Raw genomic sequence first — 72089 nt, 5'->3', positions numbered from 1 at the left:
TTCTCTCTCTTCAGATTGAAAGAAAGAATACAGATCTATGCCATGAGTCTTTCATTTATTATGCCTACAGATCTCTTTACATTAAAAAAAAAGATGCAATATCACTTCTATGTGTCACTGTTTGCATCATGAGAAGAATAAAGCATCCAGATACAAAATAAGCGGTGATTCCTTCTACCACAACAGCTTGCAGTGTACAAAAATGTGGCCAACACTTTTCTTATGACAACTTTAATGTTCAATGGAAATGGAAAGTGTTATTTCTAGCACACTGTCTTCTATTGCCAGTCAGTGGAGAGACAGTATTGAAACATTGGGATATTCATTTCCACAACAAATAGGTTGGTTGTTCCAGTTTGGAGCAAGTTATTTTTTCCTATTGGTTTATGTAATTTTCCCAAAGGAAAACAGGAGCTATTTTTAAATGAATTATTTTATTGGATCTGCACAAAATTTTTCCACTTCCAGGGCTCTTCTACCCGTAGAATAAAGCTTTGACAAAAACGCTGGATTGGAGTTCACATCCCAGGTCTGCAGATAGATTGCGTGTCTTGAGTGCATTTTATTTTATCCCCCTAAGCTTCTGCTATAGACTGAATGCTTGTGTCCTGCAGATTCATACGTGAAACCCTAATATCCAATGTTGGAGGTGGGAATTTCAGGAGGTGCTTAAGTTCTGAGGATGGGGCCCTCATGAATAGGATTAGTGCCCTTATAAAAGAAAACTAAAGGAGCTCCTTTCTCCCTTCCACCATGTGAGGACATGAGGAGAGAGCCATATTTCAACAGGGAAGCAGGTTCTCACCAGACATTGGATCATGGTGCCTTGATCTTGAACTTCCCAGACCCCAGAACTGTGAAAAATAAATTTCTGTTGTTTATAAGCTACCCAGTCTGGCATTTGTCAGAACAGACTAAGACAGCTTCCACTTATTTATCTACAAAGGAGGGGCACTAACATACTCTTCAAAGGGCTGCTGAGGTAATTAAATGAGATGATAGCATGAGCACTGGGTGTTATTCTGTATGTTGGCAAATTGAACACCAATAAAAAATAAATTTATAAAAAAAATGAGATGATAGCTGTGGAAGTACCTAGCACTGTAATAGATACATAGCAGCTGATCAAAATCATTGCTGAATATATTGAATTTTAAATTAAATTAAAGCTACAGGTAAAAAAATATTTAATATGGTCATAAGACATTGACTAATTGACATTGATTAATTTCCTTATGTATGTTTTTAACACAGATTGCAATTACAATGAGTTTACCAGAATAAGTATACAATATAAACATACATGTACGCATAAATACATATATTTCTTTTTCAGGTACACTGATAATACAGTGTATAATACACTATAATATGTTCATTATCCATATAGAGAATTTGAGTGGAAAATAGTTGCATTTTTCACTCCAATTAAACCATAGAAGCTGCTTAGATACCCAATAATCCACCTACATAATCATGGGGCTTAACAGTTTCTTGATGCAAATTATTTAGAGCAATATTGAGAATTAGAGATAATTTTGGGCTAGGCCTATAAAGACAACTTTAAATCCCCAAATTCATATTGATTGTGCTCCACACCGTAATGCAAGGCTCTCGGAATTCTCTTCTACTTCTTATTTGAGGTATTTTGAAAAATGATCACATTATATCTTCAATAGGTTATTAATTTTAGGTAATAATCCTTAAGTCTAGTTAGCATTCTTATCTTAGAAGAAACCATAGTTGAAAATAATTGACCATTGACTAGATCAAAAGCCCCCTTTTTTTTTTAATATTTAAGGGGAAGGTAATCATTCCAAAGAGCTAAGTAGGATGTTAGACCACTTACATAGGCCCATCCCCATGCCTCTGGTCTTACTTTGGATGTATGGGGAGATGGGAGAGGAAGAGAGTTAAGAAAGCATGGAATCAAGGGTCCAAGAATTTGAGTGACGATATTGTTTTCAGAAGGCAGACACAGGAGGTTCCTGATTCTGAATTAAAATCATAGGATTACAAGTCAGAGGCCAACTGCAAATATCAAAGGCTCTATCTTTGGGCTTTCTCACATTCATTAGAAAGTAGGCCATGATGATGCCATGAAAAAGAAATTAATCTCCTTGTCTGGTTCTCATCTCTCTCTCTCTCTCTTTTTTTTTAAGTAGGCTTCAAGCCCAGCATGATGCCCAATGCAGGGCTTGAGCTCATGACCCTGACTGAAATAAAGATGAGCTGAGATCAAGAGGTGGATGCTCAACCAACTGAGCCACCGAGGCACACCCTGGGTTCTTATCTCTTAAGGGAATTTTGGTGAAAGAGGTAAAATTACCAGTTCACATTAGAGCTTCTAACTACCCTTAATTTTAATTTTTCATAATATTCTCCAGAAAACCACAGATTGTTTGAAAACACAGAGTAACGCAACACAAACACAAAGTAATATAACAATATGCCCTTGGACTTGGGAAACCTGGAAATCACCACAAGTCACAACATCCCACACCTCCCACTTTGACTTGAAAAATTCAAGGAAAGTTTGAATCCTGAGATAATGTTTGTAAACCTTTCTCAATTTAGATGTCAAAAATTTATTCATAGCCAAAAAGAATGTTTCAGCTAAAGAGTATTTTCTACTTGAAATAGCTTGTGCTAATATTTAGAAGAATAAAAAGCTAAAAGTTATTAATTTATATCCACTTAAATTTGTAATATGTGAATACCTGGGGGTGAAGGGGTAAGAAGATGTCTATCCTTTTCTCCAGCTTTCTTTCTAATCCAGACTACCTGGTTGTTTCTGGGAGGTCCAATTAAAATTACAAATGTAAAAATAGCAATGAATAACCATCTTTGATAAACAATAGGTGCCTAGTAAATGGTAAATTCTCCTTGCTATTATTATTATTATTAGTTTTATTTATTTAGGACTTTATTTATTTATTCATGAGAGACACAGAGAGAGAGGCAGAGACACGGGCAGAGGGAGAAGCAGGCTCCCTGCGGGGAGCGCAATGTGGAACTCCATCCCAGGATCCGGGATCACGACCTGAGCCCACAGCAGATGCTCAATCACTGAGCCACCCAGGTGCCCCTATTTTTATTATTACTTTTAAAGGTAATCATTAAAATAGTAGCATGTAGGGGCACCTGGGTGGCTTGGTTAGTTAGGTGTCCGCCTTCAACTCAGGTCGTGATCCCAGGGTCCTGGGATCAAGCCCCACATCAGGGTCCTGGTTCTGCCAGGAGCTTGCTTCTCCCCTTCATTCCTGCTCATGCTCTCTCTCATCATCTCTTTCTCTCTCTCAAATAAATAAGTAAATAAAATAATCTTTTTTAAAAAATCATAGCATGTATTAAATTATCATATATTCAAGTGATATACACAAAAAAATTAATCTATAGCAAGCCTTCAAAAAGAAGAGCTAGATACATTTGAACTCTATTTACTATTTGTTACCTAGAATCCTAAAAGTTGGATTTGCTTATGATATTGAACTCCCTTTTTTCATGCCTGCAAAGTAGTTGCTTATCCTACAATTGAGTACCTACAGAACAGGAAAAGTTACTTTGTCCTGAGGCATCCATTAGGCAGCTTTAACTGTTTGCAAAGCCTCTTTCATCATTCCAATATCTGACTCCCCACAACTTTTACCTACTGATGCAAGCTCTGAGGAGTCATGTAAATCTCTATTCCCTTTTTCCTAAAATGGACCTTCAGAAAGGTGAAGGCCCAGGCCCAAATCCAAATAACTCATCACCATAATAATTGTTAAGTTTATTATATGCTGGACACCTTACCTGTAATAAATCATTGAATCCTCATAAAAATATATGTGCAAGAATTATTTTTATTGCCATTTTTTGCAGAAGTTTGGGCCTAAGAATTAGAACTCAAGCCTTTCTCATATAAAACCCATACATTTTTCACTACATACATTTATAGAAAAGATAGCAAATATGTATTCTGTGTTTGTTCACCTCTGGAATGAACCTCTACCCACTGGGGCTAGCCTGCCCTAAACAGTTCCCATTGTCCATTTTTTTAACTTTATGGAGGAATTAACTGACCTCCTTGAATGGTCTTTTAAAACTCGTTGCCGAGGCAGCCCAGGTGGCTCAGCAGTTTAGCGCTGCCTTCAGCCCAGGACCCGATCCTGGAGAACCGGGATGGAGTCCCATGTCGGGCTCCCTGCATGGAGCCTGCTTCTTCCTCTGCCTGTGTCTCTGCCTGTGTGTGTGTGTGTGTGTGTGTGTGTGTGTGTGTGTGTATTTCTCATGAGTAAGTAAATAAAATCTTTAAAAAATAAAAAATAAATAAATAAAATTCCTTGCCGTATAAGTGGCAGAAACATCACATCCATCAAGTCCCCTGGATTATAGTCTAGGTTCCATTATCCTCTGCTTGAATATGTAAACCTATTTTATGGAATCCTCTTTGCAAAATAAAATATATTAAGATTCTGATTGGAGCATGAAACACCTCATGTCCCTATTTTTCCATTTCTCAGACTCTAAAGAAGGCAATGTGCAAACAAATGAATCTTTCTTCTATTAGTTACTCACCTATAACATAACTGACTGTAGGGCACAGCAATGGGTACTTGCCTATCATCTTTGATCAACAATTTGTTCCTTAGAGATAGCAATAAGGAAAAGTACTTTGAATTAAAATGATTAAGTATCAAGTGAAATTATTTCTATGTATCTATCATTAGGTAGGTTTGAACAGTTCTAGTAAAGCATATCTTGAAAGTAACATGTTGGAAATTTGGCCAAATTTAGATATTTCACTTCCATAACCCACTCACTGTACTCTGTTACTATTATAACTTGAGATGAAATTTCCTTTGCTAGGCATTAATAATCACCTTAATAATCCACCTTAATAATCACCATGTCCCTGTGAAAGCAGTTAACCTCACTCATCCCCTGGGTTCATTCCCTTGACATATTAGAATGAGCGTTTTAAATAGAAACAAATCATGTGGTCATGACACTTGGAGGGCTGGTGCCCATCTCTATTCTTCATCAGCTACCCATTAAATAGCCACCAACATTTCTAAAGTTATCACTTTCTCATTGGCAATTAACAAACTACTTTGCTTCATATCCTTTGTGAGGGATATGCTTATATTTCTCAGGAAGAGACATGGATCTCAGTATTCTCATTAAGAGATGCAAAATACAAGGTCTGGGAAAGAGCAGTGAAAAAGATCTTTCAAAGTATTTGCCTTCTTCTCAAACTGGTTTTTAAAAAAAGTAAACTTACAGGAAGGAGGAGAAAAACTTGCCAAAGGATGAGAATATCAAAGACCGTAGAGACTTCTGCTTTCCCCATGTTAACATTCTATGATTTCATGTGTTATCAGAAAAGAGAAAAATATGTAATTAAATGCCACCCTAACACTCTATTCAGTTCCACACTTGGCATTTCATTGTATGATACATTTCATGATGTTGGCAAAGAATATCAATATCCACATTTCACAGATACAATATCCCCTCCCCTCTTGCGGCTGCATTGGAACAGGGCCACTAACAAGAGTGTTCTATCGCTACACATACTCTCAATCACTGCCCATAACTACAAAGGCTGTGTCTGAAATGTCATAAAGAGAACTTCTCAAAATTTGAAACTCAATTTTTCTTTTTCCATCCTTTTTGGTGGCACTGGCCAGACAGAGCCTTGGTTTCAAATTATTTACTTGGCTCTTCCCCAAAATCTCTGCAGACAACCATAAACAATCTAAGAAGTATAACATAGCTTTTAAAAACACAGATTTTGATTTGGAATCTCAGGTTTGAACTTCCTAGCTGAGTTACTAAGTCAGAGGCCAGTCAAGAAAAGAAAAAAACAAAAATATTCTAGAATGAAAATAGAATGGAAATTAATGTGGGGAAATGATACCACAAAGTTAAGGAAAGGTTGAGAAGCTAAAAGGGGGGTACGTTAATCAGCTCTGGCTGCCATAACAAAATCTCATACTTTTGAAGGCTGGCAGTTCAAGATCAAGATGCCAGCATGGTCAGGTTCTGGAAAGAACTCTGTTTCCGGCTTGTAGACAACCACTTTTTCACTGTTTTCTTACATGGCTGGGAGAGAGAGAGCTAGATCTTTCATTTGTCTTCTATCAGCTCAGGACCCCATCCTTATGACTTCATTTACCCTTAACTATTTCCATAAAGGCCCTATCTCCAAATATAGTCACATTGAGAGGTCGGGCTCTAACATATAAATTTGAGGGGGGACACAATTTAGTCCATAGTAGGAGACAATGAGGCAACCAACCAGAAATTAATAACAGAAAGAAGCCGTTATCATCCCTGGGATTGGAGTGACATGAGTAGATGTTAGCAGAATTCAAAAGCCAGGGCATCTGACAGAAGCTTAGACCCATGGCAGCAGAGGCAGACTTGTAAGAACTGAGACCATGGAGGGGAGGCATTGTCCAGTGGAAGCCAGACTCAAAAAGGAGATGCAAGCCTTACCAGACAGGCTGCCTAAAGCAGAGCCGGGAATGCCAGGGAAAATCCTCAGATTATCCCCTCTCCCAGTCTTCCACTCTTTCATTAGTACCTCTCATTGGCCAATACTCCCTGGAAGCTATTCAGCAAAGGAGCCTGGGATATGTAGTCCTCTCCTACAGAGCAGGGCCAAGGTCAGATCTGGAGCAGACACATACTTACAGATGACTGGCACACTGACTGTGTGACCTTGGGCAACTCTCCTTTCTGAACATCAGTTCTCTCATCTCCAAAATAGTGCCAATAAAAGAGTTATTTGTGGATTAAAGAGTATTATTCTTGTGAAGCATTTAGATCAGAGTAAATTCTCTACCCTTTGATAAGAGCTAAAAAATGCTATTTATTATATACATTAGGGGATGTATGTTTAATTTAGCTTGTCTTACAATGACTCTGAACAATTAGAAGCTATGGTCAAGGGAACAAGTCTCAGGATCAATAAACCAGGAAAATCCAAATGTTGGTTTCAACCAAGCTATCTTTAAAGTGAAACTTCGGGATCCCTGGGTGGCACAGCGGTTTAGCGCCTGCCTTTGGCCCAGGGCGCGATCCTGGAGACCTGGGATCGAATCCCACGTCGGGCTCCCAGTGCGTGGAGCCTGCTTCTCCCTCTGCATGTGTCTCTGCCTCTCTTTCTCTCTGTGATGACTATCATAAATAAATAAAAAAAAAAAAATTAAAAAAATAAAATAAAATAAAGTGAAACTTCTAGGAAGGTTAAAACAATTGCAGGGTCTATCCCAGTTTCTTATCTGCTGTCTACTTCTTTTCTCCTTCTTGTATACTTCCATTTGAGGCCCCTGTATTTCTCTTCCTCCTTTGTCCAAAAGCCCCAAGATTGTGTGTAATAATCAAGATCATTAGTCATTGGATCAATGGATTATAACAAATGCATCATTAATCCACTTAGATTTTAGATTTCCAGCTTTAGACCAAGGGGATGTGTAGGCCCTATATATAGGTCATTTTCTTCACAGGATAACTCATCTTACACAGGAATGAGAGTCTTAGCAGATGTCCTCTGTCTCTAAGAGACAAATCATGACACTAGGAGCCACTCAGCATTTGACCCTTCAGCATGAACTTCTTGCCAAGGTAAAAGTCATAACATTTTGCTAGGGTCACATCCCTTCCTCCAAGGAGGAGACAGTGCAGTGAAGATGGTGGATGGAATGGATCTCAACTTCTCTGCAGGTCACTTCCTGGAAAAATTGCACATCTCAGATGAAAGGAGGCACAAATGCTACCTATAAAGCTGAGGTCCCCAGGTGGCAGGCATGGGCTATTTCTTATATGCATCCAAGTTCCAAGAATCTATCAGCTTTGGAACTAAAACAACAGTAGGATTTGGATGCAAATGCGGAAAATAATCAGGACACTACTGGGTCTCAGGGACAGAAAGGCTATAATTAATAGATTCAAAATCCAATTTTTATCTAATTGGAAGCAATTCACAAGCATTAGTCATTTCAAAAGTAGAGTGCCAGGAAAATCAGAATCTTGTTGTAACCAATAGTGTTTTCTTATTCCAGGCCTATCTTCTTTGGAGCTGAACATGGACATGTCCAGCACAGTTACCCACGAAGCATGTGAGACCTGGCTGTGTTTGTGCCCCCCAAAGAGACAGAAGGTCAAAAAATATGCTGTAGAAGAGATAAATCAAAAATAGCTGGTCACATGAGTCTCTACGCAATGGCAACATCTGTCTTTACAGCAATGCCAATAATTAAAACACCTAAAACTTGTACATTTCTCTATAGTTTAGAAAGTAGCTTCAGATACATCATCTTGTTTAAGGCCTTGCAATATGTGGGGCAGATATTGTGATTTCTCTTCTCAATTTGTGGAAACAGAAGCTCAGAGAAGTGACTTAGCTATACATTTAAGGGGAGAGTCACCAGTGGGTTCTACCAGATGGATTCCTGTGAGATTTTTAAAAAGAAAAGATATTTAATTTTTACATTCAAATGTAATAAATTTTCATTGTAGAATATTCATCCATATTCCTGCCATCTTAGATAACTGTTATATTTCAACATATTTCCAACTTTATTCTACGTACAAATTTGATATGGATGGATGTGATCATTCTGAAAATATCATTAAGTAACCCACATTTTCAGTAAAAAATTCAGTATTTTTCAATATATTATAAATGTTTTTCATTTTATCTCAAATTCATTACCATGACTAGATATGACATGGATGCAGCATTTATCACATCCCACCCTCCTTCTGCAAAAAGCTCCCTGTATTTGGTCACTGTAATCTATCTATGCAAGTTGATTCAACAGTTTCAAAGACACAATACTATAGCCCCAAATTGTACAGACTATGAAAAAAACAGATTTGGTTGACAAAACTAATCTATTATTATTATTATTATTACTACTACTACTACTACTACTACTACTACTACTACTACTACACTCGGCCCTTTCTTGAAGTTCAAACTATCAATTTATAATCCATAGATGTTTATTGAGCATCCAGCTCATCGCAGACACATATCAGCTATGGGAGTGAGAGATATTTGATTCATCCAATTTGAACATGATACAGGATAAGCAATCTGTGGTGAGGATATTTTTTACTTAAAAATTGAAATTAGGCAAAAAAAATATATATATCAGTAGCCAGGGTCATGATGTAGGCAAAATTGGTTTGAGAAAAAAATTCAAGAAAGATAGCAATTCAAGAGACCAAGGGGGGATGGGGAGAGGCAGGACTCTTACCAGAACTAAAGAAGGAAGCTTGAAGAGAGAGAACTGACAATGTCATTTGGTTGGCAAAGCATGACCTAACCAATAGTTAAAAAGTACACTTGTCTCTTGGGTGGCCTGGAGCATGTCCTTTCACAGATTCTCAGAATCCTGAGGATAGAAGTGACATTATCATCACAGTTATGTTTATGTTTGTCGTGCATTTAGTAAGTGTCAGAAAACAGTCTAAATGCTTGACATGAATGACTTTGTTCAAAGTCATAATTATCCTATGAAAAGGAAAGTATAAAATCTGTTGTGATAGATAAGGAACTGAAAATAGGGGACTTAGGGAAGCCATCCAATGTCACAGAATCAGTAACTATCAGAGAAAAGATTCAGACCAGTTCTCTCAGATACATGCTCTCTACTCTATATCAAAACACTGTCCTTGAAGGACATTTAGTTTAGTCCTACCCCTGTGATCCTTAAATCCACTTTATAACAATCTGCCAATATTGGAAAAACCTCAGCAATGAGGTCTACTGTCTACCAAGCAGTCTATTCCATCCTGAATAGCTCTGAATGCATTAACTCATTCATTCATTCAACAAATATTTGTAAGCACAAATATTTTATGGGACAGAGATTACTCCTGGCCCAAGGAATATAGCAGTGAATAAATTAAGTCCCTGCCTTCATGGAGTTCAAATTCCTGTAGGAGGGAGAAGGGAAAAAACAAAAAGCAAATATAAAGAATTCAGAATTAGTAAATGCTTTGGAGAAAAGGAAAGTAGGATAAGGAGGTTAGGAAATACTGAATGGGGAGGAGGGAGTTGCAATTGCATAGAAGATAGTTAAAGGAGCTCTTTCTAATAAATACAGCATATTGATGAGATAAGAGGCAGATATCTATGAGAAAGATACAGATACATATGAAAGAATCCATTCCAGGCCATATGCAAAGACTCTAAGCAAAATCTTGTTTGGCATGTTTGGAGAGTAACTAGAAGGCCAGAATGGTGGGAACAGAATAGTCCAGAGGGAAGCAGGCATCCAAGAGAGGTGGGGTCTGATCCAGAAGGCCCTTGTAAACCACAGAAAGTGCAAAGCTTTAGAGGGTTTTGAGCAAAGGAGTGATACAAGTGCATTTTTTAAAGAATCATTCTGGCTACTATGTTGAGTATAGATGGGGGACAGGAGGAGCTGAGGACAAAGGGCCAGTTAGGAAACTATCACAATAATCTAGGCAAGAGAGTTTGGTGTCAAACTTAGAATCAAAGAGGTAGCATTAGTGATGGTGAAAAGTACCAGGTCACTGGTCATATTTTGAAAGTAAAGTCCATAAGATTTGTCAGTGAAGGATTACAGAGAGTAGAAGAAAAATCAAAGGTGACCCCAGAGTGTTTGACCTGAGAAACAGGGGTGGGGAGTTTCCTTACTGATATGGGAACAACTGGAGAAGACTTTGGAAGAGGGCAGGGAAAATGGCACATTGGCTTTGCCATGGGAAGTTGACTGCCCATGAAACATTAAAGTGGAGACGGAATCTCAAAGGAAACCAATAAACTCTGTGTTCCTATTTTACCTGTAAAATGTGTAGAATGCATGTCCCCCTAGCTCTCAATGTCATGAGAAAAGGTGTAAGTGCTGTCAAAAGTAAAACACACTATCAAACCTACATCCGATGAGGGTGATAATTTTTATAATCATTGAAATTAAAATCTCAACTGTGAAGAATGAAAGGAACGCACAGATGGGGAATTTATCCCCATATGGATAGTAGGATGGGGACAAAGGAGAAAACAAGCCTTATGACATAGATGTAAAATGAATGCGTTGGCTTTAACAGTGTAATGTGGCCTTGGCAATGATGGCATGCATGGGCCACTTGCAATCACCATGTGGTTAAGTGTCTCAAAGCAATTTTCTTATTTTGATGCTTCAGAGTCAAGTCATTCCTGGCCAAAAAGGTCTGCTTTTATGCCTTAGGAATTATAATTGGCAATTTGATTGCTCTATAACAAAATAGCTGGCTTTATTTTCTGGTCCTTAAGCCTCATGCTTCAACTCCATGTTTCACATGCCTACCTTGGGAGAAGGGGGCTTTTCAGGCAGGACCCCAGACTCCACACTGCTGGGATGATAGACATGTCCTTCCAAGATGGCAGTAGTATATGGCTATCATCACATCGCTCTCCAGACTGGAATGGCAGATTCCCATCTTCCAGTGGAAAGGGCACAAAGTGAATTCTCAGTGTGTGAAGTCTGATTTACTCAACTAGTTCACTGAGTTGAAAACTAAGCACTTAAATTCAGCTCGCTTAATTTACAGGCAAGTGTCTGTTTAAGAAGAAGAGAATTTCAAGTGGTTCCTCAAACTGTACATTTTTTTTTTACAGAAACAACTCATTGTTGATCCAAAAAGCAAAAGAAGATAGATGAGTGTCACAACACCTTGAGCTTCTCTGATTCATACACTTATGTCCAAGGCCATAGGTGACCCCTGATAGAACTATTTCATGTACTACACATCAAATGATCAGTAACAAAGTCAAAAATCCTAGAGAGGAAGGAAAAGGAAGAAGGAGAGAAAATCCCATGGTAAATGGTACCAATTTGTCCACTGTTTTACCAGTGTTGTTGTAACCAAACAAGACTACAACACAATCTACTAATATCTGGGCCATCAAAAAAGAACAAGAATAACAGCAACATTATTTCTGACAAGACAGCACCGTATGGCACAGAGAAATACACTGGAGTCTTAGACTCTAGTTCCAGCTCTGCTAAAACCGATTGCATCATGCAAGTCACTTTATTCTTTTGAATCTGTTTCCTTGTATGGAAAACAAGAAATATCTTAGGTAGCTTCTCACTCTGGAATCCTACCATTCTATGAAATTTGCACTCCATGGAGCTCCTTCTTTAAGGGCTAATGGTATTTAAAGGGAGAACTTCAAAACACTAGCAAGATCTGCACCTCAAGCATTGAACTTCAAATATAACACCAACAAAACTTACCCTTAATGTTGCACCCGCTCCAAAACCTGCTGCATCTTCTCCCATTTCATTCAGGAAAAACTCTATTCTCCCAGTTTCTCAGATTAAAAACTTTGGAATCATCCTTAACTCCACTCATTCTCCCATATCCTATCTTTCAGTAAAATCTACTGGCTCTACTTTCAAAAATCTATGCAGAATTCTATCCCAACCCACTGTTTCTAGCACAATGATCCGTGAACAAATCATCATCATTACTCACCAACTGTCAATAACCTCCATGCTTGTCCCCTCCACGCATCTTCAACACACGGCCAGAGTGACTCTTAACATACAAGTCACACCATATCACTGCTCTGACTAGAAACCCTCCATAGACTTCCCATGGTTTACCATCTCCCACACAGTAAAATGGCAAATCCTCACCCAGCCTGCAAGGCCCTACCTCCCCTACCCACTACCTCTCTGACCTCATCTTGCACCACTTCTCACCTTGGCATCTTTATTCTTATTCTAACACACTGAGCAGGCTCTTCCTTCAGGGCACCCTCTACCTGCATGGCTTTCTCTCTCACTTGTTTCAGGTCTCTGACCAATGCCATCTTAATACAGAAATATTCCCTGACCAACCAGCATAAAAGCACACCCTCTGATCAAATTCTATCCTACTTACCTTACTTCATTTTTCAATATTACCCATATCACCCGAGATAGCATATGTTTTTTTAAAACTCAGATGCCTCTATGAAAACAGGACTTTTTTTTTAAAGATTTTATTTATTTATTCATGAGAGACACAGAAAGAAAGGCAGAGACACAGGCAGAAGGAGAAGTAGTCTCTCGGTGGGGAACCTGATGTGGGACTGGATCCCAGGACCCCAAGATCATGCCCTGAGCAGAAGGCAGACACTCAACCACCAAGCCATCTAGGTGTCCCAAGAAACACGACATTTTTAATGTAAATGCTGCATCCCCCATGGCTGAAAGACAGTATCTGGCCTATGAAAGCTACTTATAAATTATTTTTGAATGAATGAATGATATAAACTTTCTGTAACCCTCACCAGCAGACATGGCCTACAATGAGCCCCTGAACCTGGCATCCAGCCCCAGGACAAAGACTGGCCCAGCAGATAGGCTTAGAGACCTTGAGGCCTCTGGTGCAACTTGCCTTCTTCCTTCCATTGGGCCTCCCATACACCAGCACCCATCCTAGGCCAGGCTAAAGCAGTGGGGAAGCCCTGGGACAGATATGAGGTCGCGAGAAATTTCTGGTGCATGTTTTCTTTCTTTCTTTTTTTTTTTTTAAGATTTTATTTATTTATTCATGAGAGACACAGAGAGAGAGAGAGAGAGAGAGAGAGAGAGGCAGAGATACAGGCAGAGGGAGAAGCAGACTCCATGCAGGGAGCCTGATGTGGGACTCCATCCAGGTCTCCAGGATCACACCCTGGGCCAAAGGCAGCGCTAAACCTCTGAGCCATCCGGGCTGCCCTAGTGCATGTTTTCTAACCACCACCTACCTCCAGAAGAGAGCGAGAGATTATTACACTGGTAATGCTCACTTGGGTTCTCCCATGTAAGTTTTCCCACAAGAGCCTGGACAGCCTCAAAGGGTCTGAGGGATGAAGGCCTCCCAGGATCACAAAGGGAGGAACCAAATGGCCTTACCTCAGCAGGCCTCCAAGTGGAAGTGAGTGCTGGCCCTCATTATTCCACACATTTCCTCCACCAAAATTGTCTAGGGCGCGGGTGAATATTTAGAAGAAAAGACTGGAAATTGATGACTAGCCTTTGGCTCGTGCTTAGCTTATGACAGGCAAAGGGAGAAGGCCGCAAAGGCAGAAAGCAGAGTCTCTTCTTGCCTCCCTTTTGTTGTTGCAGAAGGGCCTGCTACTTTCTCCGCCTCCCCCTCTCCACACCCAGGAGTGGGAGTGAGCTGCAGATCTAAACTGATTGTTTTCTTTACTAGGGCTTCTCATGCTTAATGCGCACCTGCATCGCCTGAGTTCTGCTGAAAATGCAGGTTCTAGGTCCTAACAGGCTTGGGGGTGGGGGCCAAGGCTCTGCTCTTGTAACGAGCACCCCAGTGAGGCAAACGCAGCTGGTCTCCCTCCAACCACGGAATCGGGAGGTCGCTGCAAGCCCACCTGGGCTGAGCCTCCTTCTCCCTCCAGCTCCCACTCCCACGGCAGCGCCACCGAAGCCTCAGAGTCTGGTTTCTTTACATTAAAATCCGATTGCTGAGCGGCTTAAGCTTCAGGCCAGGCCTCCGAGGGCAGAGGAACAACCTGGTACGACTGCGGCTGCCTCCCTGGCCTGGTCCAGCCCGGGCTCCCGGAGCCGCCCCCGCCCTGGCTGGGACGCCCCCCGGGGCTTGCAGAGAAGGACCCGCCACAGAAGTTTCCGGAGAGGTTGCCTTTCTGGCGAGGCGCCGAGCGGGCCCGGCCCGGGACCGCAGTGGGCGCAGAGCAGCTGGGGACCTTCCTGGCGTGTGCTCCGGGCGCGGCGACCCGGAGGAGGATCGAACAAAAGGAGGATTCCGAGCCCCCCCCCCACCCCGCCCCCTTCCCTTCCTCGCCCCATCCGCAAATGACTGGGCTTCCTGCCGAAAATGTGTCACCCAATCTGCTCCGAAGCATTTTAAGTCTTGGAACTTGGCCATGTGCGGGGTGGGGTGGGGGTGGGGGCGGGGGGGGGTCCCAGCCGCTGGAGAATTTGCCGCAGCCGCACTTTTGCGGAGATCGCCCTTTGGGGGTGGTGGGGGGGCGCACCGGGTCCCCCGCGCCGCGCCCGCTCCGGCTCCGGGAGGCAGCTCCGCGCCCTGCGCATCACCTGCGCGGATGGAAGCAGCTGGTTAAGCGCCCCCAGCTTGGCCCACCCCGGCCCAACCCCGTGCTCTGGGTCTCTCCAGGGGAGACGGGGGCGGGGAGGGAGGGGAAGAAAAAAAGAAAAGCAATAGAGCCGCGGCCAGCAGCGACCAGAGAGAGTCAGGTGGCGCCGAGGCGACCCCAAGGGGCGGCTTCCAGGGGGGAAAAAGGTGATATCTGGCCTTTTTAAAGAGCATTTTGATCTTCCAAAGACTTGCATCTCGGCTCATTGGATTTTAACAGGCTACAGAGGTTTATTGTTCACATTATTTTAAAAAGGATGACAATGCCACCTATTTTCAGCGTGATTCTAAAAACGCCATCCTGTGCTCTCGGTTCTGTCTAGAAACACGCCGGCTTCGCGCTCTTCCCGCCGCACCGCGGGGCCAGGGGAGGGGAGCGCAGAGTCCGCGGAGCATCTAGCTGGTCCCGGGCAGACGGGGAGGAAAGATCCTGAACCTGCAGTTAGACCTTCAGCGGCTCAGGGAGGACGCCCTGCCATTGGGCGAAAAGGAAATACTGCCCCACTCGTCTTGCTTAAGTGATTCCTGAGTTTGGGCGAAGTGGTGTTTTGCCAGCGGGCAAGGAAGAGGTGCAGGCTGCAAAGCCTCCTGGCTTCCGAGACTTGAACCAAGAGGCATCTGCCTCACCCCATCTCAGAATAATAAACGAGGAGTGGGTGCGCCAAGAACACCCTCTCCCCCACCTCTCCTCCAAATACACCCAGTGGATTGCCTTGCATGGGGAGGGGCCCTTTGTTTAAGGACTGGGTGTCACCCCGAGAAAAGTGTCGCAGTGCTGTGGAAGCTGCAGTCAGCCTCCACTCCCAATTTCTGGAGATTTCGGGGAGGTTCTGGGTGGCTGGAGCTCTCTCGGGAGGCACCCTGGCCCTCTTCTAATGTCTACTCTTTAGTGGGACCAGAAGGAATTGGGGGGGTGGGTACTAAAGCCACTAAAGCCTTTTGGACATTTGATTCACACTCTCAGGGCATGGCTGCACGCACGGTCTCGCACTAAATGCAGCATTCCCGGGACTCCTCATCCTCAGAACCCAGCCAGTCCCGGGGCCAACTGACAAAGGTGGCATCTCTGTGCGGGGAGGGTGGTGCATTTCATTCTCGCCTCAAAATCGCCCTCGGATTTCACATGTCTGACACCAATTCTTCTGTCTTAAACTGTGTGAATGATTTGTGGCTTACAGTTGAGATTCTCTTTCACACAGAGGCTTTTCGTGAGCGTGCCTGGGTGGAGGAGGGAAAGGAGAAAGCCAGAGGTTCACTCTAACGGGTGCGTGCCTGTGCCTGTGTGTATTTTAACCTCTGAGATAAAAAGGTGATTTATTCCATTCAATAAATAATTAGAAATAAATTAATAGCTCAGAATGAGTAGATCATTCCTTCCTCTCAAACAAGAGATGATTAGGTAAAAGTCGAAGAGAGTTTTAATATGGGGTTCTGTCTTTAGTAATAGAAGAGATACAGAGCAACAAAGGAATATTTGTTTTACTGCATGGAAGTCCTGCTAGCATTTTGTTTTCTTTTGTTTCTTTGTTTTTTAGTGATCATATCAGGACATGGCCTGTACTCTATATGAAATTATACAGATGTAGGTGGTTATAGATGGAAAGAATGGCATTTAGCTAAGAGCAAAAGGATTAATGTTGATGCAGAAATGAAAATGTCTTTAATAGCTACAAGAAACCGGAGTCTCATCTACAGCCTGAGTTTTTTTTTCTAAAGCCACTTCATATTTAAGATTAGCTGTAACCAACATAACTTTTATTTATTGAAAATGTCTCATTTAAAATTACGTGTGTCCTATATCAGAATCTAAATATTAAAAAAAAATCTGAGGTCAACTGGCTTGACCAGCTCACAAAACAAGAACACTTTTATTTTCCTGTCACAACCTACCATAAGTCATGTATTAGCTGCCACCATATGTATCCCAATTAACTGAAATAATACATATTTCATTTCACATGAATTCATACAAGATAGCTAGGGCCTTGAAGTATAGCAACCAAGCTTGATAGAAAAATAATATGGGGATACATATCAGGAGTTATTCATATGTGCATAATACCTTTTTAACACATAATCCTTACAGGGGAATTACTGAAGAAATACTTCAATAGGACAAACATGAAGAAATCCATTGATAAAGACATTCATTGCCAAGCTGTCTATAATTTTCATGAACATATTTTTAAACTTAAATTAGGACATCTGATCAATTAAGGATGAGTACTCTGATGAGAAAAGAGGAATTTTTGAACCTGGAATTGTTTCAGAATCTCTTGAATGGAGAATTGTTCACAAAAGAAATCATCACATGCCCACTATCTTGTGGTAATCTCCAGTGATCTTCATCTCTTGATGTTTATTTCCTTTTCTGTTCCCTTTCCCACTGAATCAGGAAGGCTGATCTCTGTGATTGAAAAGAATATAGTGGAAATCATGGTGTGTGACTTTCAAGGCTAGGTCACAAAAGACATAGCAACTTCTGCCTTGGTTTCTTAGAAGCCTTGCTCTAGGGGAGGCCAGCTGCCACATTTGTGAGGATCCTCAAGTAACTCCCACAGAAAGACCCACATGGAGCAGAAATTGCCAGCCAAGTCAGTGAACCACCTTGAAGTAGACTGGCCTACATAAGCCTTCAGATAACAGTAAGCTCAGCCAACATCTAACTTCAACCCCACTGGAGACCTAGAATCAGAACATCCCAACAGAGCCACTTCTAAACTTCTAATCTGCAGAAACTAAGAAATAATGGGTGATCGGGATTGTTTTAAGCCACTAAGTTTTGGAGTAATTTGTTACACAAAAATCAATAGATAATACTTACTGCGCATGAATTTGATGAATATTATGTAGTTATCAAAAATAAGGTACTGTTTGCTGCTTTCCCTCTCCGTGCGTTCACTCTGTCGTCATTAAAATATTACCTCAAGAACCTCTTAAATCTTCTCTCATCATGCCGTGTCTACTACTAATGTCTTCTGCTAAGTCATCATACCATCTTCTCCCATCTGTACTAAAACAGCGTTTTAGTTAGCCACTCTGCTTTGATTCTTGCTTTCCTAAGATCCATTCTCTATGCAGGAGCCAGAGTGGTCCTCATAAAGCAGAAATCAAATCATGCCACCCTTCCCTGTTTAACCCCTTCAAAAATTTCTTATTGCACAAGGAATAAAATTGAAACTCCTTGGTTGGTAGGCCCCTGCATAATCTGGCCTTTGCCCTGTCTTTCACTCTGTCTCATTCTTAATACTCAGCAATGAGCTGAAGACATTTTTCTGGGTTCAAACGAGCCAAGCTTTTGCACTTGCTGTTCCCTCTACCTGGAACACTCTTTCCCCAGATCATTGCATGTCTGACTCGAATCCAATGTCACCTATTTATTAACTAATTTACTTATCTATTATCTGTTTATGCACACACATATCCCACTGAGGTCCCAGAAAGTAGGGATATTGTCTGTCTTACTCCTTATACTTAGAACATGGCCTGTCACATCATTAATATGAGTGAAATGTAAGATAAGCTACGCCTAAATATGCATAAATAGAAGTAAGGGGGGGATTTCTGGGTGGCTCAGTGGTTTGGCACCTGCCTTTGGCCCAGGGCGTGATCCTGGGGTCCTGGGATCGAGTCCTGCATCGGGCTCCCTGCATGGAGCCTGCTTCTCCCTCTGTCTGTGTCTCTGCCTCTCTCTCTCTCTCATGAATAAATAAGTAAAATCCTTAATAAATAAATAAATAGATAGATAGATGATAGATAGATAGATAGATAGATAGATAGATAGATAGAAAGAAGCAAGGACTAAAAAATAATATATAAATGAAAATAATGGTGTTTGGAGGAAATGTTATTTTTTCCATTTTAAATGTGTTTTGAATGGGGCTGTTATATTATGTTTTTAAACCCTCCATAATTAATTAATTAAACCAGTTAAATACATCGAAGAAGGATTAAAAGGGTACGGATAGTTACATTCTGGGGATGATGAAATTTTCTTTTTTCTCATGATGCTTTACCTTTTGACTTTCTGGCTCTCACATAAGATGTTCACTGAGAATTTTCTAGAAGACCTTAACTGAAAATGGCTCCTATGTATAGTTTGTGTAATTCACTCCACTCCATTCTGCTGGACACTTTCCAAAGAGTAAAATACCCAGAATTATTCACAGGAACCCCTTTCAAGCATGAGTTATGGCTTGACCAATTCTGATATCTCACACTCTGTTGCCAAGAGGGAAAGAAGAAATTCTTTGTCCTGGCCATATTTATGGAAAGTTCTCATAAACATTAAACCTTTGCCATTCTAGAAATGTTTATTAAGATGCCTACTAAATGCAAGGCACCTGGTTGGATGTTGTAGATGGAAACCAAGGCGTTTATTTACTTAGTCAACCTTTATCTGCTTCCCAAAATGATTTGGAATAGCTTACTACAAGAAAACACGCAAGAGGGAGGGGAAAGGGGATGGAGGATAAAGACGAGGAAGAGCAGAAATAGAAAAAAAACAATAGCCAGTGAAATATGAACAAAACTAGAAAGCTATGACCAAATAGAAGAATAACACCATTAGAATCAACATCCCTAAAAGTTGAGGATCGTTGAAGAAAAACTTCAAATTTATATCTGCTTACAAAATTTGGCCCCTGCCTTCCAACAGCTTATAGTTAAGCAGAGAAATTAAAATATGGACATAACTAATCAAAGGAATTAAAGAAAAGCTTGAACATCCTAAGGAACTACAGGGGGACATTAAAAGTACAAATGTGTCCCTTGACCACTACAAGAATTGCACTGTGAAAATTCTAATAACTATGTGCAAATTCCGAGGGCACCATCACAACACATGCCTATGAAGATCTGCTCTGATTCCACAAGGATGCATCCCAACCTGACTGCAAAGGAGAGGCAGTACTGGTTAAGAGCATGGACTTTATTTTTTTTTATTTTTATTTATTTATGATAGTCACAGAGAGAGAGAGAGAGAGAGGCAGAGACACAGGCAGAGGGAGAAGCAGGCTCCATGCACCGGGAACCCGATGTGGGATTCGATCCCGGGTCTCCAGGATTGCGCCAAACCGCTGTGCCACCCAGGGATCCCAAGAGCATGGACTTTAGAGCTGACTATGAAGTTTGAATCCCAGCCCTTCCACAAACTAGCTGTGTGACCTTGGTCAACTTACCTAATCTTAGCTCTCTCATCGTATAATGGGGATGATAATCATACTGGACTGAGAACATCGACATAGAAAGGACTTGATGAGTTAATATATATAATGCACTTAGGTCAGTGCCTGGGACACAACTATTCTGACAGCATTAAAATCTCCATGTGGGGAAAAAAAATAACCAGATTGATTGCCTACCAATTTAATGCTAGGAATGAATCTTTACACTAAGTTGAGCATCTCCCTTTAAGTGATGGGTTTTAGTGTGGACATAATAGTTATATTGTATGTTTCCCATTAAGCCATTTAGCCTGAACTTCCCCAAGTTTTTCAGGAATTTTGAATCACAAATCTAGAAAGGATCTGACATATCAACCGTTGAACCTACATGCAGCTAAAACAATTGAGGCTGGAGTGGAGGTGGGGATGCGGACATAGCCAGGGCTTCAAAACAAAAACACCAGAATCCAGAATGAACAGGTAATTTTTGGACCCCTGCTCTTTCCACAAGGTGTTGGAACTGGGAGTGGGACTGATGAATGGAATACTCTTGGCTTTCTAGGCATGCTACCCTGTCAAGAAGTTATTAACTCAGTATTTCTTTGTGTTCTATTATGGTAGGAACAATGCTAGATGCTTAGGATAAAATGGTGAGCAAGGAGTCTGATTACCATGCTTCCGAAGATCACACTATAGCAGGGAATGCAGACATTTATAAAATGATCATGGAAACAGATGCTGATTACAAGTGTGTAAAAGTCTGCAAAGTCTATGTAGTCTTAAGAACACAATTAGTAGAGGAATTTGGCCCAGTAAGGAAAGGCTTCTCCAAGAGAATACCAACTGAACCTCAATTGGGCAAGAATGAGGGAAGGAAAGAAGAGTGCATCAGATGGAGAAATCAGCAAAAACCCGGTGACAGGTGGAAGAACAGAGGGCCAGGGTGATTGAAGCACTAGAAGTAAGGGGCAAAGGGATACACCGAGGATGAGGTCAGAGAAGGAGGTTGGGGTCAGATCTATACAGTCCTTCAAGATCACTTTAAATATCTTGATTTTTATCTTAGAAGAAATGGGAAAATATTGGAGAGTTTTAATCAAAGGGATGACATGACCAAAATTTCCTTTTTAAAGAATGGCTTACTGTAGGGTGCTGATCAAAGAAAGACACGAGTAGACACTGGGATTACACACCTAGGGTGGTGTCAGGGTAAATGGAGAGGTGTGGATGGGTAGATTCGAGATATATAGGAAATAATATCAGTAAAACTTGGTTAGATTAGACCAGAGGGCTTGGGGAGAGGAAATGGGAGGCACGATGTCATGTAATTCTCTGTTTTGCAGAATTGGATAACTGGGGAGTGATGTCATTAACTGGGAGAGGGAATACTGAAAGAGAACTGGAGTTTTGGGGGAAGCAGAAGAGATGGAGGTACTGACCCAGGTACCGGATTTAAGGAAATGTTTTTAAAGACTTCAAATCCATTTAGCTTAGGTTTTTTAGTATTTTATTATGGCACACAGGATAGAATATGGTACAGTGTTCTTACTTCAAGTAATTCTGAAACCAACCATTTCCATTTAGCTAAAGTTACTTTTTTTTTACATGTAATTCACACCTGTCTTAGATTTATCATGTGTAGCATCCCATATTTAATGAACATAAATGTAAAAAGCTTGGTTTCTGAGGCGACTCCTAGTCTTTACAGAAGCCAATATACTAAGAATCTTCATAGTTCAAATCCATAGCATCATGACAAATAAATTATTTTACCTATTTGTGTGGTGACATTTATTTAAACAGAAATAGGCCGTATGAAGAATCAGATAAACTTAAATGGAGATGACTTTGTTCTCAGGTTAAATTCGTTGACTTTTGAAAGTTGTCTAAAGAACAAATACTAAATGAAATTAGCTGACAAAGCAATTGTGTAAGAACAAAAGCAGAAGAGCAGATAATCAGTAATTTCATCTACATTCCACATCAAGCGCAAGTGCAAGAGCTTTCATGACTTGACAGTGAACAGGGAGGATGAATGGGGCATGTGTTTGATGCAATGTCCAACCAGTTAGAGCTATCACTGAAATCCAATTATTTCCCAGTAAAGACATGCAGAGCAATGGCAATGCAACATACAGGTATATAACCTCCTCCCTTTACTAACCAATAACAATTTCATTATCTATATCCGTAGTGTTTTAAAAACTTTAAAATGGGTGGCATCAAATGTTTACTTTGAGGCAACGTAATCAGGCTATTAACACACTGAATCATGAGGTCAGGATTGCAGGCAACATGTTTGCAATGGCAAGTAATCTTTGATATTCGTACTCTGTCCATCCAAGGTTATACATGGGAAAAAAATTCTTTCTGATTATGTCAGTTGTTTGGGTTTCCACTTCTGCCCATGATATTCAGAAAATATTAAAATAATATGGTTATAGTAATGGATGGGTGGGATTCATATTCTATACACATTGCATTAATTATTAAATTACCTATTTACCACAAGAGGTCTATTTATCATATTACATCATTGCCTCCAAGAAAACCATTCCCAACATTATAAAGTACATTTCATGGGACAGAGTATATTGCTAATTATAAAAGAAGAATCCCAGAGACTCCTATTTACTCGTTTATTAGCAGCAAAATTTCTGAGGGGAGCGATTTCATGAATGGTCATGACCTAACTGTATCCCTCCAAATTACCAATTAGTGGGAAAAGTGCATTGTAATTGTTAAAATTTAGGACTTAAAAAAAAACTTGGAGGTCGATAGTCCACTTGGCTTATATTGGTGCCTTAAGATATTTTAATTAAGTCCACAACCACAGCAAGAAATGTCATTCAGTATAACTTTATTTACTATTTATTGCACATGATTCGAGGTCTTTAATTTCTAACCACCAAAGGTTCAAAGGACTATTTTTACCATGGAGTTTAACATTAACATTAGTGAATTCATTTATTCATGTTTTTTTTTATTGTAAACATCTGAATTATTCACATTGCCATAGATCCTGAACTCATAAGCGTGGACCATGCACAGGCTGGCAGCAAGCCAGGAAGCCACTCTGCAAGCAAACAGATACTCTGCATAAGGAGAAAAGTCATAGCACAACATTGAATGTCCAACCTAAGTCATCTCAGAATTATACATATATTGACTTCTTAATTCATATAGTATCTGGAACTCAACTGGTTGGTTGGTGATGGGGTTGACCTGATTTCGGGAGAATTCTTCCTGGAAGGATTAAGGACAGAGGGGCTCAATCTTTCTTTTTAGTTGCTTGCTCCTCCCCAGCACCTTCATCTTTTTTCTCCTCCTCTTCAGCTTCTTTGGTTTCTTCTCCTTCTTCGCCTTCACCTCCTTCCTCTTCCTCCTTTGCCTCCTCGGATTCTTCCTTGGCAGCTTTAACATAAAAAGACAATGTACAAACTGCAAGTCCAGGGCAAGTCATTCAAAACATTTCTGCTAAGGTTTTGTGTGGTACTTCAAATGTCAGCTTCACCCAAACTTCCTAGCTCCATCTCCCAACACACATGTGATTGACAATGCTGGCCCCTGAACTCAATAGCTCCTTCTTAGAAAATAGCCAAAGAGCAAAGAATTATTATAAAAAATATTTCTGTTCTTAAGGCCACCAAACTGCTGGGTCAAATAGATTTTTTTTAATGTGTAATGAGAATAAAAAGACAGCAGGAGGAGAAAATTTTGAAATGTTACCTTCCAAAAAGCTACCAAGCTAAGCAGAGAGGACAGCCAATTTGAGAAAGTAGGTACTTACAAAAGGCTTGTCAAACAACTGAAGGTATTATTTATGATTCTAAAGTCATATGTGAATAAAACTTCCTTGGCATAAGCAAGGCTTCATTTCTCCTACCCGTCTCCTAGCAAATATCTATGCCCTGATTGCTCTTGACCTGGTAGGGATTTCCTTTTTACCATACCTTCTTCCTCTTCAGCTCCTTCCTCTTCAGCAGCTTCTTCCTTCTCCTTTTCCTCCTCCTCAGCTTCTCCTTCAGAGGGGGGTTCGTCCTTGGCTTCCTCGGCCTTTGCAGCCTCGATGGTCTCCTCCACCTCGATCTGTTCCTCCTGGACGTGGCTGGTGTAATAAGAAGGGAAGGAGCGAGCAGACATCAAGTAGGAGCTGGTCTGTAACCCACCATAGGCAGATCGGCCGAAGACCTGAGAGCTCTGGGAGTAGCCGCTGGTTATGCTTCCCACGCTGGTGAAACTGAGTCGGGTCTCCTCACCTTCCAAGAGTTTCCTGGGAAGGCAAGGGAGGATGGGTTAATAAACACTAACACAGGAAATATGTTGAACTGCTTGCCTGCTCTCAGCCCACCACTCATCATCCTCCCCCTAAATACTACCCTTAAAGGCAAAGGAGAGCAGGAGCAGGAGCAAGGCTGGGAATTATCAAAACTTCATGACTGGGGATATTGTGCCTACCATCAGGAAAAAAAGAAAAAGAAACAGAAAAACAAACAAAATAGTCCTGTCTATTCCATTTAAAATGTAACAAGAAACTAGGAATAGAATTCATTAATATCACAGGGTCAAATTCTTCCCTATTTGTCTAAATACCTTCTTGGAAAAAGCCAAAATGCAAACAGTTATTTCAAAGGACTATTCTTAAAGGCTTCTGACTCAATATAAATGAAACCTGATTTTCTTCCTAAACCACAATGGCTGCTACCAGCCCACTGTTTTTACCTGTAAGCTGCAATCTCAATGTCTAAAGCCATCTTCACATTGAGCAAGTCTTGGTATTCTTTAAGGTACCGTGCCATTTCACTCTTTGTGGTTCTCAATTCATTTTCTAATTTGTTGATTGTGTCCTGTTGGAGGACCAAAAAGAAAAAAAAAAATCCAGGCATAAGTCCCAATTGCTATCATTTTAGTATATTACAGCTGCAAAGGCCTAACCTACATAAAACCAAAGTGCACTCCTTAGATAAGATCTCCCCTAAAACAACTGTCTTTTCTTTTTTAACCTTTCCTTCCTTGTATTAAAAAAAAAAAAAAAAATCCAGCTCAGGAAGCATGAAATGAAAACCAAAAAAATAAAAAATAAAAATAAAAATAATTTAAAAACCTGATAGAAGAAATATTCTTCTTTGTTTTCTTCTAATTGCTACTGTCTAATGATCATCATAAAATGCCTGCAAAAAATTTTTGGTCGATTAAAAAAAAAAACTTTATTTCACATTCATTAGTTAACTATGCAAGTGAAGTGGAAGAAATTACTCCATTGCTTTACAGGAGTAGGAAGTAGCTAGCTATAAAAGAAAAATGACAGTCATTGTATCTAAAATATTTTCTATGTATCAATATTATTTTTTTCTCCTTCCCAGAAAATGGAGATCCTTAGAAAAGAAATGTCTTTTTGTGAACATCATTACCTATTCCAATTTTGACTGCACTCCTGTCTACCTAAGGGCAAGGAGTGGTTGATAAAACTAGTCTCAAGCATGCTTGGTCACAGGTAGCCTGCAGAACTAACGAGAGCTGTGTGCTGTAATTATGAAGCTGATGGTCCAATGTGGAGGGCAAAGCGACCTGTGGTTAGTGAAGGACGTTAGAGAGACAGGCCAGAGGCAACGCCCAGCTCCCATCCCCTCCGCCCACCCCACCCTACCCTGGCAGGGCTGGGCAGCTTTAATGCGGAGCTAGATACAGCTGCACCAGGCACGTCTCCTCGGACTGCAGTGGGGCCCCCACCCCCCACCCCCGCCCTCCAAGTGCCCCACCCCTCCCACACAGTCCCCTGGGAGCCAAGTTCTACTGGCTCCTAGCTACCTGCGGAGGCCTCCTCGGTGGTCTCCACGTTCCGGGCGCGCCCTCCCCCTCCCGCCACCACTTGCCCCCGCAGCTCCCTCCCCGCCCCCACTGCGTTGTGCACCGTGCCAGACCTGCATAGCACTGATGTCGGCGTTCTGCTTGTCCTCCAGCTCCTGCAGCTGCTTCTCCAGCGCCTCGTTCATGCCCCGGCATGCTTCGATCTCCAGGGTCTTGGCCTTGAGCAGGCGGCGGCTCTCGGACACCTCGTCCTTGGCGGCGCGCACCGCGTCGGTGTTCTTGGCGGCGCTCTCGGTCAGCACGGTGAAGCGGCTCTTGAACCACTCCTCGGCGTTCTGCATGTTCTTGGCAGCCAGCTTCTCGTACTGAGCGCGGATGTCCTTGAGCGCGGCGGAGAGGTCGGGCTTGGAGGACACGTCCATCTCCACGGAGATCTGCGCGTACTGGATCTGCGCCTGCAGCTCGGCGATCTCCTCTTCGTGCACTTTCTTCAGAAAGGCGATCTCGTCCATCAGGCTGTCGATGCGCTTCTCGAGCTCGGCGCGGGCGAGAGCGGCCTCGTCGGCTCCCTTGCGCGCCTCCATCAGCCGGCCCTCGGCGTCCTCGCGGCTCAGCACCTCCTCTTCATAGCGCGCCTGCAGGTTGCGCAAAGTCTCCTCCAGCCCTTCGCGCTCGCCCTGGAGCGCCTGCTTCTCGTTGGTGGCGTCTTCCGCCGCCAGGCGCAGGTCGCGGATCTCCTGCTCGTACAGCGCCCGGAAGCGGGAGGGCTCGGAGTGCTTCTGGCGCAGCACCAGCAGCTCGGCTTCCAGCACCTTGTTCTGCTGCTCCAGCTCGTGCACGCGCTCGATGAAGCTGGCGAAGCGGTCGTTGAGGTCCTGCAGCTGCGCCTTCTCCTGGGTGCGGATCGACTTGAGGTCGTTGCTGATGGCGGCTACCTGGCTCAGGTCGAGGTTCTCGAGACTGGGCATCAAGGAGCCGGAGCTGGAGGAGTAGCTGCGGCGCACGGACAGCGAGGAGGAGACCGGCGCGGAGTAGCTGGAGTAAGCGGAGCGCGCGGTGCTGTAGCCGCTGCGCACGCTGGAGATGTGCACCCGGGGCGTCTCCACGTAGCGCCGCTTGTAGGAGGTCGAGTAGTACGGCTCGTAGCTGAAGGAACTCATGGTGGCGGTCGGAGGCCCTCCGGCTCGCAGCGGAGGTGGGGGGGCCTACGGAGAGAGAAGAAAGGGGAGAGAGGGAGAGGGGAAGGTGGATGGCTGTGTGCGGCTCGGCGCGGTCCTGCCACCCCTATTTATACGCGGGGAGCATTCTGACGCAGCCTGCGATCGATCACGGCGCGCCGGGCCAGTGGGGGCAGCGCGCTGCTGCAGCCAAGGGGAGGATTCTGCGCAAAAGGGAAGGCGGGGGCGAGCCACAGGCGGCTCCGGGCTGCGGCGCTCGTCCTTTCCACTTACTTGTCTCCGAGGCCTGCGATTTATTTCCCCCCAAGACCCCTTACCCCTCACTCATTTCCCTCCCCAACCCCCGTCCCCATCCTAGTTCCTCCCTGGACCCCGCATCACATGGATGCGCGTCCCCAATAATAGGTTCTCACTCCCCCACTGACCTCTTAGTTCTCTGTCTCCCCGCTTCCTCGGAGACACCCTCACCCCTAAGTCGCCCCTTCCCCACCACGGGCCTCTGCCATCATCCCCGTTGGGGCTTACGGGTGACAAGGCAGTGCCTCTAGGGGCTTCGGAAATTGAAAAGTTTAAGCTTGCGTGTATTAGGCCTCCAAGGGGAGGAAAGTTTCCTGTTTCTTTGTAGCTGTTTCTGGCACTTTCTTTAATTCATGTCCCTTGCTCCCGGTGATTTTTCTTTCTGCTTAACGCGCTGCTTCTGCACGCGCGCGCGCACACACGTGAACCTGCGGCACTGCGGGTGTGGATTTTAGCGTTTCTGACCCCCCGTAGAGCCGTTAATATGAGCCTTCCAGTGTTCTAGATTTAATCGTTTCTTTCCGGAGAAAGAGTGTTTTCAGCGTGTGGAAGCGCGTAGGTGGGGGAGAGCCGAGAAGTGAGTTTGAAACTAAGCGGGGGTTGGGGGGGGGGAGCCGACTTGCAAAGGCAGCGGCGAGCCCCGTAAGCCCGGCCCTTGGGACTGATTCACGCAGCCTGTATCTTCTCCATCAAACTGAATTCCCGCGGGGCACCACCAACTCCGACACACCCAGAGCCCCTTTCCCTCTTTTTTACACCTGTGTAGCATCAACCTGATGATTTCCACAAGCCAGGCAGGTGGCCGGTTGTCAGAAGGAGGCTGCGGCTGCCAGCCCCGAGCGCGCCGAGGGCGGTCTCCCGGGAGGAGCACTCGGACCCCGACACGTCTCGTCCTGGGGCAGCCAGCAGAGAGCTGCGTGATTCTTCCCCCGGCTCACTCTGGTAATTAGATTGCAGACACAGTCAGACATCCGTGTTTCTTTAGGAAACACCCCGATACCTGAAAACAGTAATGCACATTGATACAACCCTGCGGTCTGCAGAGCATTTCACACGCACGATGCTACGGAGTCCTGGTTTCACGGAGCGATTGCAGAGATTTAATAGGATCACTAAGGTTTTTCTACACGAGCACTTCGTTTCTATTGAGTTTGTGTAAGGGGAGCGTTTGATGTGCAACTTACTAATTTTTTTTTTAATAGCAAACTAAGGGGGGAAACAGGCTAACAGTTTGCAAAAAAGAAAAGCCGGCACCTCTTTCTTTCCCTGTGAGGCTGAGACGGTGAAGTGCTTGGAGCGGGTACCACAGCCGCTCTCAGACATACTGCACTCCTCGCCTGGCAGGCAGGAGGGTGGGATGGGGCTTAGTATCCGGGGTTCTTTGCAGCTCTAAAGAAGAAAAGAAAAGAAAAAAAAAAAACCTGCCTTTCCATATCCCCGTGCTCTTCGTGGCAGAGAGATAGACTGCAGCTGAGAACTTGCATAGGATTTCTAAACAATATAGTTTCAAGTAATGCAATTTTAGAAACATGAACATCTGTAGTTGACTCTATGGAGAGGTCCATCCACATCACATTCTAGGATTTCAGGCCTGAGCTATTAGGCTCTCCCGGGTTGGGCTTGGCACTGAAAGGCACATTTGGGTCCTTATTCTAATAACTTTATATTGTATAGCTCATGTATCCTTGGCCTTCTCATTCATAGGTGATCCGACAGTGGGAAAGGCTTCTCTGGGGGAGAGAGAGAAAGGATGAGGGAGAGAATCTAGGTAAGTCATAGTTTTGCTTCCTCCCAATTACCCAGTTTGGCTGAAAAGTGGCATAATGGATTTGTTTTAGCCTGCCCCGTAGAAGCCACATTGGGCCACATCACTGTGTGTGAGCCTGTCTGCACATGCCACATCCTTGAATATTCATGAATTCATTTTCTTTCTGCCAGTTCCCTTCCCTCAGAGTTTCAGGTCACCCTCTGAGATCTTAAGTCCATCAGCGTTTTTTTTTTTTTGTTTTTGTTTTTTTTCTTTTGCCACAGCTCCTGGCTGAAGCCTTTGACTGCAGAGGATGCAGGACGCTGCCCCAAGAGGGGGGAGGTGGCTGATGGGTGCTGCAGAGCCCCTGGAATGTCATGCAGGAAGGAAACCTGGGAAAGGGGTGCACCTGCTGTCATCCGTTGGGTGGCTGAGAAAGGAGGTGCAGTGGCCCTGCCCTGGCCAGACCTGGTGAGCAGGGAGTCGAGGAGAAGGGCAGATCAACTGTATTTCTGAATGTAGCTCTCTGGGCTTTTTAAAAATAGCTCCTGCCATAGCCACCTCAAGCCTCACCACAGCCTGCTTTCTGGGGGCTCCTGAACCCAGCCTGTGTCTGGGTTTGGTTAGCCTACTTTCAGCCTTCCTCAGCTAGGCGCCTGCCTCTTTTTAAATATTTTGTCCAGTCATCCTCCTTTTACAGTCCTCTTCCCAGCATCTTGCTCTGAATGCCCATGTGGCGTTTGCTCTGTGTGTCAAAGCAAAGGTAAAATGAGCGACTTTAGAAAACCTGTTTAGAAAAAAAGAATCTTGACTTTTTCTTCCCCTGTCGTGAATGTTTCTGCCTTAGCATTGTTTGTGATAGTGTCTTTATTTCTTTAGAAGAAGGCTTTTGGGTCTTGATTCACACTCGTGCATTTTCTTTCCCTTTAAGCATATTCTCCACCAACATGAAATGGGTTGAGGGCTGCTAACAAAACATACTCTTAGGAGATACAGATTATTTTAAAAGCAAATGTGGAAGTACGTGGATGAGACTCATTAATAGAATCCCCTCAAGGACTGTTTGAGGTGATGTAGTTAAAAAGTAAAATATATTCGCGTTACCATAGAGCTCATAAAATATAACTCTTAGAACTGCTGCAAAGCTGTTACTTCTCCAAGGCCAATAGAATCAGAAAACTTCAGATGAGTAGGACCAGATCCCTTTTGATTTCATTATTCTAAGGCTCTGTCAGAGCAGGAAGTTCTGTATGAGCATTTGTTTTGAAAAGCACAGTCTGAAATTTAGGCTGAAATTCTTAAGAGGCAAGCCTCAGAAAAGCATCAGCTAGGGGGGGTGGGGGCAAGTGAGCAAAATTCTCCTGCCACCAGTGAGCTGTAGGAGTGGTTCTCCAGAACAACAGATAGGTCCCAGTCACCTCACCATCATGTAGAAACACCAGTGTCAGCATCCTTTTGAAGCAAGGAGGGATGAAGGAAATAAATATGTGCAGGATACCTACCCTATGACCAGCCTTTAATATCTACTATTTAATAATTCCAAAATCCCCCTGGGATGGTGGTTGTTATTCAGCAAACAGCTGAGGCCCAGAAAGGTTAAATAATTTGCCGACTCACACTGTTACTCAGACCTAAGCTCTATCTGCTTCCCGTCTGAGTAGTGCTCTACTCCTGCACACATTGCAGCCGGTGACATTTGCTGTTTCCATATGTCTCTGTGGAATTTGATAATTGCGTGCTGCGGTCTGCAGAGTGTGCATGTAGTAAACATCTCATGTTTTGAGGACACCATTCTGAACTGATTTAGATCAGGAGACTGTTAACGAGCATGTTAGCAGTCTCTCTTGGACAACTAGTGATGACAATTGACTATGATTGTTGTAGATTTTTTAAATGGCCCCATGTAAAATTAAATGGAGGCTACCAGTGGACAGATAACCGGTGATGTCACCTTTTAGGCATTACTCTAAACATCGGTTTACAAAACACCTTTCCTGGGATTATGAGCTAAAGTACCACTTGGCTGATCTAAGTTCCTTAAAATGACCACATCGTGACTTCTGCCTTTTTTCCATTTAAAATAATTTCATTTTCTGCCCTTGTAAATAGGTTTGATAAAGTGACTTGAAAAAATTACTATAAAGAATAAGAGAGGGATCCCTGGGTGGCGCAGCGGTTTGGCACCTGCCTTTGGCCCAGGGCGCGATCCTGGAGACCCCGGATCGAGTCCCACATCGGGCTCCCGGTGCATGGAGCCTGCTTCTCCCTCTGCCTGTGTCTCTGCCTCTCTCTCTCTATGACTATCATAAATAAATAAAATTTAAAAAGAAAAAAAAAGAATAAGAGAAAAAAAAGAATAAAAGAAAAATGCTGGCATTTAATATCTCCCTATCAGAGATTGCATGCTTCTTGCAAATGTTTAACTTTTTAAAAAGAAACATAAATAAAATCAACAGAAAATGCCTAATTGGAGGAAGCCACAAATAGATTTTTTTCTGTTTCTTATCACTAGTTTCTTTCTTCATATGTTACGCTCACCATAGGAATCATCACACATGAATCTTCCCATCTTTTGGGAAATATGTCTGAAAGAAAACTTTTCCCATTGTGATACAAAATATGCCTAATTTTATAGCATCACGTTGTGAAGTAATGCATCATAAAATGCGCTATGCAGCTATATAAGATTTAGATTGCAGCAGGAAAGGAATGTCATTTGAATAGATTAAGGATGAAAAGCACGTTTATATTCAAAACACGTGCGATATTAGAAATGACAGGAACTTGCTGCTGTCCAAGCAGAAATGATGGTGATGGGATCAAACCCTAAATGCTTGCTCCACGGAACTAGCCAGGGTAATGTATTTCCTCCCCAGAGGCCTGCTCCACGGTGTCTTGCCCTTAATCACAGTCACCAGATGCAAGAGGTAAGAGGGTATGCCTGGGACATTAAAGGGCTTAATTTGCAGTCATTTCAGGCAGGTCCCAGCCATCGCAGTCAGAACCCACAGTACTAACCCTGTTTGTTCAGTCGTGACTACAGGGGAATACCTGCTGCTGCTGTAGTTTGGGTCTTAACTAGCCACTGAAATATTCCATGCGGCACCTGGCTTTCTCTGCTGACCTTTACAGTGATTTAATAAATCAAGTGGAGGAATGTGAGATTTACAGTTTGCAAAGATAGAGGATAAGCATTTCCGTCTGCAGGAGACAAAGCCCTGAGGTTGGCTCTTTCACAGCCCTGCTGGAGCCCATCCAGGGCAGCAGTTCACTTTCTCGCCAGTACTTCACCACTGCACTGCACGAATGCAGCAAATACTGCAGTATGATTGCAAATGGGCGGATCCCTGGATTCCTACAGTAAAGCAGGCAGGCTTCTCACCCCAGGATATGTAGCAATGGTGTTTGGTAAGTTGAATACATAAGAGACTGTCTGGGTTAGAAAAGTGAAACTTGAGTGTGTCTAAATGGCTTGTTGATTGATTAAATAACTCATATGTTCATTCATCCATTGAATCACCAAATGTCAGCAGAACACTTACAACATGCACAATTCTGTGCAAGTGCCATGGGGCGGGGACTGGGGAGTACAAGGAGTTATGGCACAGTTCCTGTCTCCAAAGGGCTTGGAAAATGCTTAAGCACAATAAAAAGACCAGCTACTGATACAGCAACATGGTTGCATCTCAAAAATGATACACTGATACCAGGTGAAAGGAGTCTTAGATGAGGGATGCATACTGTATAATTCCATTTATATAAAATTCATGAACAGGCAAACTAATCTGTGATGGAAAAAAAATCAGAACAGTTGTTGCCTCAGAGAGTGTGAGGTGGGGGATGACTGGGCGGAGGCACAAGAGCACTTTCTGGGGTGAAGGTATTGTTCTAGGTCTCAAGAAGTTTGGATCGTGCAGGCGTGTGCATTTGTCAAAACTCGGAATGTAACAGGATTTTGTGCATTACACTGAATGTAAATTTTACATCAGGAGAAAAAACTATCCACATAACCAATCACGTTATAAACAGACAAAATGCATGCATATGAAACTCAAAATACTATGTAAAATTTAAATAATAAAAGGCAAAATTCTAAGAGGTGTCATGAGGATGAGAAGAATGGTACAAGCAGTAATTGCTGTGGTTTTGGGCAGGGAAGAGGTCAAGTGAATGAAATGAATCAACATTTCTGTGACTGGTTACTATGCTAGATGCTTCGATCAGGTATCTTGTTTAATCCTCATGGCGGCTCAGTCAAGTGGATATTCTTGTTGTTCTAAAGATGAGATATTGTATTTTTATTAGTTTGTTCCAACACTGCATTATAATTTGTTAGCAATCTTACATTGCTGCCTCACCCTGAATTTGTATGGCCTTTAAAAAAAAAAAAACTTTGAAATCCACGGAATTAATGTATACTGTGGCTTTTTAAAAAATGTAAAAACATGAGTTTCATTTATTTTCTTTAAATCCGATCTTTAATATAAACATTTTTGGTCCATTGTTCAAATCTGCTGTGATAGTTTTAAAACCTTCTAACTTTATGTCAAATTCAATAAGAATGAGTTTCCCAATTTTTTTTCATCAACACCATTAGAAATGTGCTCTATATGCTATGCTTCATAGGATTTTTGGGATTGGGAAGTAATTTCAATTTTTCCACTCAAATTCTCCACTGGTTTCATCCTCAGCAGCTTGTAGCTTTTGCTTTAACAATCCCTTTTACAGAGTGGATTACCTCCCTCTACATGTTAACCACTGGACATTACTTCTCAACAGAATTCCTGGAGAGGTTGAGGCATTGGCAGCCAAAAAATGAGCTCTAGATTTTCACTTTGTGTTTCTTTCTCACTACATTCAGATTTCTTTTCTGTGTGATTCTTGTGGCATCCTCACATTTCCAGCAGAGATGATAGTAGTGATATTTACATGGAGAGCAGAGGTTTCCTAAGCCTTTCTATATCATATTACTGGGTCCTTACAGCAATCCTATGAGGCAGAAACATATCTGCAGATGTTACCACCCTCACTTTTTAGATAAGGATGCTGAGAGGTCTGCAGAGGAAAAGTGATTTACTCCAAACCATACCTCCTGTAACAGTGGACTCAGGGCTATAACCTGAAGTCCCTATCATCAAATTCAATGAGAATTTTCTCCTTAAATCTCACAGTCTCCTATGTCCCAGGCCTATCCCTTTTCAGATCCGCTCTTGGTGCCATTCCAAAAAGATAGGGAAGATTTGTTGCTTCTTACCTTCAGATTGGATATCTGTGGATGGCTACTAATATTAAAGCCCCATCTCATTAGCTCTAATCATTGTTAAAGGCCAATATCAATGGAAGAGGTAAGAGTTAAAGCTGATGTTAATCCTTTGTACCGAAGATTGTACCTGAGATTGGTAATAGCTTTTGAAAGAAGAAAAGAGACAGAGACAGAGAGAAAGCTTGAAGACTTTGAGCAGTCAGCATAGGGTAGGATGGGGGAAAAGACAGTAAGTGCCATGAGGATAAGGTGGATGGTCAGAGAATAAGCCAGAAATTGCAACAAAATATTTTTCATAGGCTTTAAGTTCACCATGCCTAAAGCAAAGCCTCTACTCCCATGGTATGATTTAACTGGGATATAACCCATATTAGTTAAAACAAATTAAACCTGCAATGACCAGGATAGATTTAAATCAGGGAAGAATCCCAAAGCCTTATTTTGGGTTGTCTTCTCCCAACTGAACTTTGGCCAAGGAAATTCTGTGCATCGACAGGCGTTAGTTAGTCTGAGCTTCTCAGCTCTTACATACTGGAGGAGGGGGCTCACCAATCAGGAAAGGAACAAATGGAAGAGTAACTAGAGAAGAAGCAAATGTTAGAATTACCTGCCTATCAGGTAACCAAACCTGAGGAGAACTGATATAAAATGAGATCATAATCCTATAATGTAAGAGCCAAAGGAAAAGGAAAACTTGCATTTTGTATGAATAATTGTGTGCAATATTAATAATAATTGCTTTGTGTCAGGTACCATGTAAAATCGTTTACTTGGATAATTTCACTTAACCATCACAAAGTCCCGATGAGTTGGCTGTTATAATCACCCTCATTTTAAACATTTGGACACTAGCATTTAAACTAGAGACTAGGGGATCCCTGGGTGGCTCAGTGGTTTAACGCCTGCCTTTGGCCCAGGGCGCGATCCTGGAGTCCCAGAATCGAGTCCTACATCCGGCTCCCGGGATGGAGCCTGCCTCTCCCTCCCCCTGTGCCTCTGCCTCTCTCTCTCTCTCTCTCTCTCTCTCTGTCTATCATAAATAAATAAATCTTTAAAAAAAATAAAATAAAATAGAGACTAAACTGTATGCCTAAAGAGTTCAGCTATTGTGTGTCATTAACCCTCGCAGAACTCTAATGAAGGAAATATTATTTTCATTCTATAAAGATGAGAATGAGGTTCAGACAATTCAAGAATGCTGGTCAAGGTCTCAAAGCCAGGTCAAGGTCAAAGTCAGCCCGGTCAAAGTCTGTTGTAATTCTCTCACTTCTGCAATGACCAAAGTGCAAGGATGTTCTTCAGAGGTGCTATGCAAATAAACGCTCTCACTCTTTTTTCTTCCTATGAAGTATAAATTTGCATACTGATGCAAGAAAATGCTGCCATAATCAGGGTCAAGGGTGCTTAAATCATGTACAAGTAATTATAATGGTCATCTAGACAAAACACAATAGACACAAACCAAATAAGTCAACACTTTGCTTTATTAGCAAATTCCAAAAACAGACATCTATCACTGAAATAATTCGTAAAACTGAACTGCTCTTGAACATCTCTCTCCAGATCCAGACTTAATGCCTTATTACTAACTAGCAGTTCCTTTTATTATTATATTGTCTGGAAGAGAAAATCACACACTAAACCAGATTCCCCTCACCTTTCAGGATCACTTTATCCGACAAATTTAATTAACTGCACTACCAAATCACATTAGAATAACAGATATGCTTTTGAATAGGTCTGAGATATTTCAATTTGCAAAGTGTTTTATTTTTCTTATGCCAAAAAAGTTTTTGCCCATACGTTACTTAATACTTGCTATAAAAGTTATCCAAATTAAAAATTTCTTCCAAATCAATCCCCTAGTCTAGAAATATTACTTGAATAAGGCACACAACTCTGTCTAACACTGAAATGTGCAGATGGGTGGAAAGCTCAGCTCTAAATAAAATCCAGAGCAGTCCAAAGGTGAAAGAAACTGCTCAAGGTGCAAAGCAATAGCAGTTCAAAAGGGAATCACTCCACTTCTGAGCTGGCCTTGACCCTAGATAGCCTCTCAGATCCTCTGCCAACCTGAGAATCTCTGATTCTAAAATACCCAGAGGTGAAAAGCGCTGGATAAGCTAGGACTGGGGAGCATTCACATCTTACTGTGGTCATGAATAGCATAACATTACTCCCCAAACTAGGACCTGCTAATACCTTAGTTCAGATATGAGCCAAAGATAGAATACAAGGAAATGCTGGCAGAATAAGATGTTTGAGGGAGGAAAGACAGGGTTACTAACTGAAGTTTTGGAGGAATATGTGTTTGCTTTATTTGCAAACTTTATTTAACTTTATTAAACTCATCTTTCCAGAACAGATGAACGCTAATAGAGAATATAATAGAACAGAATAGAGCTAATAATAAGTCACTGAACAACTGTCAATATTTTTATCAGTTGAATTGGTTCCCATTCGCCTAACACAATAGAATTCACTGTTTTCTCACTTCTGGTCTTTTCTTTTCATGGACTGTTAATAAAAGAAAGGAGAAAAAAGCAGACGCTTCTCCTACAGTTGCTTCCAAATCAGTAGTTGAAACAGAGCAGATACTAGGTCCATTTACATTTCTCTCCTAGGACTCAAAACTCCACATGAAAAATAGATCCCATGTTTTCTGTCTCTCATTACTTCTTTCTCAAGTCTTTGGTTCTTTATCTCCTCCTCAAATTTGTGTACTGCTAGTTTCCTTTTGAAGAAAGGAACCTCAGGATTTGAACTCAAAGCTCAGGGAATAGTAGAGTGTGCAGTCTGAGGTTAGAGAGAAGACATGCAATCTCTGGGTATCACTCTGGTAGCCGTCCTAGATGATGCATAACCTGCTGTTGCTTCAAAAAAGAGGGGGAAACCATCTAACACCACTAGTATCATCTTTTTCCAGATAACTAAATGTTTTGTACATGATGTTCTGCACATAGTTTTGAAAGTCCACATAGTTTTGGGAAACCATGTAAAAGAGCAGAAAAAGTGCTAGCATTGAGGTTGAGGTATCTGATCTGAGATTTAGCTCTGTTGCTGAGCACAACTGTCTCAAACTGGGCCACATCTTCCCCTGGAGGGGTTGGAGGACTTTCCAAGAGGTTCACGGCATAGACAGAACTAAGGGAATATATCTGCAGATCCCTGATGGCCATGTGCATGCAGTCTTTTGTAAAATCTATTTACTTGCAAACTTGTACTAATTCTCTTTCCCCACTTTCACCAAAAAATGAATAAGCTGAATCTGCAGCAATAAGATTTTGACAAAAATGCATTTAAATCGCATAGGATGATAAAATAATTTTATTTTCAACATTGTATTGATAAAGATGTATTGAAATGAAAAGTATTCTTATTCCAACCCTTTCTAAGTATGATGGGTTAAATAATGTGCCTCTGAGTGAAAAATAAACAGGTGTAATTCATAGTTATTTCGTTGACTGTTATCAAGAGACTTGGTGAAGCCTCTTTTGGTATACTTCCCAGAAATGAAGTGAAGAAATTACTTTAATCAACCAGAGATAAACTCATATGCAAGTTAGTTGCTTTCCAAGTCTTTGCTTTTAACAAAATTCAGGAAGAACTTAATTGATTCAATGATAGATCATTAGAATATTTTTCATAATAGGTCAATATGTGCTTTTGGCCTAAAATTTGGAAAGATTCCAAATATTAACTGACATTGCTGAAACGATATAAAATAACCTAAAAACTTCTATTCCTGTATACTTATGCTCACATACTTGTGTATATACTTGTATACTTTATACTTATTTAGGTAAACAAGATTTCTCAGCAATTTTGTATTTTATATATGTGTGTATGTGTGCCCCCCACACACATGTGTGTATTTTTTAAAAAGAATAAAATCACTTTATTATTTATTTTAGTAATCAGTAGTATTAATTCATGCATATATGGATTAAAATATCCACTATGAATAAAAGCTTATTCTTTATTTTAATGATTACTTATTAATTTATAAGCTATCCATGCTTTGAACAATTGTGTACTAATAGTACTTATAAATCAACCCAGGAAATTATATAATACTTAGATACTTATATGAAATAAAACATTTAATTTATATGCTTATACTTATTCATACGGCAGAAAAGAATGATAGAATTATATATTTTTAAAGACTTGTATTTAATCATTTGATGAAGAGAGAGAGCACAAACAGGGGGAGCAGCAGGAAGAGGGAGAAGGAGAAGCAGGCTCCCTGTTCAGCAGGGAGCCCAACTCAGGGCTGAATCCCAGGACCATAGGATCATGACCCGAGCCAAAGGCAGTTGCTTAACCAACTGAGCTACCCAGGCACCCTGTAATTACATATGTAAGATTCTATATATAATATATAGATATATAAATCTATAACAAGATTTACAAGCATAAAATATACTATATGGGGATAAAATAATGTGGAAAAGAGTAATGGAAATAAAAGTTCAAAGAGAAAAATGAGTTACAAAATTGGTAAAGGGTAAAGAAGAGCTTATTCATGCCTTTTTTAAATGAGTGGTGATGAGTAACACGTTGATATTGTATTCAGATTCCATTTGATAGGTTTAAATGGGTAACTTAATTTTATTTTGAAATATCTATGTTTAAGATACATTGGAAGTTACAACTTTTGCAACTATTTACACTTACAATGAAAAGTTGTAGATATCAATTAAAATCAAGAGAAACGGGATCCCTGGGTGGCGCAGCGGTTTGGCGCCTGCCTTTGGCCCAGGGCGCGATCCTGGAGACCCGGGATCCAATCCCACGTCGGGCTCCCGGTGCATGGAGCCTGCTTCTCCCTCTGCCTGTGTCTCTGCCTCTCTCTCTCTCTCTGTGACTATCATAAGTAAATAAAAAAAAAAAAATTTTTTAAAATAAATAAATAAATAAAATCAAGAGAAACATTACGTAGATTTCCAAAATTTTTCTAGGGACTGTGTGAACAAAAAGTGTTTGAAGAATACTGCCTTGGAAAAAAAAATGAAAAGAAAAAAGAACACTGCCTTGGGCAAAAGATTTGAGCAGACATTTCCCCAAAGAAGATAAATGAATGGTTGACAAACACATGAAAAGATGTTCAACATTATTGGACTTTAGCAAAATGCAAATCAAAACCACAATGAGCTATTATCAGAATGAATACAATAAAAAGGACATACACTAACAAGTGTTAGCAAGAATGTGGAGAAATTGGAACCTTCAAATATTGTTAGAAGGAATGCTAAATGGTGCAGCTACCTTGGAAAACAGTTTGGCAGTTTCTCAAAATATTGAACAGAGCTATCGTACGATCCAGCAATTCTACTCCTAGACTGTGGTGATGGTTGCATAACTACATAACACACTCAAAACTATTAAATTTAACATTTTAAACAGGGGACTTTTATTATATATAAATTATATCTCAGTGAAACTGTTTTAAAATGCCACAAATACAATACAATACATACATACATACATACATACATACTTGTTAGAATAAATGAATGTTCTTTCATTATGTTTACTCTGCTTGCTTGGAGGCAGAAGGAAATGATCAAACTCTTTGAGAGAGTGAGGGGAAGAATGGGGCTATTTCCCTGTCCCTCCACATTGGCAAAGTGGCCCAGAAAGTCAACTAAACCAGCATGGAGCTCAGCCTAGTCAGGACTGGACAGAGCCTTCTACAGACAGTGAGTCCCAATGGTTCACATTTCAAAGTCAAGGTTGTAGATTTTATCCTTCACAACCAGGTGTCTGTTCTATGGTCAGAACTGAAAACAGTTAATGGAGCTCCACAGCATTCTCTTTTACACAGAAGAATTTACCCAATTTCTTTCTATTGCTTTTCATCGGTAGACTAAGTTGGATTTTCCAGCAGATTATCAACCCTAGAAAGTGGAACAATTTGGTTATAATGCATCCAGGAGTATGAGAGAGGAAATAGACAAGCAATTAATTCTCAGTCTTTCTGCAAACACTACAGAGATGGCTGCTTTTGTCTACCTCTCAACTGAATACAAAGAACTAAATTCATAAATTCCAGTTTAAGTTTAGGATGTATTGAATATTCTTTTTCCAAATGTGTACCTCATATTTGAATAGCATAATGAAATAAAACAAGGAGTCAGAAGATCACATATTAAAGGGCTGTCACCCCAGTATTCCTTTGGAAGCCTGTGTACCTATTATAGCTATATTCTCATTGCTTGACATTTTGTTGTTGTTGATTTAGAGACAGTATATAAGCTACACAAAGAAACCAGCTGCCTTTACTTTCTAGTTATATCACACTCTTCTTACAAGGATACCCAGTTTTATCTATGACTTTATTTCTAGTTTGGATTCTCAGTGACTTTTGGCCATTTCCAAAAAGCAACAGATAAAAATGGGCCACTAATGATAATTTTCAAAATAATGGGATTTATTCACGTTGTTCTAAGGACATTCCCCAATATAAAATTTTCAGCAATATTTGGAATGTTTCTGCTCCCTGACAAAGTATTTACTGCCATACCTGTACATCATTTATTTTTGCTCCTATTCCTTGATTTGCTAATTTGAGACTCAACTGTAAATGAGAATGTGTATCTTTCTTAGTACACTTTTTAGTTCTTCAACTGGCTACATTTGTAAGTTTGAATAATACATTTAAACCTCTACTGGTTTATCAGATAGCAATGAGGAAGAGCTCCACTTTTTTAGGCTGAGAATATTAACATCAAAGTCTCTTCTCTTCACTTTGGTTCTCTCTCCCTTTCTCCCCAACTTTGCGATCTGTACGTTTACTTTAATGTTGTTAAGGCTGGAAACTTTATCCTATGTCCCATATTAACCAAAAATAGTCTTCTATGCTTTGTCTATAATGATTCCAAAAACCAACCTGTGGCATTTGGCTTCTTAGAACTACGTAAATTAAAAAAAAAAAAAAAAAAAAAAAAAAAAAAAAAAAAAAAACTATGTAAATACTGCTTGCTGCAGAGGAAAGAACTATGCTCCATTTCCTTTCTTGACCATCTTCTCCATCCTCTTTGGAGTTTCTCATTTCTCTGTTTTCCTTCAGTCTTGGCTTTTCATACTGTCAATTTGTCCAGCTCCCTTATTATAGTACCTGGGACAAGAAGTCTTTTGTCTCAAAGCCTGCTTCAGCTTCAGGCTCTTGCTGTAGGTGGACTTGACTGTCCTCCACGCATCCAGGCATCCTGAGGTTTCCTTTATTTTCAGTCCTGGTTTGCATCCATTCCTGGATCACATGTTTTCCTCTTCCCCTACTTAAAATTTTGTTTTTGTAAAACTCAACTTCAAGTAAGAATCAGCAGGAGGTAAACTTCCTGAATCCCTGCATGTCTGAAAGTGTCTTGGTTTGCCCTCTCACCGCAATGACACTTTCCCTGGGTATGTAGATTTCAGAAAACAAAACATCTTCCAAGTAATTTATTTATATTTTCACTAATTTATTTGTATATTCACTTGCATTTCTAAGAGCTCTTTCTTATTCTCTCTTCTTTAAAAATTTTTTTAAAATTTATTTTAGAGAGAGAGCAAGCGTATGTATGCCCAGGAGCTTGAGCAGGAGGAGGAGCAGAGAGGGAGGAGAGGCAGGGAAGAGTAGAGAGGGAGGAGTAAATGTAGGAAGAGTAGTGGAGGAAGAGCAGAGAGGGAGGAGCAGAGGGGGAGGGAGAGGGGAAAGACCCTCCAACAGACTCCACTGCTAACTACAGAGCTCCAGCAGGGGCTGGATCTCACAACCCTGAGATCTTGACTGGAGCTGAAACCAAGAGTCCAACACTTAACCACCAGAGCCACCCAGGAGCCCTCCTATTATGTCTTCTTTATCACAGTATCTGATTATTGTTTTATAGGAATAATTAGTCTTCAATTTCTTTATGAACAGTAATGAGGTTAAAACAGAAGTTGACTTCAGTTTTACTGGATTACTTGTTTCCTTCAGGGTTAGATTAGATTTTTTCCATTTCCTTGGCTTTCTTTTATCACAGGCTTTCTTCAAAGGTCTGCTTTGAGCAATCCATGATTGCATATTCATACTTAAAACTAATAAAATGGAGAAGCTCCCTGAGAGACCTGTGAATCTGGGTGGGGGTTGCTGAATGATTTTTGTGACAGGATGGGATTTGGCCTTTATAAATTGCTTAGCACCATTACCACCGAAAATGTGGAAGATTTTATTCTGAGGTGCTAATTCCCACACTTCTGTAGTTCTTCCTACACAATTCTTTTGGTCAATTTCTTCAGAAAAATGTTCTTTTCCCTTAGTATTTATGTAATGGGATGAAGCTAGGGGAAGGGAAGTGGTCCACATGCCTTAATGCCCACAGTCCTGCTTGAGGCAGGTAACAGGGAGTTAGGGATCATGGAACAGGTCAAACATTCCAGAAGACTGCCCATCACTCTCAGGGTTCTGTGTCATCCCCCATTCCTGTTTTATCTGCAGTCTCTGCAAGGGGGCCTCTCACAGTGGGCAGGGCAGCAGCCACCTGACTGTGGGAAGTTTGGGGGGGCTCCATGCAAATTCAGGGGTTGGTCACAACCCTTTCACTTGCAATTGACTTTCCCAGCTGTGTTAAACTCTCCTTCCCTAATGAGTCCTGTAAACTGTTCTGAGATTATGTAATTCTTCATTTCTTAATTATCATGCTAATGGTGTCTCAGCAGAGAGGATGAATATGTTCAGTTCTTATCTTGAATCAGATAGCTTTATTATTCAGTTTTTACATCTCATATGTAGAAAAAAATTACACACAAAATGTTTAAATCAGTTCTATCCACATTTCCACCAGCCCAGTCTAAACACTGATGTCAGATAAGTTGATAATCAAAAGCAGTGGGGAACCTGGTGGCTCAGTTGGTGGTTACTGGTTACATGTCTGCCTTTGGCTCAGGTCATGATCTCAGGGTCCTGGAATCCAGCCCAACATGGAGCCCCACATTGAGCCTCAGGTCAAGCCCCACAAAGGGCTCATTGCTCAGTGGGGAATCTGCTTCTCCCTCTCTCTCTGTCCTCCCCCAGCTCGTGCTCCCTTGGGTGCTCTCATTCTTTCTCTCTAATAAATAAGTTTTTTTTTTTTTTAAGCAGTAAGTATCAAAGACCTAAAAATATGTGTGTCTCTGTGGGTGTGTGTATATTTCATGGGCCATATTTTCTACCCATATTTTAAAGTCGTACCTGTTCACAATCTGTTTCTTTCAGGATTGCACAATGGTAATGTGCCTTTTAAAAAATGAATAACAGATTTTTATTGAAAAAAATTCTAAGCAGGCATAACCAGCTCCTGGAAAAACTTTTTGCATTACAGCTTGCAGAGACTTATAAAGAACATTAAACACCATCTATCTCTTGCTCATCTGTCAAGTATTATCAATTTTGACAGATTTTCCTAGGATTTTACAATAAAAAATTATGAGCACAAAGACCTCTACCTAGCTTTCCTCAGACTCCTCATCTTTCTCTCCCAGTGGCAACCAGTAGACTGAGTTTAGTATTACTCCTTTGTATACTACTGAGATTCACTATAAGCAATCTGTATATATCTATAATAATATAGACAGTGGTCACTAATAAATACAGTCATGTTTTTTTAATTTTTTTTTTTTAAAGAGAGAGTGCGCACATGCAGGAATGGGCAGAAGGGAGGAAGGGCAGAAGGAGAGAGAGCTAGGCATGGAGCCTGATGTAGGGCTCGATCTCACAACCCTGAAACCATGACCTGAGCTGAAATCAGGAGTTGGACACTTTATTGACTGAGCCACCCAGGCACCCCTACAATCATATGTTCTTTTCCTTGATTCAGTAACAGGTTTTCTAGCATTAAATTATCTTTACATTACTGTAATCAGGTAGGTAGATAGATGATAGATAGAAGGGTGGATAGATGGGTTCATGCAGCTGTAAAATTGTCACATCTTTCTGGTAAATAGTTGCTTTTTCCATTATATATTTATAATCTTTACTCCTAAGTAATCTATTATAAATAGCAGATAGCTAGATTTTTTTCCTTTTCATTCAGTCTGGTGATCTTTAGCTTTTAATTGTTACATGAATTCACATTTATCATAATTACCAACATACTGTATTTATTTCTACCATGTTATTTTATGCTTTCTGTTTGCCTTGCTTTTCCTATGCTTATTTTTTCTCTTGTTCTGCCTCCATTTGGATTGGTTGGGTTTTTTTTTTTTTTTTTTTTTTTTTTTTTAGTTTCCCTTTTCTCTCTCTTCTGTTTTAAAATTTGTAAACCTCATTTTTTTTTTCTAATAGAAAGTTAGAGTCACTGAAGTCTACATTTAGTCACTGCAAAGTAGCCAGTGTCGCCCATCAGTACCCCATTTCCACCAGCCCACTCAGGCAGCTGTTAGAGGCTTTGCATTCCCTCCCAGCTGCATCATTTCCTCAATGAAAATTCCCACTTAGTTGCAAGGTGGGAAAAAGACCCTGGATATTAAGTCCGAAGTCTTGCATTCCCATCCCAGTTTCACACCTCACTGAATGGAGGGTCTTGAACAAGTAATTTTATTGAGTTTTAATTTTCTTACCTGTACACAGAGTCAAGTATATGGCTACATATGTGTTGGGAGTAGAAGGAAGATAATATATGTAAACTATTGCATTATTTGGGTAGTCATAGGTAGACAATTGGTAGACAATAACTTTTGGCAGTTTCTCAGTTGGCTTATTTTATCTTCAAAGTCTTGATCTTGAGTCCCAAAAGGATCATTAATACAAATATCTTGATGTTTTGGTTCCTTTTTAGGTAAGGGTTTAGTGTTATTTTGTGTACTCTCTATCATATCATTTTTGTATTGGCTATAAGACATCAGCACCAGTTCCCTAGCTATAATCCTATCTATCATCTTCTGATAGATCTCAGCAAACCGAGGTTTCTGAATAATTTACGTTCTCTTCTTCCAAACTGGACCATTAAAATTTTCTCAGCTTTCCCTCAGTTTGCTAAGCCTTCCCAGAGTTACACAGATATAATTGCTCAGACGTGATCCTGATGGAGTAAACATTCAGGCCAACAGGAAGCGAGGAACAAGTCCATTTTACAGTTCACTTATTTTCTTAGTTCAACTTGGTTGCTAAAAGGAAGCAGGAAAAAATTCAAAAGGCAGCCTTATTAAATGAACTGAGAGCAATTTAATTCAGATAACTTAAGTGCCAATTAGCTCATTGAGAACCCCATGCTGATAAGTCAGAAGGTATTAGCTTCCAGGCAAACCCACAAGACTCGGGAGGACCCAGATTCTCTTAAACCCACAGTAGACCATCCAATGACATGCACAGCATACTGAATGAAAGATTTAAATACATACACAAAGATAAACTCAAAATGGATACACAAAGATAAACTCAAAATGGATGAAAGATCTAAATGTGAGACAAGATTCCATCAAAATCCTAGAGAAGAACACAGGCAACACCCTTTTTGAACTCGGCCATAGTAACTTCTTGCAAGATACATCCACGAAGGCAAAAGAAACAAAAGCAAAAATGAACTATTGGGACTTCATCAAGATAAGAAGCTTTTGCACAGCAAAGGATACAGTCAACAAAACTCAAAGACAACCTACAGAATGGGAGAAGATATTTGCAAATGACATATCAGATAAAGGGCTAGTTTCCAAGATCTATAAAGAACTTATTAAACTCAACACCAAAGAAACAAACAATCCAATCATGAAATGGGCAAAAGACATGAACAGAAATCTCACAGAGGAAGACATAGACATGGCCAACATGCATATGAGAAAATGCTCTGCATCACTTGCCATCAGGGAAATACAAATCAAAACCACAGTGAGATACCACCTCACACCAGTGAGAATGGGGAAAATTAACAAGGCAGGAAACAACAAATGTTGGAGAGGATGCGGAGAAAAGGGAACCCTCTTACATTGTTGGTGGGAATGTGAACTGGTGCAGCCATTCTGGAAAACTGTGTGGAGGTTCCTCAAACAGTTAAAAATATACCTGCCCTACGACCCAGCAATTGCACTGTTGGGGATTTACCCCAAAGATACAAATGCAATGAAACGCCGGGACACCTGCACCCCGATGTTTCTAGCAGCAATGGCCACTATAGCCAAACTGTGGAAGGAGCCTCGGTGTCCAACGAAAGATGAATGGATAAAGAAGATGTGGTTTATGTATACAATGGAATATTACTCAGCTATTAGAAATGACAAATACCCACCATTTGCTTCAACGTGGATGGAACTGGAGGGTATTATGCTGAGTGAAGTAAGTCAGTCGGAGAAGGACAAACATTATATGTTCTCATTCATTTGGGGAATATAAATAATAGTGAAAGGGAAAATAAGGGAAGGGAGAAGAAATGTGTGGGAAATATCAGAAAGGGAGACAGAACGTAAAGACTGCTAACTCTGGGAAACGAACTAGGGGTGGTAGAAGGGGAGGAGGGCGGGGGGTGGGAGTGAATGGGTGACGGGCACTGGGTGTTATTCTGTATGTTAGTAAATTGAACACCAATAAAAAAAAAATAATAAAAAAAATAAAAAAAAAATAAAACCAAAAAAAAAAATTAAAATAAAAAAAAAATAAAAAAATAAAAAAAAAAAAAAGAAAGATTTAAATACAGCTTTAGGGAGCAATAGACAGGAAAGCCTTGGCTTCAATCTATTGGGTTAATTTCCATACAGTTCTCTATTGGTTTATATATATGCTATCTATTAAGAACAAGTCTTAATAGAACATTAATTGGATCTTTTAAAGAAGGCATTTTCTATACCTTAAAAAGTACTTTTAACGTGATTTCTGAAGGTCAAAACAACATTTTGAAGCTCTCAAAATGACAAGACCAACATCTAGTGGTGAAGTGAGTATACTGCAGGATGAATTCCGGCTTACACGGGTCAGCGATAGATGCATCTCTTCCTCAGAGAGGTTATTTGCTTTCAAAAACCAGGATTCCTAGAGAGTCACCCCAAAAGACTAAAGTGTTAGCAGTAGAATTCCAGGCATTTGTGAAATAAGGGACATTTCGGAGATAGGAGGAGAGTGGCTTTTTCAGTGCTACTTAATTTAGATGATAACAGCGAGTGATTTTCCAGTTTATTTTTAAGAACTCTCCAAGCTGAAAGTTGCTCCACCAAATTTTAGAGGACTTTTACATCCAGTGTAAGAGATACAATTTGAATATCGCTGATAATTGTTATTGACTGCCTGGCATGCACTAGAGCTGTTATTGCTTTAAATAAATTTCTCACGTAAAAGTTAGCTTCTAACCAAGTACTTAATTGGTTTATGCATTATTTTTGCCACCAGCCTGCCTTAGTAAATAAATCTGTTTCTTCTTCTGAATCTGTAAAGCTCATTAAGAACACTTACACAGCGTACTCCTCATCACTTACATCTCAACATCATTATAATTCTGATGCGTAAAATTGTTCCACAGGGGCCATGGCACAGTAAGCAAAAGACAGGAACTCCGAGACCATCCGAAGGACCCCCAGTCATGCCAGCATGTTCTCAGGGATCCCTGCCCACCTCTTCCTTCCTCTTTCACCCTGGATTTTCAGAATCCTTCTCTTCACTCTGATACCTGTGGCCCCATTCTCTCTTGGTCATAAATACAAAGAGCTAGACTAGCATATGATTCCAAGCCAGTTTAAGTAGCAGTGGGAGGTTATAATATCTCTTCCTGGCTTACAAACCAAATGAAAACTTCATCCTCCAGCTGGCCAGCTCTAGCTGTTTTCCTCTAAAGAAAGCACCACTTCTTCTGAATGTATGTCTCTGTCCATCCATCCCAGGAACAGAATATGAGGGTCCACTCAGTCAACTCCGTGGGCTCTTAGGCTCAAGTTCTAATGTTGCTTGACCTGCCTCTAATGTGGAACTGGCTTGCCCCTCTTGCCCTGTCTCAAAACACCTTCCTCAACCCCGCAGTATAGGAAAGTGACCCTCTTTAGGAAACGATGCTGGATATTATCCAAGGGTTGTTCTTTATCAAGGCCCCTTTAGGCTTCATTATACATAGTTTTTGCAGCCCATGCATCAAGGGAAAATGGGGGAGGGGGACACTTAAACAGGCTTTTTCATCAGGTGATGTCATTATCTGGCTTGGTGTCTCTTGCTTCAATTACTCCAGGCAGAGGACCCACGACTTAGCCATTGTATGGTTTTTCATCACTTCCCTAATAGCTTTCCGTATCTGGATTTTGATATTAGAATTAGCATCCAGACAATTTAACAGAAGACCCAATGGTGAAGTTATGAAGCTGACTCGACACCTGAGTAGAAACCACTTGTGGGAGAACAGGCACCCCTGGTCCTCTGATGCTTCAAACAAAACACTTATCCAGGGGCAACTGGCTGGCTCCATCTGTAGAGCACGCAACTCTTGATTTCAGAGTCATGAGTTCAAGCTCTGTGTTGGACATAGAGCTCACTAAAAAACAAAACAAGACAAAACACAAGTATCCAAAGATCCCTCTGCCTCGGTTTACCCCCAGCCTCAGCCCATCCACCCGCTGTTGCCAAAGGACACTGGAACACAGATCTGGCATTGTCATCAGCCCCTGCTCTGCAACCTTGTCCTTGGCCTTTCGTTGCCTTCTGTCACCCCCTCCCATAAGCTGCCCCCAACCTCCCTTTGCCACCCCTAGACTGAGCTCTGTGGTCTGACTTTCTCTGTTTAGCCATCACCAACACTGTTCTTCCCTGCACTGCCTTTCCCCATCTTTCAAGACTGAATTCAAGTGTCTGCTCCTTTCTCTCCTCTGAATTGCAGTAACTCGGCCCCCACAGCCTTCCATTGTGTCTTAGAATAATTTCCTTACTCATCTCATTTTCTTTTTTTGCAGAGATTTACTTGAGGGTTATACAGTTTGTCTCTGTCACTTCTGAATTCTCCACCAAGCCTGGTACTTACTAGGAGCCGAGCAAATCATGACCAAAACATCTTTTTAAAAAGGTCAGAGAACCAGTGACTTTGATTTTTGGAGCCTTTTACAGGGCCTAGGTTCACTTTGAATTGTTGGCTGCAGCATGACAGCAAAACAGAGGGCTTCACCCTCTTTACTGGAGAATGTATGATGTCTCATTCTCCCGTATCCCTGACAAATGATTTCCACCCTCCACCCCCTTCTCCAAGTTAAAATGGAGCAATAAGAGCCTGTCTTGAGATATATTGGAGAAACAGTCCGTGACTGGCATAAATTAAGTTGTTGGACGGTGAAAGATGCTGCAGTGCAGGCGGCCGGCACCTCCTGCACCAGTGAACTCAGCAGTAGGCAGCTGGAAGGCCGTGGGGAAGCAATACCGACCCCTTTTCCCTTTCTCTACAGCAAAGTGCCCTGTGATGCAGGTTTGGGGCACAGACCAACACCCACTCACAGGCTTGTGTTGCTCTATTAGATGGGTTGTTTGGGCATTAAGATGCCTTCTGTGGGATTTGGCTTCTGTACGGGAACAAAAGACCTCGGTTTCATCCTCACGGTAAGGACCACCGTGTACTGAGCTCTCACTGTGCACCTGGTACTGGGCTGTCCTGAGGGAAAGGTACTGTGGTTAACAGCACTTGACGAAGAGAAAATGAGTGTTTGGGACCCAAAAGTAACTTGGCCCAGGTCACGGCTGGTGAGTAGAAGAGGTAGATTTTGAAATCAGGTCTGGCTACTTCCAAAACCCACGATCTCACTCGGTGTGCTCCTGAGCCTTTCCTGAAGGAGCACTGAACAGAGAAGGTCAGGGCACCTGCAATTGAACCCAAATTGTGTCAGGAATTTGCTGTTGACCTCAGAAAACGTATTTTGTTCTGTCCTCGGCTATAAAATGTGCTTTCTGCAATGCCTATCTCTTGCGAACCTCAACTGAGATCATGCTAAGTAAGAAGTAATAAATAAAGGAATAAATAAACTACGAAAGTTCAATCACTCCTCTATTAAATGCCTACTGTATATTAGGTGCTGTACCAGGCATTCAAAATGAAGAATTTAAGTTCAAAGTCCCTTCCTTCGAAGTACTTAACAACCTAAAGGAAAAAGACAAACTGACACTAACAAGTAGCGTAACCGCTCTGCTAACTGCTCTGCTAGAGCCAGCACACATGCACCTAAATCCTCTACAGGGGGCAGCCTCTTGAACTTGAGGGTGGGAGAAATGTCAGGAAAGGCCACCCCCCGCCGCCCCCACCCAACAATCAGAGCCAGCATTCATAGGGTGCTTAGCTGCGTGCTGCTAACTATGGTAAAAATTCACATGAATTATTTAATCCCAACAGCTGCTCTATGTTGAGGCTTCTCATCTTCTTCCTCTTGTTAACATATGAGAAGATGGATGCTTACTGAGGTTGCTCAAGGTCACAGGGACAGCATTTTGAGTGAGAGGTCTGTCTGATATCAGAGCCCACACTGCTGCAGATCTGCCTTTCTTCAGAATCCAGGAACAACCAGAGTCTTGACGAACGCATATCCAGTGGTCAGGCCGATAAGGAAAGGTATTGTGGATAGAAAGAACAGCATGTGCCAAGCACAGAGATGACAGCAAGGGGAGTTTGTGGCTGAGTTTGGCGGCAGCGTAGAATGTGCTGGGGGAGTACTGAGAGGAGCAGACAGGGTGGGAGTGGTGATTAAGGAAAACCCAAATGAAAGCATTCACTCATACATTACTCCTTAAAGCTATGAACCTTGGTCTTTCTGGTGGCCCATTCAGAATGTGGCTGGTTCTCAGGAAGCAATGAGATTCACTTATGACTCTAGTCAACAGACAGAAGAGAGTTTGCAGGACTCCTGGTGTATTTCTCTCCTTGCGTGCCTTAAAACATTAAAGGGGCCTTAAAGCATTAAAGCAGGGCAGCCCGGCTGGCTCAGCGGTTTAGCACCTGCCTTCAGCCCAGGGTGTGATCCTGGAGACCCGGGATCGAGTCCCTCGTCCGGCTCCCTGCATGGAGCCTGCTTCTCCCTCTGCCTGTGTCTCTGTCTCTCTCATGAACGAATAAATAAATTAAATTTTTAAAAAAAAGCATTAAAGCAGCCACTTGAACTAATTATGGTGTGAAAGATCAATCAGAGCCAAACATACAATTTGCAAAATTGCAGGTACAGTAATAAAATAAAATATTGGATCACTGGAGCATTCATTTTGAGAACGATATTTTTGACAGGTTTCTATGTTAATACACTTTTTCCACTCCTTGACCAAGCTGGGAGACGCCAACGTCCTGACCCTCATGACCGAGAGTGTGACCTGCTGATGAGAACGAAGACTGGGCTTTGGCGGCAGCCAGGCTGGCTCACAGTCGCTCTCTCCCGCTGGCCCTTGCTGTGACCCAGAGCAGGTCACTCAACTGCCATAGGCCTTTGTTTCCAGGACCATAACTGAAGCTCACTGTAATGCCTCCCTCTGAGGGTGGTGGGGAGAGCCAGCGACGTGCAGAACGCCCATCACGGTACCTAGCATGTTGTAAGGCCGCAGTGAATGCCAAACATCATGATCGAAGAACACTGAGGCCTCGGCTACAATTCGGATCCCTCCACCCCACAGAACATACCATGGTGTGAAATATCAGCTCCACAGAGAAGGAGTCCAAACACTCGTCCCATCCCCAAACCTGCATCACAAAGCACTTCTTTGCGGGGAAGGGCAGGGACAGCATAATCGTCTCTCCCCACCCCCAGCTATAAGCAGTCTGTGATATGCTGAGTTGGGTAGTGCAGAGACGAGCTGTCCATCTGCACTGCAGCTACTTGCTGTTTTTGCCAGTCATGGGCATGGTTCCTCCACTATGCTTCAAGCTTAGCTCCTACTGCTATCGTTTTAAGCCAACAGTGGTGTCGCTTGGGGATGGGTGGGAGGCAGGAATCTCTCCTAAGGACGTGACAGAATGCCAACAAAGTAAAGCTATGAAGCATTCTGGGCTTTTTAAAAATATACTTGCAGCCAAGGATTTAAATTGAGTATATACCCTACAAGTGACTCCTGAAATAAGTCATTGGATCTCCGCACTTTCTGCTCAACGTTTCACTCAGCATTCAGCAGCATCGACCATAGGCCGGGATCTCTGGAAAATATGGGTATTAACGAGATACTGACTCAACCAGTTTGAGCTGCTAATGATAGAATATCACAGACTGAGTGGCTTAAACAACAAACATTGATTTCACAGTTCATTCTGCAGTTCTGGATGGAGGCTGAGATGTCCAAGATTGAGGTGCCAGCAGATTTGCTGTCTGGTGAGAGCCAGAGCCTACTTCCTGATTTGTAGATGACCATCTTCTTGCTATACTTGGGGGTGTGAGGGCGGGGAAGGGAGGATGAGAGAGAGAGAGAGAGACTATCTCTCTTGTGTCTCTTCTTATAAGTGCACTGATTCTATTCATGGGGGGCTTCACCCTTATGACTGAATTACCTCCCAAAGGCCCACCTCCAAATATCATCAAATTGAGAGTTAGGGTCTCTTTCTTTTTTTTTTTTATAAATTTATTTTTTATTGGTGTTCAATTTGCCAACATATAGAATAACACCCAGTGCCCATGAGAGTTAGGGTTTCAACATAAGAATTAGAGGAGGCCACAAATATTCAGTCCATAGCAGGTATCCATATACTTTATCTACAAAACAGTTTTATCTACAGCTTAACTTTATCTACAGAGGAATTATATCATGTAAGGAAATTATCTTAAGTCAAAATAGAAAAACAGTAAATACTGTAAGAGAGAGAGAATCAACAAGTTAAAGGAGTTCACAGGTTGGGAGGAGATCTTCTCTGGTCAGGGAATCTAAAAAAGGTGCCTTGAAGAACCAGCATTTGTGTTAGGCCCTGAAGGATGTGAATAGGGCTGTTCAGGAAAGGGAAACACCACATTGCGGGGCAGACCTGGGAAACCCAGGAGCACAGTTTAGTTTGGTTAAAGCACACAGGGTTGGAGCAGATCTTAGAAGCTTAATTAAGATGCAAGGACTACTTTTGAGTAGGTGGGTTCCAGGAAGTGTCCATTGGCATCAGTGGATGGGCTGGACTAGGTTTGGTGGGGAGGGGAAACTGAGGCAGAGAAATCACTGGGAGAGCACTCTGCCTCAATAATTGGAGGACCCTGGATACCTGTGCCTACTTTCATCTTGAAGAATGAGCATGACATATTGGTGTTTTGTTTTGTTTTCAAAGAAATACGTGCTTCTCCCTCCTCCTGTGTCTCTGCCCCCCCCCATCTATCATAAATAAATAAATATTTTTTTGAAAAGGGGGGGAATCCCTGGGTGGCTCAGGAGTTTAGCACCTGCCTTTGGCCCAGGGCATGATCCTGGAGTCCCAGGATCGAGTCCCATGTCGGGCTCCCGACATGGAGCCTGCTTCTCCCTCCTCCTATGTGTGTCTGCCTCTCTCTCTCTCTATGTCTATCATAAATAAATGAATGAATGAATGAATGAATGAATGAATAAATAAATAAATAAATAAATCTTTTTTAAAAATAAAGAAATACAAGTTATCTTACAGCTCTTTTTTTTTTTAAAGATTTTATTAGTATTTATTCATGAGAGACAGAGAGAGAGAGAGACTCAGAGACACAGGCAGAGGGAGAAGCAGGCTCCATGCAGAGATCCCGATGTGGGACTCAATCCTGGGACTCCAGGATCACACCCTGGGCGGAAGGCAGCCACTAAACTGCTGAGCCACCCAGGTGTCCCTTGGTAGGTCTTCAAGACTGAAATGACGTCACTAGACTACAACCCTTAGTACTACTTGGCACCGCCCTCATAAGGAACTCAAAACAGCATACACTGGCTGTAGAAGTGATGGCGTCCTGTAAGATAACATGGACCAGTCACCGTGTTCAGAATGATGTGGGAAGTCTTAGAAATTCTTTTCACCTGATTTGTTTTATATCTTAAGACTTTTTTTTTAATTCAGTAAAATATACATAACAGCATTTATCATTTTAACCATTTTTGAGTGTACAGTTCAGCAGTATTAAGTACATTCATATTGTATAACTATCACCAGTCTGACGATTTCATCTCCAAAACTTTTTCATCTTCCCAAACTAGAACTCTGTCCTCATTAAACACTAACTCCCCATTAGCCCTCCCCCAGCCCCTGGCTGCCACTGTTCTACTTTCTGTCTCTGGGAACTTGTCAGTTCTGGGTACTTCCTGTAAGTGGAATCATAAACATGTGTCTTTTTGTATCATCTGGCTTATTTCACTCAACATGATGTTCAAGGTTCATTCATGTCATAGCCTGTGCCAGAATTTCCCTCCTTTCAGAGACTGAATGATCCATTGTATGGATAAACCACATTTTGTTTACCCATTCAGCTGTGGATGGGCATTTTGGTTGTTTCTACCTTTTGACTATTGTGAACAATGCTGCTATGAACATTAGTGTCCAAATATCTGATTGAATCTGTGCCTCTAGCTCTTTTAGATATACACACAGAAGTAGAAGTTCTAGATCATATGGTAATTCCATATATTTAATTTTGAGGGGAGCCACCATACTGTTTTCCATAGCATCTGCACCAGTTTCCATTCCTATAACCAGTGCACAAAGGTTCCAGTTTTTCTAGGTCTTCACCAACACTTGTTATTTTGTTTTTTGCTTTGGTTTTGCAACAACATCCCAATGGATGCAAAGTGAAAATTTGATTTTAAAGTGGGCAGAAATGCCTATTCTTTATGCAGAAGTGACCCAGTATGGGAAATGGACAAAGCCTATTAAATGCTTTCTAAAAATCTATTTTCCTCTGCCCTTGGCTCCTTGGGGTATTATTTACTTACATACTTACAAATGCCTTAGGCTGGTTTCTTACAGCATATCCTATGGGATGAAAAAGATCTTTCTTTTGTCTAATGATGTGGCTCTCAGTATAGTTGGTGTTGGGAGGGGTGGGATGGAAGAGCAAAGTAAAGGTCAGGGGGTCACTCGCTAGCCCAGTAATCTTAACTGGAGGGGACATATAGCTGCTCTCTGAGCCTGCAAGGCCCACATCTAAATATCAGGGAGATGGCCTCACTAACGTGTAAAAAATCTTCACTGGGACTAAGAATGTGTGAAACACCAACTGTTACCTACAAAGTGTAGGAAATCTTCACTTTATTCTTTTAAGATCTTTTATTTCTAAGTAATCTCTATACCCAATGTAGGACTCTAACTCACAACCCCGAGATCAAGAGTCACATGCTCTAGGGACTGAGCCAGCCAGAAGCCCCAGGAAATTTACATTTTAAAAGAAGACTGAAGACCAGTAATAATTCTTAAAAATAATAGGGTTTATTCTTAATCAAAATTAATGTACTTTTAGCACTTAGGAACTATAAAAAAATTGAAGTAACGTATAATCTGAAAGATAATTAATCTTAGCATGTTGGCATGCATTCCTCCAGTCGTTATCCCACTCAAGCTCCTAAAATGGTATTATTTTATTTTGTAGTTTCCTTTTTATCACATTACAGCAGGAATACCTTTCCATCTTGTAAAATATTCTTTTCTATACATCATATTTGCTGGCTATCTAACATCCCATTATAATGATATGCATTTATATTCATATATCATAATTTATTGTATCTATACCTTAATTTTGGGAAAAAAAGATTAATCCAAAATCACAAATTCAAACATTACCCTCCCCAAATACAACAACCCTGCACTTCAGTTCACATGCTACATAATTATTACAATTCTTGAATATCATCATTGACTCTACCATTTTCCTTCTCCTATCAACCCACTCTTCTGTCTTGATGTCCATTTTATTTAGTATAGTTTCCACAATCTACTACACTTAACTCTGTCCACCTCTCCTTCTGCTGCATGATAATGAAGGTAGCAGAACTCCAGCTGTGGATAAACCCAGAGATCTGACTTTTGTGACCCAACTTCTCATTTGTTTGAGTGTTACTGTGAAGAAGACAACTATACTCTTATCTTTCTCAAATGAGCACTCAACACTTCCCAGATATTGCAACATGGTTTCTTAGTAAACTTGTTCAAACATTCCCCACCAATGAAAATTTCACAACCTTACTTAATCTTCAAAATTCCCACCCATACTCTACTCATTTTTCCTCACTTTCAGATACTCTCTTGCATTGCATGGATTCCTTTATTAATGAGCAAGTATTTATTAAGCACCTATCAGGAGATAGGTCCTGTTTAGTCACTGGAGGTACTGCAGTGAACTAAATAAAATTCTGTGCTCGTTGGGCTGCCTTTCTAGAATTTGAAGAGATGGACCAGGAACAAGTAAGCATTTAATGCATAAAAATGATAGGTCGTGTCAACTACTGAAAAGAAAGCTAAAGCAGAGTACAGAGTCGATGGGAAAAGGTGAAGGGGTTTCTAGACAAGGTGCCCAAGGAATACTGTATTCAAGCAAAAACCTAAATGCAGTGACAGAGCAAGTTATTTGAAGCCCCACTCAAAATGATTCAACACCTCTTCATGGCGAGCTTCTTAGCCTGTGTTCAGTGTCTTTTGTGAAACACCCCAAACTTTCCTTATGCCTCAACCAAACCCAGTGGTGCTCCCTGATTTTTTGGTTTTATATCTTCCTATACAGGTGCCTTTTTCTGGAATGCCTTCCCCTCTTCCTTGAAGATCCAATTCCAGCGTTCCAGCACCTGCTCCTTTCCTGATCACTGAGCTTGCCGATTCTGAAATTCTCTCTCCTCTTGGCTTTTATGACCTATCATCACTCCCCTAGTCTTCCTACCTCCCAGGCAGGCTCACTTCTCCTCTCTCAGCCCTGCTCCCTCCCTCCCTATGGCTTAACCTATCATCTATGTGCAATAAATCCAAAAATTTATACCCCTTGTCTACATATTTCCTCTGAGTGCAAGGTCGCTTTGTATCTGTAATTATATTTTCCCAAAATTTACATCTCTGAAATTTAAGCCTTGATCCCCTTGCCTCTGTGGGTGACCTACCACCCAATTCTTGCCACACCAAAAACCCGGGAGGTCACCACTCTTATCACACTTGGTATCATTCCCCACTCTGTTCACCTGACCAGTTCTCAGCTTAAATTACACTTCACTCAGAGAGAACGTCTATGGACACTCAATCAAAAGTGAGTTCCCTTTCATCTCTGTTATGTTCTCTCATAGCATCCTGTGTATTTCCGGCATAGAGTTACTGAGATTCGTAACTACATGTTTTGTCTACTTCTTTTTCTTCATGTTGTGTTTTCCCAATAACCCTATGCTTTCTGAGGGTAGGGATTGTGGTTATCTGTTAACTGTTGATACCCATAACCCGGCTTATAGGAGATGCTCAAGAAATATTTAATGGGAGATGGGACCAAAAGTATTAATGTTTGAGGATTCACAGACTTCCTTCCTTCTTTTCTTCACTTGGCCAAAACATATTCAGGCACCACCTGCTTAGCTTTCTTCCCTGCTCCTGACCTGTAAGGGTTAAAAGAAAAATAAAACAGACTCTGGGCATAAGAAATTATATTCCTTGGGGTGCCTGGGTGGCTCAGTGGTTGGGTGCCTGCCTTTGGCTCAGGTCGTGATCCTGGGGTCCTGGGATCGAGTCCCACACCAGAGTCCACACAGGGAGCCTGCTTCTCCCTCTGCCTGTGTCTCTGCCTCTCTCTCTGCATCTCTCATGAATGAATAAATAAAATCTTTTTAAAAAATAAGAAAGAAATTATATTCCTCAAGTGGCTTCACATGGTGGTGTAAGAAGGATTTAGGAACCAAGATAAGGAAGTAGGAGAATAACAGTCTCCTAGAAGCATTTGAGAAGGGCAGTGGACAAGTTCTGTCAATATTTATTTATGTGAATTATGTGCACTTTGACTTCCCCTGTTTGAAGATATTTATTTATTTATTTATTTATTTATTTATTTATTTATTTATGACAGAGAGAGAGAGAGAGAGAGAGAGAGAGAACATGGACCTGTGCAAGGAGAAATGCAGAGTGGAAGGGAGAGGGAGAGAGAATCCCAAGCAGACTCCTCATTGAGCACCAAGCCCCACGAAGGGCTCAATCTTACAATCCTGGGATCATGACCTGAGATAAAACCAAGAGTAGAAGCTTAACTGACTCAGCCACCCAGGCACCACTGACTTCCTCTGTTTGTAAGAAACAACATAAATACTAAATATTACTGCTCTTGTTTGGACTATTTTCATTCGTTTACTTTTTTTTAATCCCCAAACCAAGCCTGATAAACAATTTAAAAATTATCTCAAATAATAGGAATATTGATTTATTTACTAGCAATATCTATTCTTTTAATGAATTGTCTGTTCTGCCATCAGGCTGAACATCTGTGCTAAGTTTAGGAGGTGGCATCTTTTCACATTTTAAGTGAATGAGTATTTTTAGTGAAAAGGTGGGAAAAGCTGTACTAGGGGTGGCCGGCTAGATGCCATTATTAGAAAGAAGTCCCAGGAAGAACGCTTTTAAGATAAAGAGGGAAGAGATCACTCTTTGGGGGTTGATACTAAAAGGGTTATGAGTCAAAATGAGAGCAGAAACAAGGGCTTGAGCATCACAGATGAAGGCCACACGGGAGTCTAGTTCTAGACAGGCTTTCTAACACTAAGAAAGATTTGCTAGGAGCTTAGGGACGTAAGTGTGGAAGGTCGGAGTAAAAATGCATTGGGAATGCAAAGCCTTACTGGAATTCTGTGTTAAAAAGTGACAAGAAAGAACAGGGCCCATCTTTTCAACTGGGGTCAAAGTGCTCCCTGGGCGTCAGAGCCCAGGGATAGGGGTAGGGTGAGGAGAGGTACAGAGGAACTCTGGGCATCCTGTAGACCAGCTCCTAAGGGACCTGCTCCTGGTCTTCAAGGCTTCTGATTTCCAGGAGTGCTCACACCATGAGTGTCTGGGAATAATCTGGGTGAAGAGACAGGTGCCATTTTAAGCTAAAGCAAGTCACTGCTCTATGGCTACAAACGGTGGGTGGTAGAGGGCTACCTCTAGGAGCTTCTCCTTTTGAATCAGAGGGCAAGACAGAAGCAGAGACTTGGTATTTTTCACCTTGGGGGTATACTATCTCCAGAGTAAATACCAAAGATATTTCTGAGAAAAAATGGAAAACCTCTGTGCTCTTTAGACTCAAGTAAATTTTGGATCTTCTGGTCAGATTTATGTTACGCAGGCTCTTGCTCACAGTGCAATGAGTCTGACAGAGTGCCTGGGATCACGATATTAGGTGCCCTCTAATTACCTAAGCATCAGTTCCCCTGCTGTAAACCACAGATGCCAGGATAGAGGTAATAAAGCTCCAAGGATTGCATTTTTCAGTCAATTATTTTTGATGATATGCTAGGAGCCAGGTCATCAAATTGAAATCCCTCTGTGTGCAGCAGAAATGTCTCATAATGCATTTTGTGAGATCAGGGCAAAGGCCTCAAAAAGACACATTTTTTTTTAAACGGACTCTTTTTTTTTTCTGGTTATAAAAATTACATATGCCTAGTGTAGAAGCTATAGAAATGTACATAGAAGAAAATAAATATTATGGTTTTAATAAATTTTCACCCAAATAATCACAGTTAATTTTGGGGGGTTTCCTTTAAAGGCATGAACCTTATAATCAGCTAGAGGTATTTACATAGCTAAGTCTATGCAAACTAGCTGAGAGTAGCATTTTTCACTGGACTTCATATTGCAAGTGTGAAAAAGGAATCTATTTAGAACTTGAGTCCTACAAAGACCAGAAAGCACTGAATTGAGTTAGATGGGCTCTATCACGGATACTTGGGTAATTCAGTACTAAACTGATTTCACCACTACTAGCATTGGAAAGCAATACAGCCAGATATGTCACTGGCATGCCAAGAAAGTGGCCCCCATAAAGAGTGATAGATCATCACTGTCTCAGTACATCTGGAAATATCCTCCGAGCCTAAAAATAATGGGCCACATTAGCTAATGCAGAACAGTTATTTGGCTAAATTAAACTTCAGCTACTCTCAAGAGACTCATTCCAAAAAAAGGATTTTTTAAAGTAATAATAATAGTACCTTATTAATTATTCATAAAGTAATTATATTGGAGCCCCTGCTGCCTCCATCCATCCAAATGATACCGAAACTGAGGAAGAGGGAAGGAGGAAGAGTTAAATATTATATCCCCATTTTTCCATCAAAGAAAGTATTTTTCTAGGCTGAGAGTGGTCCTTGGGAAAGGGTATAATCAGGGCATTTCATTTCTTTCCTGTAGAGGTATTTTGTTGAGATGGTGTTCCAGCCCTTGTACTTTGTCAGTTTCTGACATTCTAAGATGTCACAAGCCTTTCTTTCAATCCACAGCCAATGCAGCAAAGCTTACACTGAGGAAATGGGGCAGAAGCAAGCAAAGCACAGGACATCTGATCACAGCACAGTAGCCAAAGCTTTGGTGGCAGCCGACAGCCAGTGTGTGCTCTGGCTGGACTCCCATTTGCCTTCTGTCAGCAGAGAGTGAGGACACAGGAAACTTATAGCCTCTAGACAAGCCCACTAAATGGACTTCATCAGGCCTCTCATCTAGAAATCTCAAAATTAAAAATCTGGACCACCAGAATGCCCCCACTGAGGCACAAAACCAACAAGAAAACAGGCACCAGCTGTCTGACAAATAAGGCCCTGGAGTCAGATGCTGGTTCCCATGTCACAAGCATACACACACCTGGTGAAAACTAAGTGAATGATCAGTGACAATCCCACCAGATGCTCTTCAATTCACAGTGGGTGGGGATGCAGGGAGGTGGCTGAAGAGTCCTACCTGTCTAGTGCAGAAAATTCAAAATCTGTAGAACTAAAAATCTCCATGCCTGAGGAAATTCACTGCTAATATCTCACCATATTACCTTCCAGACTTTTCAACGCAGATATACATGTTAATCTGAATTTTTGCCCGAATTGAGATTATACTGTATAATATTATATCCTGGTTTTTAAAATTTAATGTTATATACATATATTTTTTAAGGTTTTATTTGTCTATTCATGACAGACAAAGAGAGGCAGAAACATAGGCAGAGGGAGAAGCAGGCTCCATGCAGGGAGCCCAATGCAGGTCTCGATCTCAGGACCCCAGGATCAGGCCCTGAGCCAAAGACAGACACTCAACTGCTGAGCCACCCACGCATCCCTAATGTTCTATATTTTTAAAGAATATTTTCAAGTCATTAAATATTCCATGACTCATTTAAAAGACTGCTTAATACTCTTTCACATGTATGAGTCACAGTGGTGTTTAATTTATCTCATCCTGTTGGATATGCAAATAGATTCCAGGTTTCTTATGAATATTAATAATATGACAATAAATATCCCCATACATAAATTTCTGTCCCTTATTGTACCCTTTCTCCAAGGTATGTCCCTATACTTTATTTTATGTGGCATTTATGGACAATTTTTAAGCTCACACTCCCTCCAAGCAGAGTATGAAAACACCTAGTTCTTCAAATCCTCACTAACATTGAAAATAATCATTATTTAAATCTTTGTTTTCTGGTAGACAAAGTATATATTATCACTGCTTTAACTTGTAGTTGCCTGATTATTAGGGAGCTAAACGTCGTTTTTTGTTTGGTTTGGCTTGGTTTTAGTTTGTTGCCATAGTACTTTTTTTCTGGAAATAGAGTATTTATGTCATTTCCTTTCTTCTCTTTTGGATTATGTCATCAATTTCTAAACAAATTGTTTCTTTTACATTTGTGACAAGTAACTAACTTATAAATGGACAAGGATCTTCCCTTCTTAATTCATTTTATTGCTCTCACATGCAGGAAATCTTGCCTCATGCTGAGATGAGATACATCTCTGGGTTACCTATTAAAAGAAATATACGCATGCTGTATCCAATGAATACGATCCTTTTGTACTCACTTCTGCTTGCTCTCTAACATCTAGAAGTTGCTTTCAAATGAGGGAACAATGCTCTGTTTCCCCAACCTGAAGAAAGCTGCGATAAATGCCTTTCTTTCTTTTATATCTGAGGCTTAGCCGAGCCACCCGCATGCATGTACGTGCAGTCAGCAGGTGTGTTCATTCTGTTAAGCCATCTGGGGCCAACTTAATACCAATCTGCATTCTGCTATCTATTCTTTCCTGTCCTTGGTTGAGATGGGATACAAGGAGAGATCATTTTTATCCTTTTGAGAGCTGAGAGATTAAAGAAAACTCAATTATTCTATACTCAGAACTGGTCTTCAAAAGAACCCTAAAAAATTAATGCCCAGATTTGAATCTCAAAAAAAAATATGCCCGCGTTCTCTGTCTTAACCAAATACTGCTGTGTGATTTTAGACAAGGGTCTCACCTCTTTAAGCTTTGGCTTCCTGATGTATAAATTCCAGACAATGAGCCCTACTTTACATTGGTGCCGTGATGGTTAAACAAGATCATGTTCCCGGTACAGCCCTCAGTAAACACAGGCCAATAAATGTGTGTTGAATTTGAATTTAAGGGAGGCTGAATGGGAGTGACAGCTACAAGGCTTTAAATTCCAATCTGGCAAGATTAAGGCCCTTTCCCAAATGTTAAGGTCCTTCCCTAGAGTGTAATTTACTACAATAACTGGCACAAGATCTGGGGACACTGGGATGATATGTTTGCCAAATGACTTGAAAACTTTTGAAGGGAAAATTCTTAGAGAAATAAAAACCAGGCAAAATCAGTATATAAACAGGAACCCTGGTCTCCTAGGTTTGTGTTCGTTTGTCACAGAGAAATGATAATGTTAAGATTGATTGAGGGGAACCATGTGGTGGACACTGCATGCAGACTATTTCTCATCCTCTCTCTGGTCTGTTCAGAGTCAGCACTGTTGTGAACACTGGATTACAGATGAGAAGAGGGAGTCTTGCCCAAATTCAAACAACTAGTGAGTGAGAGAGAAGACTCTGTGCAGGTGCCAGACTCCTCACAGCTTCATGAATACAGCCATGAAGGAGCATGTAAGCCATGACAACTGGTCACTGGATGAGACCACACCTCTGTAACTTGCCCTGCAGTCTGATCCTTAGCAGAATGATATCCGAGGTGTTCTAGAAGGAATTTTTGTCTCTCAAATACCTTCTCCATCTCCTCTTATGATTCAGAATATTTTCTGTTCTGGAATCCGAACCTTTTCATTTCAAAATCAGATAGGTCTTAAACTGCCAGTGGCCTCTGGTTTCTATTCTGAGGTATTTTGGCCCAGGAAGGTGTAAGTGACTGACAAGAGAGTCTTTCTGGAGAAAGGGTTTGGCTGGGTGAGGGGAAGAGAATGCAAAACAACTGGCAGAACCAGGGAATCCCTCAAACAAAAAAACTTAGAAGATTCCACAATTTTGCTCTGAACAGGACATATATTGTAGAATGTATTAGAACCAAACTGGCAATTTGCTGCATAAGAATTAATCAGGAAAAGAAAATCTACTTGTACCTTAATTGAATGGCTTTTATTTTTCCTCTTAATTAATAGGATATCCAAATTCTTTAATTAAACTCATTAACTAAGAGCTTTCATTTCTTAAAAGTTCCATTTTTAGGAAGATAGATACATGGAAAGAAGATTTTATTATTTGAATACTTTGTGCCGTTTCTGATGACGCATCATCTTTATTCCTTAATATTCTTTCCAGAAACTGTCGTGATTGAGTATACTCAGACCCTGGTTCTGTGAAAACATAAAATCATCAAAGAGTCTTTATATTAAACCACATTTCTAGACAAAACTAAATCGGAACATACTTAACGGCCATATTATACGTTAAACTTGGTTTATCTGTTTCTCTCCTCCTCCTGTAATATAACCTATGCATAAAGTGTGGAATTATGGTAAAGTTGAAGACATCGTTTAGGGGCAAATGTATTCCTTTAGCTAGAGGGGTGACATTATAAGACCCAAGGGGACTGCGGAAGTGATGACTACGGGATAAATACCCTTGAATTATTGGTGTACTGTCTTCCTGCTTATTTTTCAAAAGAAAGAAAAAGTAAGCGGTGGTCAGGATGCCCATATTTCTTAAATTATGTACATGGCTCTCTTAGTCCCTCTGATTCTATAAAGCTGCGTGGCTGACAGAAGCATAGCATTATTGCCCATAAAACTCCGATGCATAGAAACACTGTAAGAGTACACAAAGGACTAAGTAAATTGCTGAGGAAAAAATCGGTGTGAAAAATTGAGAATTTGAAGCCCATATGCCATTTTCCTCATTGGCCTCCTACAGCTGCCCTGCAGAGCTCCCACTTTGCAAATCTAGATGCGAGCACATTTACTGGGGCAGTGCTTCTTAGCTCAGCTCACCTCCTTAGAGCTGACAAGTGACCGCCTGCACCTGGCTCTTTGGGGAAGAAAGCTTTTAGATGGATTAAAATGTCAGACACACAGACTGTTTAAATTGAGAGTGAGGGGGGTTTCCTAAGTGCGCAGCTCCCTGCTGCCTAATGACACCCCACTGCCCTGCTCCACTCCTCAGCAGCAGGAAGAGACAAAGTGCAGAAGGATCATAAACAATACATCTTGGTGTGCCGTAAGCAATTGTCTGAGGGCACACAGACTGGAACCAAGCCTGCCATGTCCATCTTCCAGCCAGACTGCACATTAGGCAGCACACTATTTTCCATTTCCTCTTGCCTTGCTGCCTCTCAGTCTCCCCGCTACCCCTAGCTCACAGTAACCCCCCTGTGCCAACTGCATACCCAAGAGACCCCAGTGCAGCAATTTTTTTCAGCACTCACTTCTCCATGCAGTTCTTTTCTTCCTTCAAGACATCAATTATACTAACCTGTCATTCTAAAAGAATTCCCATTCTTTTACTATTAAAAGTATTAAAAGATATTAATGTATTAGCATAACTATCCTGCCAAAGGCGGGCACATGGGTGTGCATTTGTGTGTATGTGTGATAAAAGAGCATCATCCTAGTTCTTTTTTATTTTTTGAAGATTTTATCTATTCACTATTCATTCATGAGAGGCACACAGAGAGAGAGAGGCAGAGACATAGGCAGAGGGAGAAGCAGGTTCCCCAAGGGGAGCCCGATGTAGGACCCGATCCCAGGACCTTGCGACCATGACCTGAGCCAAAGGCAGCGGCTCAACCACTGAGCCACACAGGTGCCCCCATCCTAGGTCTTAATTGCAAAAGAGAGAACTGAACAGTAGTAAAGATGCAGCACAGAGAACTGAGTCTTGGATTCTAAAGTTAGCAAGCCTTTTAACTTCCCTGGTCTATTTCCTATTAGGCAAAGGACACAATTGGACCAGTTCTCCAAGGTCGAGGAGCATGTTTCAGGCTAATGGGAGGAGTATTAGAAGCACAGAGTCCTTTCTGCGGTGTAGCTTTGCAAAATGATTTCCGTGCCTGCCCGTGACACAGGTGCCCCATCTCTCTCGAACTATATAGACTTGGGTGGGCCAAATTTGCAACCATTACTGTGCTGCCCTCAAATGGCACATGTTTTGATCAGAAACTGCAGGAGAAAGCACACATCAGTGTGCCTCACAGTGGTGCTGGGGAAGAGTCCACAAAGAGGTCTGAGGTGGGTCTGGCCATTAATAGGTTACAGCCCAAGTTCATCTTTTCAGCCAGAGACATTATCTCATCAGCAGGTCTTGCCAGAGGCTGAAGTTATGTCTCATTAAGAGTCTCCCAGGCACTGTGATTCTGCTTTGTCACAGACACCCATTTAGTTTATAGTTCTGCTATGTCATTAGGCAACCTTTTCAGAGCAATGCGGGAAAGAAGAGTCTGCGATTAACCAATTCAAGACAGAAAAGAATGAAAAGAATCATAGAACCACAAAATGTCCAAATTAGTGACAGAAAAGTAAAGGTCTATATTTCTATATTAAAAAGGGACCCGAGAGGATGGGCTGCGAAGGGAATGCTTGCTGTATGTGAAAATGAAAGAACAAAAAAAGAAAAAGAAAATGAAAGAACGAATCAGCCTTTCTTGGCTAGGCACAAGATGAAGGAGGTAATACAAAGCACTGAAAGTGAGAAGGGGGGCTTGAGGCCTAGGACCCCACCCTAAAAGACATGAAGAAAAGTCAGAGGAATCAGTGGGAATGTGGCCTTGGATAGGAAAGGAGGGAAACAGACTTTTTTTTTTTTTCCCCCTTAAATTTTGGTCGTTGGCTGCATCAAGGCTAGGACCCTGGGATAAATGTGTAAGTAGGCTGGGCTGGAAAGTAGCATCATTTAGAAGGAAGGCAGGCAGTATCCCTTCTCCTATTTTCTGTTACCCAGGCTATTAGACCTTTGGCCTCACAACCGATGGGGGGCAAAGAGAAAACAGCTTACATGTCTTTCTTTTGGAAAAGCTTTCTGGGCTCCTGTGCAGCCGTGCAAAGAACGTTCTGAGCTGGGCGCGGACGCTTTTCTAAAAAGCCAAACGCCTCCCTTTTGGGCACCCACCTGCAGCCCCCTGCTGGGTGCGGCGCTTGCCCGCTGCGACAGCGCCCCCGCTGGGGAGCTGGAGCCGAGCCGCCACGGGCCTCCCAGGGCGTCGCCCGCCGCACCCGCAGAGAGGTGCGGGTCCCCATCACCGCGCTGTTTGATGCAGACTATGTATGCGCGGAAAATCCTTGGTTTGCGTTGCCGCCCCTCTCCCCGGGGTGCGAGGTCGGCGCCGGCACCCCCGCCCGCTCCCCCAGCGCCGCCTCCGGGGAGCTGCCGCCGCCGCATCCCCCGGGCCTGAAGTTCAGCCTCACTGCAACTTGCCTAGGGGGGGAAAAAAAAAAAAAAAAAAAAGCAGAGACCTGGCAGGTGGGAAGGGGGCGGGCCCGAAGGCACCGCAGAGGGCTGCAGGGCAATCCCGTGGACCGGGGGGCGAGCGGGCTTGCTGCCCCCCAGTGCCCCCGGGGTGCGGGCTGCTGCGGGCCGGGGCGAGCCTGCGAGGGGACAACCTGGGCCCGCACCGACCCAGAGGCGCGGCGAGCACCGCCAGGGAACCGCAGGTCAAAGAAGCAAGGGACGGTCCTCGGTCGAAGGAGACATGGGGGTTGGGGGCGACATCCCCAACTGCCACGCGTCTGGGAGCTCGGGCTCAGGGCGGCGCGGTCCTCGCGGCCGGAGGATGCTGAGTCATGTGCCTTCCCCGCGGCGCGGGCGCCGGGCCCCTAGCGGAGGGCGGGGGAAGGAGCCCCAGCTCGCGGCCGGGTCGCCGCTGCACCAGAGCCCAGCGGGGGGCACGTGCGGGAGCCCCGGAAAGCGCACCGCACCTGACGTGTATTCGAGCACAAGCACGTGTTTTCTGCGGGAGGAAAAATACCAAACTTCCATCGCAATTGAAAGGCATTCTAGACTCAAAAGGAGGGCTCGGACTCTCTGGGCGGTAATCCCTTTGTTTTACAGTTGGGGAAATGGGGACCCCCCCCCCCCCCGCCGAGAAGGAAAGGGCTTCCCGCAGCCTGGGGTCTCCTGTGCGCCTTACACTGACCTTGCTGCTGTGGCTTTTGCGCTTTAACCTTGACTTGTCCCTGGGCTTCTGTCTCTCCCGATCTAGTTACTACCCTCCATGGTTTGCAGCAAGCATCTTCCCTGAGGTTATTTCTGCGATTTCCCCGCAGAGCGTGCCTCTGCCCGTTTCCAGTTCCTCTCGTCTTTTCAGGGCACCCCACTCTTTTGTCAGGCCGGTTGAGGCTCCTGGTTACTGCCGCAGGCACCTTCAACATCCTGGGAAATGGGTTCTAAGCAGCCCAGAATTCTCTTGGTCTGATCTCTCTCTCTCTCTCTCTCTCTCTCTCTCTCTCTCACACACACACACACAGACACGGACCTCTTAGTGCTTAGGCTTTTAAGGAACTTTGTGAAGTTTCTACTCTTCCAGTTGGCAGTTTTTCAAGGCACAACAGCGAGATGAAGGCTGCAGGTGGGAGGAAGAAGCCCGTCCTAAAGGATCTCCTATGGCATAGGGCACAGCCCCCCTTATAAGGACGCCCACCGTCTTCGCCAGGCCTGAGGATGGGGTGACTGTGCTTTCTGGGCAGGGTGTGGGTAAGCACTCTCTCCTGGAGCATCCACAGGCCATGTGTGCCGTTCTTACTGTGGGCTAACCTGCACAGCCCCTCCAAATTAACCAGAATCTTTTGAACCAAGGAGTGGTGCCCACAGGAAAGAGAGCATGAGCTGCTCCAGCAGAGGGGGTTCCTGGGGGGCGGGGACGCATGGAGCCTCAGCCCCCCCCCCCCATTTCCAGTCCACACCCACCTCAGTTCTCCACTTGTTCATTTCTTTTTTTTAAGATTTTATTTATTCATATGAGAGAGAGAGAGAGAGGCAGAGACACAGGCAGAGGAAGAAGCAGGCCCCATGCAGGGAGCCCCACATGGGGCTTGATCCCAGGTCTCCAGGATCAGGCCCTGGGCTGAAGGCGGCGCTAAACCGCTGAGCCACCCGGGCTGCCCTCCACTTTTTCATTTCTATTGAATTAGTCCAGTCTTCCAGGCTCCCTGCCTTTGCCAGTATTCGCTGGTCGATTGAACAAGGGCTCAAGATTAATCGGTCGTCCTAGCAGCTCTTTGGGATAAAAGCCACACTCTAGCTGTTGAAAGCTCTGCTCTCTATTCCAGGAATCCGTTTATTTTTCTACTTTTCTTATCAAATTTCCACAATTGACTTTAAATTTTTCCCGTGGGCGTCTTGCACATCCCCCAGGCAGATTGTATTATTTACTTTGGCACCGTGGAGAGGAAGGCTACTCATTTAGCTGTGTGTGGTTGGTTGCCTTATCTTTGTTCTTGAGAGATTAGGCAGTCTTATTCCATAATACATGAAGGTTTTATTTGTGAGCTGTGTCCCTCACCCCTGCTAGCCACAGCCGATAAAATTAAATAGAAGGTCATACTTGTATCTTCAGGGCGCTTGCTGATTATCATAATCATACAAGTAATGAACATTTGACCACCTTCTCTGTGCTCACATGCTTTTAACCCTTACAGCTCTGACAAAAGATAAATCATTTTTATAGAGGGTACCAAGGTCTGGATTTGAACCCAAACCTATTTCAAAATCTTTCCATGGTCTAGGAAAAGAGTTATGGGCACGGAGGCTACGAGATCAAGACTATTAGGAGTTATTTATAATTCCAGAAATCCTAGGATTATGGAATCAAAGTGTTTAGGATAGTAGTTAGAAATAGGAACAGCACAGTGGTTTGCAAGCACAGACTAAAATCTTATTGACTTGGTCAGATTCTGCTCATTACCATCTACTACGAACTACTTAGCTTCCTCAGACTTAATTGCTTTAATCTGAAGATGAAGCATAGCAATAATACACATCTCACAGGTTCGCTGATGGGATTAAATTAGAGGTGTTTGCAATGTTTAGCACAGGGACAGACAGAAGGTGCTTAATCCATGTTAGTTCTTATAAATATTAAGGTTAAAGAAGGATGAGTGAAAATTTGAATTCCTCAACTAACAACACTCCTCTACTATTTCTATTCTCCAACTTGTCCTTTTGGATGCAGATAGGCTAATCTCAGTCTAGAAGAAATCACACTGTATACTATTTCCCCTTCTTCAACATTCATATGCAAGTAAAAATCAGTTTAAACCAAGGACACATTTACAAGAGTAAGTAACAAGGAGTAAAGCTTTATGAATTGTGTATATAGGGAGGGAGGAGCCAGTTCTGTTCTTTGGTGAGGTTGTCTGGTGTCTGCAAAAGTGTTCCAAAGTCGTAGGGACCCACGTGGCTTCCAGACGTTCACAACGGTCTGCTGTGAGCTGGCACAGATTACTTATCTCTCAAAGCCTCCCATTTTTCATTTATTCAAAATGGTGATAATAATACTATCTCTTCAAAGCTGCAGTTAAACTTAAATGATCTTATATATGTGAAAGTGCTTAGCAGAGTGCCTGAGTCATCATCATCTCCCAATAAATAAAGGTTTACTTTCCCTCTTTCCATTGTCCTGATTAGAATTAACTGGGTTATCTATTGATTATTTTGTAGGGGCATCTGTGGCTCCATGTTTGGAAATGTGTACTTATATTAATGTTAACACAAACTGATGTTATAAAGTATAATTCTAAAACCCCATAACCATGAATGGGGTCGGGGGTGGGGCAGGGAGGGAATGGAGATTGTCTTGAATCATCCTAAGGAAGGAAAGGTCATGTGTGGGGCTAGTTACCAGAGTCCCAAAGCCTGTAGCAGTCATTGCACTCAGGGAGTGTTGGTTGGTTCATTTTGCAAATGGTCTATGAACTGCAGATGTCCCTGCGAGAGAAAACAGAAAATGACTAGCAGATCCCTAGGAGAACATAGCTTCTTTAGGAAGATGAGAAGATACCTGAAGCTGGGAGTTAGTGGAGAAATGAGAAATCGAGCCACAGACGATGAAAGATATCATCTACCAAGAAGGTGATGAGGCTTTAAGAACTGGAGGGATTGGGGTGCCTGGGTGGCTCAGTGGTTGAGCATCTGCCTTTGGCTCAGGTTGTGATCCTGGGGCCCTGGGATCGAGTTCTACAGCAGGCTCCCTGCGGGAGCCTGCTTCTCCCTCTGCCTGTGTCTCTGCCTTTCTCTCTGTGTCTCTCATGAATAAATAAATAAAATCTAAAAACAAAAAAAAATTGGAGGGATTTATACTTCCAGCCATGATGGAGTAACTGGCACCAAACTAGTCGTCCTACTGCAAATGGTCGTAAAACTGGATGAAAATTTTTCAGGCAACTGTTTGCAGGCAGTGAACAACAGGCAGCCCAAGACTGTCATCCCTGAGAGAGAAAAACGTAAACGTAAACCTACAGGCATCCAGCTAGCTGCCTGCCAAAGACAATTCTTTAACTAGAGCACTGAAGTCCAGACAGGGGTGGAAGTTGAGGTGAAGAGACAGAGAACAGAGTGTAGCACAGCTGAAATAGCTGGAATCTGTGGAGTAGGGCATCAGCAAGGAGAGAGCTATGCAGAGAGGGTTCCCCAATAGTCTATATGGGGGTCCCCCATGAGACCCTGCCTGAGGCCTGGGCTGTTGATGAACAGAAAGAGACTACCTGGGGTTCACCAACTAGTAGCTGCTGGGGTTTGAAAATGAGCAGATGCTAACAATGCTGGAGCAACCAAAGACTTGGAAGTTCTAAACCCCATAGAGTTGACAGGTCTCCATAACATTTTAGAAACACCCTTTGGAAAATAGCTAAGACACCAAGAAGGTTTTCCCTTAGGAGTAAGTACTATACTCTAGAGAAAGGTTCAGCAAACTTTTTTGCAAAAGACAGCGTAGTAAATATTTTCCTGTCCAGGCCATATAGTCTCTATGGCAACAACTCAATTCTGTAGCATATAATCAGTCAAAGACTTTATGTAAATGAATAGCATGACTGTGTTTTAATAAAACTTTACTCTCAAAAATGGGGATGGGGCAGGATTGGACTGAGGATCATCAAACATTCTAGAGTAAGACTTATTCCAGACCTGCATTAACAAAGCCTGAAGCTAAGCCCTGACAAAATCTCAGGTGAGGCAGGGTTTGAAGTCTGAGCCCCAACGAGGTAGAAGAGCTTGGGAAACAACCTTGGGCTTTCCACAGACCCTATAACAAAGTACCAAACTAGCCTACA

General features: G+C 42.1%; 1 protein-coding gene and 1 long non-coding RNA gene across 2 annotated transcripts; both read right to left on the bottom strand.

The window, feature by feature from the left end:
* Positions 1-21775: 21775 nt before the first annotated feature.
* Positions 21776-27424, bottom strand: NEFL (neurofilament light chain). Its single transcript, XM_072796239.1, has 4 exons — positions 26207-27424; positions 25008-25132; positions 24239-24558; positions 21776-23699 (listed from the first exon to the last, which is right to left on the bottom strand). The coding sequence occupies exons 1-4, from the start codon at positions 27251-27253 to the stop codon at positions 23557-23559; spliced, it is 1635 nt and encodes a 544-aa protein (XP_072652340.1). The 5' UTR covers positions 27254-27424; the 3' UTR covers positions 21776-23556.
* Positions 27425-39585: 12161 nt separating this feature from the next.
* LOC140616488 (uncharacterized) lies at positions 39586-68232 on the bottom strand. The gene is made up of 3 exons (XR_012016959.1): positions 67958-68232; positions 45142-45687; positions 39586-40481 (listed from the first exon to the last, which is right to left on the bottom strand). It is a non-coding gene; the product is annotated as an uncharacterized lncRNA (long non-coding RNA).
* Positions 68233-72089: the final 3857 nt, after the last annotated feature.

This window comes from Canis lupus, chromosome 24 (assembly GCF_048164855.1).
Source record: "Canis lupus baileyi chromosome 24, mCanLup2.hap1, whole genome shotgun sequence".
NCBI classification, from domain to species: domain Eukaryota; kingdom Metazoa; phylum Chordata; class Mammalia; order Carnivora; family Canidae; genus Canis; species Canis lupus.
This window is presented reverse-complemented; position numbering and strand designations above follow the sequence as displayed.

Bases quoted from the DNA above. Each gene is read 5' to 3' on its own strand.
- NEFL (XM_072796239.1), bottom strand. From the start codon at position 27,253: ATGAGTTCCTTCAGCTACGAGCCGTACTACTCGACCTCCTACAAGCGG. The intron at 25,133-26,206 runs GTCTGGCACGGT...GTCCTCCAACAG, and splicing joins CCGACATCAGTGCTATGCAG to GACACAATCAACAAATTAGA. The intron at 23,700-24,238 runs GTATGGTAAAAA...TTTATGTTAAAG, and splicing joins AGGAGCTGAAGAGGAAGAAG to CTGCCAAGGAAGAATCCGAG.